General features: G+C 40.8%; 1 protein-coding gene across 1 annotated transcript; it reads left to right on the top strand.

Annotated features, from left to right (window-relative positions):
* The first annotated feature begins 14,692 nt into the window (after positions 1-14,692).
* On the top strand, positions 14,693-38,661 carry prkd1 (protein kinase D1). Its single transcript, XM_023994169.2, has 18 exons — positions 14,693-14,827; positions 18,183-18,314; positions 18,933-19,096; positions 19,667-19,690; positions 19,940-20,144; positions 20,873-20,950; positions 21,390-21,582; positions 25,158-25,281; positions 27,971-28,048; positions 28,515-28,803; positions 29,074-29,126; positions 29,556-29,628; positions 29,926-30,032; positions 30,310-30,471; positions 32,378-32,476; positions 33,329-33,596; positions 37,007-37,092; positions 37,467-38,661. The coding sequence occupies exons 1-18, from the start codon at positions 14,713-14,715 to the stop codon at positions 37,713-37,715; spliced, it is 2,499 nt and encodes an 832-aa protein (XP_023849937.1). The 5' UTR covers positions 14,693-14,712; the 3' UTR covers positions 37,716-38,661.
* The last annotated feature ends 20,314 nt before the right edge of the window (positions 38,662-58,975 follow it).

Below are 58,975 nucleotides of genomic sequence, written 5' to 3' on the forward strand. Positions count from 1 at the left end.
TCAGCAAGGAAGAATCCACCGCTCCAAAACCGCCATAAAAAAGCCAGACTACAATTTGCAACTGCACATGGGGACAAAGATCGTACCTTTTGGAGAAATGTCCTCTGGTCTGATGAAACAAAAATATGACTGTTTGGCCATAATGACCATTGTTATGTTTGGAGGAAAAAAGGGGATGCTTGCAAGCCGAAAAACACCATCCAAACCGTGAAGGACAGGGTTGCAGCATCATGTTGTGGGGGTGCTTTGCTGCAGGAGGGACTGGTTTCACTTCACAAAATAGATGGCATCATGAGGCAGGAAAATAATGTGGGCATATTGAAGCAACATCTCAAGACATCAGTCAGGAAGTTAAAGCTTGGTCGCAAATGGGTCTTCCAAATGGAGACCCCAAGCATACTTACAAAGTTGTGGCAAAATGGCTTAAGGACAACAAAGTCAAGGTATTGGACTGGCCATCACAAAGCCCTGACCTCAATCCTATAGAAAATGTGTGGGCAGAACTGAAAAACCGTGTGCGAGCAAGGAGGCCTACAAACCTGACTCAATTACACCAGCTCTGCCAGGAGGAATGGGCCAAAATTCACCCAACTTATTGTGGGAAGCTTGTGGAAGGCTACCCGAAACGTTTGACCCAAGTTAAACAATTTAGAGGCAATGCTACCAAATACTAATTGAGTGTATGTAACTTCTGACCCACTGGCAATGTGATGAAAGAAATAAAAGCTGAAATAAACCATTTTCTCTACTATTATTCTGACATTTCACTTTCTTAAAATAAGGTGGTGATCCTAACTGACCTAAGACATGGAATTTTTACTAGGATTAAATGTCAGGAATTGTGAAAAACTGAGTTGAAATGTATTTGGCTAAGGTGTATGTAAACATCCGACTTCAACTGTAACTGTTACATGCAATATTTTTTGTGGACTTTACTGGACAGAGGTTGTTCTCTAGTTTTGTGATAAACAGAGTTGCGGTTGAATTTATTCTGCCACTGTGTCTTCTTATTGTCTCGGCCTATAAATCACGGTCACAAGGTATATGAACGAACAGTTTATAGAGCAAACAATGCAATTATCTCAACACAATTATCTTTTCTGGCTTCCCCAGTGATTTTTACCCACGTACCACAACTGCTCACAACACACCCTATGAGCCCTGGTCAAAAGTAGAACACTATATAGGTAATAGGTTGCAATTTGGGACGCATCCAAAGGTTACAGTACAGAACATTTTTATACAAACCTTCTTCACAGTTAGAACTAAAACGTCCCTCTCTCTGTGGCCGCCATTTTTAATTAGCACACTGTGGACTAGAGCCTACCAGAGCCAGTGTAGAGTAGAGTTACTGAGAGACTGCACTGGGGTGGTGTGGGCATGCCAGCAGTACTCAAAGAGCTGCAAAATAGTTTCTAATAAAGTGTGAACATACAGCAATTAAGGTAACGATGAGAAACTTAACAGTCCTAAAATAAAATTATAATTAAATATAGTGCACAAGTCAAATTATTGAAAAAGAGCCTATTCTCTTTGTCGACTCTAGGTGTGAGAGTGAGAGCTGGTCAAGAATACAGTACATTAGAGTACAGTAAATGTCAGATTCAGGTGTTAAACATCTCAAATGCTTGTTAATGAGTAGAGTATACTGCATAAGATCAGTTTCGTATGCATACAGTATACGTACTTGTTTAGCTAAGTGAGTGAGCACTCCATACCATGGTTATTCCCTGTAAACTGAGGTGCAAGTACAGTATGGTAACAGTTAGGAATTTGAGTTACAGTGAAACACGTTAATTGATTTTGTTCCAGTAATTAGTATTCACAAACAATTATTTACTTTCTTTACTGGCCATGAACGCCCACCCATTATACCCCATGGTACCAATTATTTCCCAGCTCATTAATAGAAGAATCATTTCTAGCTTTCATACGAGACATTCTCTTTTAATGCATGCGTCCAATTCTAGGGTTGTAAAATTATGTTAACTTTACCAAAATCCACAGGTTTTCCAGAAATCCTGGTTGTAGGATTCTGGATTTCCTGCTTATTCCCTCCTGATTCCAGGAATCCTCCAACTGGGATTTCTGGAAAACCTAGGAATTTTGGGAAGGTTACCGGAATGTTGCAACTCTATTCAATACACCAGTATCCCTGACACTTTCAATAAATCGCATCCATTATTTTGCAAGTTAGCAATATGAACTGTGGTAGGGTTAGTCTAGACTAGAGCCTTCGGCTTACAATTGTGTGTTTTGTGAGCATTTAACTGTACTGTATACCGTTCTGAAGGCTACAAGAATAGCAATAGCTGCAGCAAAAGCTCTTCTATGGCCGTGTGTGTGTGCGTGCGTGCGTGCGTGTGTGCGTGCGTGCGTGCGTGCGTGCGCAGAGTGAGGCAAAAAAAACAAAGCATGGTCGTCTAACAGTATTGACCAGTGGTTGTCTGTCACACCACAGCCAGCTACAGCCAGCCTGCAGAATGCATTGTGAGAAACAGTTTGGAGTGGTAGACATGTGAGAAACCGGTGCTCATACCACGCAGGGATAATACCCTGGCTGGAGACTAGAGGCTCATTGACAGAAATGCACAATTTTGGTTTTACAATAACAGCAGAAGTATGCTGCATGGATATGGGCCTAGAGCAGATGTAGCCTGCATGGATATGGGCCTAGAGCAGAAGTAGGCTGCATGGATAGGGGCCTAGAGCAGAAGTAGGCTGCATGGATATGGGCCTAGAGCAGAAGTAGGCTGCATGGATAGGGGCCTAGAGCAGAAGTAGGCTGCATGATAGGGGCCTAGAAGCAGAATGGCTGCAATGGATAGGGGCCTAGAGCAGAAGTAGGCTGCATGGTATAGGGGCCTAGAGGCAGAAGTAGGCTGCATGGATAGGGGCTAGAGAGAAGTAGGCTGCATGGATAGGGCCTAGAGCAGAAGTAGGCAGCATGGATATGGGCCTAGAGAGAAGTAGGCTGCATGGATAGGGCCTAGAGTCAGAAGTAGGCTGCATGGATATGGGCCTAGAGCAGAAGTAGGCTGCATGGATATGGGCCTAGAGCAGAAGTAGGCTGCATGGATATGGGCCTAGAGCAGAAGTAGGCTGCATGGATATGGGCCTAGAGCAGATGTAGGCTGCATGGATATGGGCCTAGAGAAGATGTAGGGTGCATGGATATGGGCCTAGAGCAGATGTAGGCTGCATGGATATGGGCCTAGAGCAGATGTAGGCTGCATGGAGGTTGTCTGCTAATTATTTACGTAAAATGTTCTGTTTGCTTTGAGTGTTCATGCGAAGTGGTGACTTAGGGTTTGAATAATCCAGATTAATAAAGCAAAACTTATTCTTAACAAAGTGTATTAGTTTACTCTTGGAACATAATGTTACTGAACTTAGTTTTTTATAAAAATTAAGCTTGAATTTCCTCTGTGAATTCTGCTACTTTTTTCACAAGTCAATGTGACTTTAGGCATGGTCCAAGCAGTGTAATTTAAAAACGAATTTCCCATCACCTCACAATATTTTTGTACAGCACTGTTCTGGCTACACACTAATTGAAGCAAAACACAATTTCAAGGTTGACCTTTTTGTGTGGATAAGATGTTTAAAAATGTATATGAAGAAACATAATACAATTTTCCTGTTAATGTGTGGTTAGCCTTGGAATTCATCTTTCATAGTTTTTAATTCCTCATGCATTCAACACTAAATGTAGTTGATGAATTTATGAAAACAACAAATTCACATCCCTACTAGCAACAAAGGACCAGAATATTCTTCTCTCAGTCCACCTCTGACAGTATACTGTTGTTTTACTACTGGAGTGTTTGGTACCCTGATCCTCGCCATAAAGCATGTGTGAAATGCAAACAAACCCTGTCTGAAACGAATCCTGGACCTGCATGAGAAGTGGGTCCAACATCCAGGACCAGAGTACCATGTATTGTGACGCTGATCGCGTGGAACCTTTTTGCCTGTTGTAAACAATCTAGCTCGCTAACATCATGTAGAATGTGTGTCTTGCTAATCGCACCCTGAAACGGTTATTTTCAGGTCTTGTGAAAGCAAAATGTATTCGGTAGAATTCTCACAAACGCTCCAGGAAACCGAACCAGGGTACCGAATTTCAAATGTGAAAACGCCCTAAGACACTTGTTGTTCAGCTGTAGCTGCTCGTGCTACTGATGTTTTTACATGTTTCTCTGTTCATGTAATTTTATCAGGCACATACGTTTTACATTTTAAAATAAAGTTACCTGGCCATGAGAATACTTGCACTTTGAACTCGACGGAGACACTTATAGTATGGGGTCACTCAGACAGGGGTCACTCCTCAGTCAGGAATCACTGACAATGTAGAGCTTTACAGTGTCGATGCTGCAGCCATCAGGGTGAAAGCAAAGAAGAGGTTGATGTTCCAGAATGGAAGGAAGGAAGGGCACCACAACGAGATTGTAGTGTATAGCGTAGGCGTGAAAGGACAGAACGGCAGTTACAGCTGTATCGGGGATTCACACAGGCTGAAGCGCTTTCAGAGGCTATTTCCCCCTCAGCCAACAGACCAAGCCACAGCTGCTTCTAGCAGTGTTAAAAGCAGTAACTTGTTACACCATCCATGACACAACGTCAGCTAGCTACGACACTGACTGTGCCTATTGTTTGAGGGAAAAGATGGCCTTCAAATTGATGTTCTTTGTACATCGCACTTATCCATAAAAAACATATACATGTATTGCAGGAAAATAAGTGTTGAAAGGCCATCTTAGTTGAAAGTGCCTCATCAGTCTCCCCCGAGAGGCAATATAACTAGTAACTAATGCCTATGGAATTCCTGTGCTTTTAAAGTAGCATATCTTCCCCATAGGGGGGTAAATGACAAGGATCAGCGTCTCTCTGCTTTTCTGGTGCTGGAAATGACATTCAGCAGATATATGTGCATCCGTTGTGTCAAGTAAATGAATAGCGTTCAATCAGGAAAAAAGCCTTGGGTTCCGCTGCCATGACAACCCTACTGTTACATTGGGGCTGCTGTCATGGTGACCTAAGAGTCAGTACCACATTTAGGCCTATGTCTGTATATGTTTTTGTACAGACCTCATTAGAGGCTGACAAGGCAGAAATCTACTGCTATTAACTAGGTCGAGAATATTGAGATATACCTGTTCCTGGAGCTGTTTGAATTTCAACTTGACCAACATATTACTGCATTGCTATTAAGGTGTATCATTCAACACAGGATTCAGTTGGAATGCTCCATACACCAAGATAATATTAGATTTATAGTACAATTGTGAGATGTTTTGCTTAATTTTTATTTTTTTACAATCAGTTCAAACTAATAATATGTCATCCATGTTTTGATTACAAACTACAATCAATAAATAGGAATTAGAGCTGAGCCTTCTCAATGTCAATAAAAATACAGATCCACAACACTCTGACAACCTTTCCTCCTGCAATAATTATTCCATTAGTCCTACTGAGTGTTAGTGTTCATTTGCTGTCAGACACAGCGCCATGTGTGATCTGTATTGACTGAATGGAGCAGAGCAAAGGCTCATGGGGATTTAGAGCATGTGACTTAACAGATCAATTACTGTCTCATTTATTAGTGGATGGAGTCATTGCTGACAGACTATTACAGAGCTAAGCTAGCAAAACTACATGAGGCCTGCACTGCAATACATCAGCTTTGATAGAGCTATGTTCATTTCCATGCCACTTGAAGTTTGCTTTCTTTTTGCCTTAGACAATATTTGGTAGGGATTATCATTGCTCATTCTCATAGATTTGTAAAAAATGTGTTAGGTCTTCTCCTCCTCTAGCTGTTTCTATTGCTTTCTTATCCTCAGGTGCTACCTTTTGTAAAACCAGGAGTTATTACAATAATAATATTATACAAATCAATTCAGTGTAACTAACGAGTTCTAATTTGATTAACAGACAAAAAATGACAATGTCAAACGTGTGTGTGTGTGTGGTGTGTGTGTGTGTGCGCATAGCTGCGGGAAGTAGGGGTGCTGTAGCACCCCCTGAATTGTTATTTTATTTTTTTAAAGTATTGCACTGGTCCTTTACTAGTCCTGTATTAGCAGACCGGTATAGCCGTCTGTAGCGTGGGCAATTTCTTTCTTTCTTCTTCTGCACCCCCTCCCTGCCCCAACCATTTTCTGGCGTGTGTGTGTGATGTGAGCTTAACTAGATGGTGAAATAGTGGGATTGGCTACATGTTGTTGTAACCAAGCTCAGCAGAGTAGATCAATAGCGGGTGAAGCACAGCAGTGGTTCCCTCACCATAGTACACAGGTCAGTCAATATGTTGCTCTTTTCTTTGACATTGGATTGATAAGGGGGATGTTATTCCTAAAACTGTTTAGTAACCACGTACATCGTTTTTAGACGTATAGTGCAAGTTAGGGCTGGGCGATTTGGCCCAGAATATCATATCACAATATTTTTTGAATGTTTGACTGTATGACATATTTGAAGGCAATTTTACACTACCGTTCAAAAGTTTAGGGTCACTTAGAAATGTCCTTGTTTTTGAAAGAAAAACCAATTTTTTGTCGATTTTAAAATAACATCAAATTGATCAGAAATACAGTGTAGACATTGTTAATGTTGTAAATGACTATTGTTGCTGGAAACGGCAGATTTAAAAAAAAATATATATGAATATCTACATAGGCGTACAGAGGCCCATTATCAGCAACCATCACTCCTGTGTTCCAATGGCACGTTGTGTTAGCTAATCCAAGTTTATAATTTTAAAAGGCTAATTGATCATTAGAAAACCCTTTTGCAATTATGTTAGCACATCTGAAAACTGTTGTTCTGATTAAAGAAGCAATAAAACTGGCCTTCTTTAGACTAGTTGAGTATCTGGAGCATCAGCATTTGTGGGTTTGACTACAGGCTCAAAATGGCCAGAAACAAAGAGCTTTCTTCTGAAACTCGTCAGTCTATTCTTGTTCTGATAAATGAAGGCTATTCCATGTGAGAAATTGCCAAGAAACTGAAGATCTCGTACAACGCTGTGTACTACTCCCTTCACAGTATAGCGCAAACTGGCCTTAACCAGAATAGAAAGAGGAATGGGAGGCCTTTTAATGGACAAAAAATTTGTTTTTCTTTCAAAAACAAGGAAATGTCTAAGTGACCCCAAACTTTTGAACGGTAGGTTATGTTTTTGAATAATAAAAGCTCTAAATATGCTTCATTAGTAGTGGGGCGCTTTTCTGTTTTCTGATTTGTTTTATACTATTCAATTACATTTCAAACCCGGTTTATAATTTTTTTTGGGGGGGGGGTGGCATTTTCATCAATTTCGGAATCTCCTGCACACTGTTATCATTTCCACACAGAGCCACATTTGTTTTTTGTCTTTGTATGCCTTAATTTAGTCAAAAAGTAACTTTTTCTTTATCAGAATAATTCTTCTCCTATATGACCATGTATTTTCAACATGATATCATAGGAAAACGTCATCCTGGCACGTTATTGCAAAAAGGGTAAATGGTCCCTTGTAGCTGACATTTTTCTTAATACAGTCAATGAGAAAAGATGTGTCACAGGGTTGATGTATTTCTAATTTATCTCATGTCTGTCATTCGTTCTCTACCTCCTCTTTATCTCCTCATTCTCTTCTTTCTCCCCGTTATTTCACCCTCTCTACACTCTCCCCCTCCCTCACCCTTTCTGTCTCTCTCACCCCCTCCCTCACTATCCCCCTTCTCTCTCCCTCCTTCTTTCCCTCCCTCCACCTCCTCTCTTCTCTCTCCCTCTCCCTCTACTCTCTCCCCATTCCTCCTTTACCCTCTCCCCTCCTTACTCTCTCAGCCATCCCTCCTTGACCCTCTCCCCTCTTTCCCCCTCCCTCACTATCCCCCTTCTCTCTCCCTCCCCCTTTCCCTCCCTCCACCTCCTCTCATCTCTCTCTCTCTCTCTCTCTGCTCTCTCCCCATTCCTCCTTCACCCTCTCCCCCTCCCTACTGTCTCTCAGCCATCCCTCCTACACCCTCTCACCTCTTTCCCCTTTCTCCCCCTTGATACTCTCTCCATTTTCTCTCTCTCCTCCCTCCTCATCCTCTCTTCCACAGACAGGTTGACAGATAGGCAGGCACAGACAGGCTGACAGGCAGGCTGACAGACACAGACAGTTTCAAGTCAATCAACAACAAAAAAAGACCAATATCCTCTTCAGTATTAATTCAAGAATTCATAAAAAGGCTCTTAATTTCTAGAACTGTAAGACCATTGTGTCCAATCGAGGGCAAAAATGCTTTGGGTTGGTTGACTTCAAATTTTATATGTCGGGTTCCCCGGTCACTCATATGTAAAATCTGTGAAGATTAAACCTTTTTAAACCTTCAAAACCAGCCCTATTACCCAAAATTAAGTCACTTCCTGTAATCGCAGGAAGCTGAAATTCAATGTACTGTAGGTCCTCCCGGGCACACTCTTTAACGAGTTTCAAGCCTTTACGTTAAGAATTGACTGTTCCACAAAAGATGGAAGACGACATCGAATGTTCCTGAGTGGCCTAGTTACAGTTTTGACTTAAATCGGCTTGAAAATCTATGGCAAGACTTGAAAATGGCTGTCTAGCAATGATCAACAATCAACAGACCGAGCTTGAAGAATGTTTTAAAGTATAATGGGCAAATATTGTACAATCCAGGTGTGCAAAGCTCTTAGAGACTTACCCAGAAAGACTCACAGCTGTAATCGCCTCCAAAGGTGCTTCTACAATGTATTGACTTAGGGGTGCAAATACTTATGTCAATTAGATTTCTGTATTTCATTTTCAAGAAATCTGCTTCATTTCTAAAAACATGTCTTCACTTTGTCATTATAGGGTATTGTGGATAGATGGGTGAGGGAAAAAAAAGATGTAATCAATGTCTGAATTCAAGCTGTAACACAACAAAATGTGGGATAAGTCAAGGGGTATGGATGCTTTCTGAAGGCAGTGTATGTTAGCAAATGTTGTATGCAAAAATACAATTAAACATCACACAAAATGTATAAACATATTACAATTGGAACAGGCCAACCATGATTCAACTTATCAAATCTAATGAGTTGATAATCAAGTGTGATATTGCTGGGTTGGAATAGAAGTCTGCTCTCCCAGTAAATCAGGGATCAGTGGAGCAAGGTTGGCAACATTTCACCTGAAATTATGCTTTAGTAATAACAGCATACTTGTTACTACTCAATTATCTATTGTTGTTTAGACTAAGAAGTCTAATCTTTACATATGAGTTAGCTTATTTGTACATTTTGAAGTCATGAAGTGTTGATTATTTGAATTGAAGCGTTTGAACTTGTTGTTAAACTATTATTCAAAATGAACTAGTGTTGATGTTGATCAATCACATATCACAGTCCTGCAATAAAGAGGGGAAGGGGTTCTGTCTCTGTGCCTGTGTTGTATTCTCAAATCTAAGATCTCCAATCTGTTTTATTTGATTGTCACGCTCTCTGTGTATCAGCTACGTGAATCCATTTAGCAGCTTATCACATGGCAGGCATGGCCAATACAGCCATAGGCCTACAGCATGATGGAATTACTGGCCTTATGGTCATCTGAGGCAGACAATAGCTAAACTCACATATTGTTTACATGTTGAGCTGAATGTTCTCAATTTAAAATGATACCAGTAGACAATGTATATGAGGCAAACCATATACCAGATGTTGCTGACATTAAAATGGTTAAGTGGCAATTCAACCCTTGTAATTTAGGTACGGCATACAAATAAGGAGATGACAATTAGGCTGCAAGAGCATTACAGGTAACTCTTTGAGGTTCATTTTATTTTAGTTAGTTCGTTTTAGCAATGTTGCTTGCTAAATGATTGCAGTTGTTTCCATATATAGACAGTACATGCTTCTATGTAGTATCACTGACCCTGGATAAGCTAGCGACTGGTCTAACACAGCTAACCTTTTAGTTCAGTAATATGCTGTTTTTATTAACATTTAGTTGGCTTTATAATTGTGAGAGAACTCGCTCGTAAAAAATATTGATATGGCCAGCATTGTAGACCATTTCTCCCCTGTTGCTGACGCTTTAGTTCATCTTAACCTTATAAAATGTTATGTCACCAGTGCTTGTTTTGTTCACATTTTTATTCCTCATGCACCGTTGCTCCTACGTCACTAATCCGGTGATCACCTTTGGAGCTCCGGCCAAGCAAGGCATTTGATTGGTTTGATGTGTTGCGAGGCGTAACTGATTTACAACGGGTTCCCGACCCCTCTTTAGCTGATTTCTGCCATGGAACTTGCAACGAGGCTACCCTAACCCTAACCCTTTATGTCCACATCCCGGCTCAAACCTAAACCTCAACCCTATCCCTAACCCTAGCTTCATATCAACTTCCGGCTCAACCCTAAACCTCAACCCTATCCCTAACCTAGCTTCATATCAACTCCTGGCTCAACCCTAAACCTCAACCCTATCCCTAGCTTCGTATCAACTCCCGGCTCAACCCTAAACCTCAACCCTATCCCTAACCCTAGCTCGTATAAACTCCGGCTCAACCCAAACTACCTAACCTATCCCTAACCCTAGCTTCATATCAACTCCCGGCTCAACCCTAAACCTAAACCTCAACCCTATCCCTATCCCATATCAACTCCCGGCTCAACCCTAAACCTCAACCTTCCCTAACCTAGCTTCATATCAACTCCTGGCTCAACCCTAAACCTCAACCCTATCCCCTACTCGTATCAACTCCCGGCTCAACCCTAAACCTAAACCTCAACCCTATCCCTAACCCTAGCTTCATATCAACTCCCGGCTTAAACCTAAACTTCAACCCTATCCCTAACCCTAGCTTCGTATCAACTCCTGGCTCAACCCTAAACCTAGCCTTAACCCTATCCCTAACCCTAGCTTCGTATCAACTCCCGGCTCAACCCTAAACCTAGCCTTAACCCTATCCCTAACCCTAGTTTCATATCAACTCCTGGCTCAACCCTAAACCTCAAACCTATCCCTAACCCTAGTTTCATATCCACATCCCGGCTCAAAATCATTTTGTGATCCTAATCGCCCCCTATTGATGCAATGTATTCACTTAGGCATCAACCCTGTGACACTCATCTTTTCCCATTTACTGGAATTTATTGACATAAGATTAATTTGATTGATGCTTATCTTTTCCCATTGACTGCGATGTATTGAGATAAAATCAGCTATTGTGACATTTAACCTTTTTAATTAAACGTGCCAGGATCACGTTTTCAGGCTGATAATTGGCAGTTCATAATTTCACCACAAGGGCAGTGTGCAGATTTCTAGGGTCCTTTTGGCACCTACTCTGCTTGTTCGAGTTTTATCTTTCAATTATTACATTTAACAAAGCAAACATTGGAATACTGTTATGTAAGGTATAAAAAGAATCCAAACCGGTATAGCAAAACACATTTTACCGCCCAGCCCTGGCATTGTGCTTGTTGACATAAAGCACACCATACTTTGACCTCAGACTTTACTTAGATTAGTGAAACGGAGAGTTAAAAATCCAATGATGTTCTACAACAGAACATGGTGAAACAGACCATTCTTCTTTTACTGTTTCTAAATAGCATGGGTGCAACGTGACAGAAACATATCGGATAGAGCAGCACATTCTATCTGAAACATTCTGAATGTTTAACCTCACTAAATACACCACAGGTTTGTTTTGTATCTTTGCTCTGGGCTGTTTTCTAGTATCCTGGGTTTTTAATTTAATTAAGCACAATACATGTTCTAACTCCATTAAAATAGAGTAATGGGCCCCTAGTCTGCATCTGTTAATGTGGGCTCTTTTGCAACGAACTGTGTTGCCTGTTTGGTTAAACACCTACCTTACATTTGTCAGGACCCGGTGCGAGAAACAGTCACTAATAATCGTCAGAACCCAGAAGATGAGGCAGACACAGCAGTACTAGAGATGGTGGTTTAATTAAAGAACAAAATCTTCAGGCAAAGAAACTAAAACCACAATGTCCAAAAATAAAGCCAAGAGGCACAAAATGGAAATCCTCCAAAATACAACAAAACTCCACAAAGTGGTAAAAAACAGCAGGGAAAAACAAACCTCAAAAGACTACTCAAATAATACACAAGAACTAAACCAGAGACCCTCTGGAAAATCCAACAAGAGAAATATCTATATAAAACAAGGCTTGGGCTGGGGCTGGGTGCTAACTTACAAACACTGAGCAAGGAACTGAGGAACACACAGGGTTTAAATACTAACAAGGGAATGACCTACAGGTGCAAACAATAATTAGAGCAAGAAAAACAAAAAGGTACAAAAAAGGTGCAATGGGGACATCTAGTGACCAAAACCCGAACAGTCTTGGCCAAAACCTGACAACATTTACCAGAGAAGAACAATTGTCAAGTCTGTTTGTAGGCTATAGGCTTCTGCCTCTTGGTAAAGACTGTACAGTTTAAGTCGGAAGTTTACATACACCTTAGCCAAATACATTTCAACTCAGTTTTTCACAATACCTGACATTTTATCCTAGTAAAAATTCCCTGTCTTAGGTACGTTAGGATCACCAATTTATTTTAAGAATTTGAAATGTCAGAATAATAGTAGAGAGAATGATTTATTTCAGCATTTATTTATTTCATCACATTCCCAGTGGGTCAGAAGTTTACATACACTTAATTAGTATTTGCTAGCATTGCCTTTAAATTGTTTAACTTGAGTCAAACGTTTCGGATAGCCTTCCACAAGTTTCCCACAATAAGTTGGGTGAATTTTGGCCCATTCCTCCTGACAGAGCTGGTGTAACTGAGTCAGGTTTGTAGGCCTCCTTGCTCGCACACACTTTTTCAGTTCTGCCCACAAAATTTCTATAGGATTGAGGTCAGGGCTTTGTGATGGCCACTCCAATACCTTGACTTTGTTGTCCTTAAGCCATTTTGCCACAACTTTGGAAGTATGCTTGGGGTCATTGTCCATTTGGAAGACCCATTTGCGATCAAGCTTTCTTCCTGACTGATGTCTTGAGATGTTGCTTCAATATATCCACATAATTTCCCCTCCCTCATGATGCCATGTATTTTGTGAAGTGCACCAGTCCCTCCTGCAGCAAAGCACCCCCACAACATGATGCCTGTCTCTTATACACATCTAGATGTGTATAAGAGACAGGTGTTCTTCAGCTTGCAAGCCTCCCCCTTTTCCTCCAAACATAACAATGGTCATTATGGCCAAACAGTTCTATTTTTGTTTCATCAGGCCAGAGGACATTTCTCCAAAAGGTACGATCTTTGTCCCAATGTGCAGTTGCAAACCGTAGTCTGGCTTTTTTATGGAGGTTTTGGTGCAGTGGCTTCTACCTTGCTGGGCAGCCTTTCAGGTTATGTCGATATAGGACTTATTTTCCTGTGGATATAGATACCTTTGTACCTGTTTCCTCCAGCATATTCACAAGGTCCTTTGCGGTTGTTCTGGGATTGATTTGCACTTTTCGCACCAAAGTACGTTCCTCTCTAGGAGACAGAGTCTCTCTAGTCTCCTTCCTGAGCAGTATGACGRCTGCGTGGTCCCATGGTGTTTATACTTGCGTACTATTGTTTGTAGAGATGAACGTGGTACCTTCAGGCGTTTGGAAATTGCTCCCAAGGATGAACCAGACTTGTGGAAGTCTACAATTTATTTTCTGAGGTCTGGTCTGATAACTTTTGATTTTCCCATGATGTCAAACAAAGAGGCACTGAGTTTGAAGGTAGGCCTTGAAATACATCCACAGGTACACCTCCAATTGACAAAAAAAGAAGGTTCTAAATCCATGACATAATTTTCTTGAATTTTCCAAGCTGTTGAAAGGCACAGTCAACTTAGTGTATGTAAACTTCTGACCCACTGGAATTGTGATACAGTGAATTATAAGTGAAATAATCTGTCTTTAAACAATTGTTGGGAAAATTACTTGTGTCATGCACAAAGTAGACGTCCTAACCAACTTGCCAAAACTATAGTTTGTTAACAATACATTTGTGGAGTGATTGAAAAATTTGTTTTAATGACCCCAACCTAAGTGTATGTAAACTTCCGACTTCAACTGTATATAACATTTAAGCTGTAAAATAAGACAGCATAAGTGCTATTAACAGTCTGCATCATTATGGGGCTCCTTAATCAGCATCATAGCACCAATGCAATTCCATTTGAAGAGGCATATTACTTTGCTGTAACTTATATTGTTACTGAATGGGGCTGTGATGAACAGCTTTGTAAATATCTCTGAAGCTGATCCTTTGGAGCTATATTATCAATGGGCAGTTGGGTATCAGTACTGTGTCATCATTTGTGATAGGTTGAACCCTGGGCTCTGTAAATTGAATTTCGAGACAACATCATTGTTTCTCTAAATGTTATTAGGTTAATCTGCCCTAGTCTGCTGTGTGAGATGCCTCCAGAAGGGTCTCTATGGAGACAGATTTCTTCTTGTGTTGCCTGAAAAAAAATGCAGAGAAGGACATCTTTAATTTGACTATTAAGATATTGTTTTAAATTGTCTGAAAGGAAATGATCGTACATTTCGTTCCACTTAATCAACAAGCAATAGAACAATAAATCTGTTTTGGACAGAACTATAGTCAACCAATCAAGATAACCAATCAAATGTTAACCAATGCCTGCTACTCTTTTGTTCTCTCCCACACAGTTACCTGAGTGTGGCTTCTATGGAATGTATGATAAGATCCTGCTGTTCCGCCATGTCCCAGACTCAGAGAACATCCTCCAGCTGGTGAAATGTGCTACAGACATCACAGAGGGAGACCTGGTCGAGGTGGTGTTATCAGGTAAGATCAGTACTCACTACATGTTACACACTACCTGGTTGAGATGGTGCGATCAGGTTAAACCAGTGCTCACTACACACTACATGTTACACACTACCTGTTTGAGGTGGTGCTATCAGGAAAAAACAGTGCTCACTTCACACTACATGTTACACACTACACACTACCTGGTTGAGGTGGTGCTATCAGGTAAGACTATAGTACACACTAGAACAGGGCTGTGTTTGTTAGGCATCAAACAGAAGAAAATAAACTGCAATGGGGAGGAACTACCCAAACTTGTCCAATAAGAAACATTAATTGTGGTTTTCTGTTGCAAAATGTTTCAAAACATTTTGTTACGGCTGCCATGATTGAAAACGACCCAGGGCCTCCTTAGGTCACACATGGCACAATGTCTTTCTCTGGATTGAGGTGTTTCTATCCATGCCCTACGCATTTGAATATGTAACGTGCTCCTGTTTGAAGGTGAGTTCTGTTCACCTGTGTTCTGTTTCCATATAGGCTACTCTCTGTTTGCATATGTCGTATACATTCATATGACCTTTTTGCATTCAGTGCTTCTCTTCAGCAGTTTTTTCTGTTAGTTATGTAGCCAATAGAATATACCATTTGATATAGGGAAGAGGGGTGAACTCTAATATGAAGCCTTGATTTTGAATAATAGCAGGAAGTGGAAGATTCCTTTTGTTTTTGTTCTAAATGCAGAACGTGTTCAAGCTTCATACAGATTGTGAACAGAGTACAAAGCATCTCCATAATAGCAGCTTGAAAAGGAGGAGAGAGATACAATGTTACCCAGCGTAATGGACTAATCAGACGACACAATGATAATAGTGAGGACGTAATGTTACATTTCATAGTCTCTAAATGGCATAAGCGTGTATATTTTCTTTGTGCTTAGCTAATAGCTACTGTATGGTTAATTTTACTCAGTCATCACAACAGACAAGAACATGGATAACTGGCTGCATGACAAATACAGAGCTAGAGGGCATGTTGGTGTCTAGCTGATATAGCCAGCTACAAAAGATCATTCATTCAGATAATATCTTAAACCCACCATAGGGTTAGCTGCCAATCAGAAACACCAACACACAAGTCAGGATCTGGAAATTTGGAACTATGCCAATATGCAAATTAACCAATTACTGTAAGTTCTATCTCAGATGCTCATCTCTTGTGAAGTAATAAAGCATTTATTAAAATAACCAAATAGTAAGTTGTCACACAAATCTTTAATCATCTTTGTGTATTGAACCAGTGATGTCGCTCTGCTTTGTTTTGGCAGTTTTCTTTTCCCCTCCAGTTGTGTGGCTGCCGCACCCGGCAAAAAATCAGGGGTGTGCTTATCCTAGCCCAGGAGTAGGAAGTGATCGAAGTATCGCGTTTGACACTGCTAAAGTGTTTTTACAAACGCTTGGCAGGCTTTCTCTTCCCCCTCTGTGTGTTACAGTATGGCAGGTAATTTAGTTGTGGCTGTGGTACAGAGACAGGGGGAGATATTGGGTAGATTGACACCTCCACTACCCCCTGGCTGCATCCCTCGCTGGGAAGGAGAGGGCTCAGGTGATTTAGTGATTTACATGCCCAGATGAACACATTCTCATGACACTTTTTAATGACACACTCGACAGCTGAGAGAGCAGTGAGCACAGAGTAAAAGTAACACAGGAAGAACCGTACAACTGTCAGAAAGAAGCAGTGAAGGCTAGACTGTCTGTGATTATTAATTGTGATCATTCCCACTGTGCGGCTGCTCTGAACAAAATGTGTCCTCTGTTGACTGTGGTGTGTAAATTGTTGTCTAGTTCTGTTACTGTTTCAGCATCAGAGGCTGCGCGAAGTGAATCATAACAGAGAACTGCATGGATTCTAATGTGTGGCTATTGTGTTACATTACAAGAGGTCACATGTTGTAAAGGTTCACATGGGTATGTCTTACTGCACAGATGCCGCTAACACTGTCTGTGTCTGTCTGTCTGTGGTATTATTTTGTACTACTCTCGTTGTTCATCTCAGCTTATGCTAGCACTCACATTTGAGGTAGAAGATCAAAACAAGTTATAACCTTGTTCTGTTCTTGACTCTTGATAAGCTGAGGAAGTATGAGTGGAGAGAGCGTCATGCTAACATAGAGCAGCTACTATAGGAGGTTCACCACAGGGGCAAAATGCCAGAACACTTGTGGTCCACTTAACTCATCAATAAAATCATCAATCCCCTTCACAGAAAGAAAAATGGTAATGGTTGGTAAATGAACATTACGATGTGTTACACTATCCCAGAGAGTTGTTTTCACCAGCCAGTCTTCCTGTCAAAGATCTCACGATTTGTCTTTCCTCGTTTGATCTTTTTCGACTTCTGGAGCAACGTAATGAGTGTGAAGGTGGATAGGATGCCAAGAACACTTTTGCTGTTACCAGCATGAGGGTGTGAACAACGTCAATTTGTTACGCTGGAGCAGGATGGATGCTACTTGATGCAAAACGGGTGTGCACCCCAATCTGTAAACAGAAAAATGGGAGTGAGGAAGAAGGCAACTTTAACTCTATCCAATGATTTGTACACTGAACCGGTTTGTACACTGAAATGTAATACTCTAACACCATTTGCCATTGTTAAACAGTAAAATGATCAATACCGTGCCATGCTGGAATGCAGATATACTGTGTATCATGTGAGCTGTCTTTACCACCGCAGTGTATCTTTATATTCATCAGTGTTTGTTTTCTTTTAGTGTTTAAAGTTGTGTAGCGGTAAAAGCAGAACTCAGCAAGCGGAAATGTCACTAGAACCACTTATTAGACATAGGTGTTTATTTGGATTAAGCCTACCTAGGTACCACATTCACATCCACACACTCATCTTCTGAAATATGTAATGACAGTTACAGGTTGTTCAACTTACAACCATAGTTTTGCTTTTAAACAAAAGGCAAAACAATAATTTGAATAAATGTAACTAATTTACCAAGCAGAATGGCTAATCAGAATGTATTCAGCGTGCTGAGACAAGATTGTTGGTGGGAAGATGTGTGAGTTTGATGAGGCAGTCTCATGCTGAGCTCTCCACTCTATCCCATTTGCCCAATGCAGCCTAACAGCGTCAGCCAAAAACCACAACTCTAACTGCAGCAAAAAGCCTTTACCTCAAAATATACAAATACTGTACCAGCCAGTGGCCAATCATTTTTTGTATTCTACATTCATTGTAAACATGGTGCCACTACACTACTTCACTAATGGGTCACTATTCACAGAATACAACTCAGCTATTGAGTACTGATTACATCTGGGGAATGTGAGGAACTGTTGAAATTGAGCCATTGACTATTGTTGTTGACCTGTTCTAGCCTCTGCAACAGTGGAGGACTTCCAGATCCGTCCCCATGCCTTGTTTGTCCACTCCTACCGGGCCCCTGCCTTCTGTGACCACTGTGGAGAGATGCTGTGGGGCCTGGTGAGACAGGGCCTCAAGTGTGAAGGTAGGTACTGTACAGTAGGAGCCCTGGACGGCATCTCGAATGGCACCCTATTCCTTATATAGTGCACTACTTTTGACCAGAGCTCTGGTCAAAAGTAGTTCACTTTGTAGTGTAATAGGGTTCAATTTGGGACGCAACCCTGGGCCCATTTGAACACATTTCTTTAAGTTCCAGCCACTCCAACACTGTTAAGGAACTCTGTAAGAGAGAATTAGGGTACATGGGATACAGGCCACCCAGGTGTACTCTAGTCTGAAGAGGTCTCCTCAGGGTTCATGATGAGCAGCAAAGCCCCTGCTTGAGAACAATGTGTCTTCTGTCAGGCTGAAGTGGTAGTTGGAAAGGAGTTGGATAGGTAGTGCATAGAGTGGATGGAAGCAGACACAATAGCCTAGCATGTATAAAAGTTAGCAAGTACTTCTGTCTGACTGGAATGGTGGCCAGCTCATGAAGGAAACTCTCCCAAAGTTTCAACAATCCATGAATGACTTGGTCCATCAGATGATTCCTACTTAGTTCCATAAAAACAGTCTCTCACCAGTTTGATGCAAGTATAAAAATGACCACATTACACGTGAACTCACCTTTTCTCTGAAAACCGTCTGTTTTTCGCTGAAGGTTGTGGTCTGAACTATCACAAGCGCTGTGCGTTTAAAATCCCAAATAACTGCAGTGGTATCCGCAAGCGGAGGTTGTCCAATGTCTCTCTGACCGGCTTGACCACACTGACCATCACGCGGTCCAATGAGCCTTCGCCTTTCACCTCCGACGAGGCCTTACTGGTGAGTTTATCCTGGTTGCTGATGAGTTTATCCTGGTTGCTGGTGAGTTTACCCCTGGTTACTGGTGAGTTTATCCTGGTTGCTGGTGAGTTTACCCTGGTTACTGGTGAGTTTACCCTGATTACTGGTGAGTTTATCCTGGTTACTGGTGAGTTTACCCTGATTACTGGTGAGTTTACCCTGNTTTCTCTCTCACGGTTACAGATTGCAAATTCAACTGTCATAAACGATGTGCGCCCAAAGTGCCAAACAACTGCCTTGGAGAAGTGTCTAAAAATGAAGGCAAGTATAAACATCTAGATGTGTATAACACCACAGATTACTACATGCCCTATGCATTCCCAACCTCCCAATGACAAATTGTTGGATTACAATGAGAGTCATGTTCCTACTATAAAGGACTTGATGTGATTCTGCAAGGCCTGTTGCTTGTTGTGTTCGTGATGAATTCTGTAGGAGCAGCTCTTTACTCAAGCAGCAGTCAGTCATGTGTGTGAATATCTGTTAAATTTAACTCTGAACTCTCTGCTCCCTGTGTGTGTCCCTGTCCTCTCCTCGCTGCATGCTCAGTCTTCTGTCAATTCCGGCATGGAGGTAGGTACCCCAATACCCTTTCCCCATTTACTCCTGTATTAAACCCAGCCATCACCTACTGCAGTGTCAATACGCCTATTCTCACCAGAAGCACTCTTTCTCTGTTTTTCCCTAAAGTGTCATATGCCCAAATAAGACAAAGAAGACAAAGAAAGGGGATTGAATAATATAATTGTAGTTTACGTAGTTGTTGCTTGTCATCTGTTACCTCCATGCCTACCATGTGCCTTGCCCTGCTACCCTCCGCAGCAGAAGGCACAGTCAGACATCTTTCCCGGCAGAGAGAGAAGGTCCTCTTCCTACACCGGCCGGCCCATAGAGTTAGACAAAATCCTCCTGTCCAAAGTCAAGGTGCCTCATACCTTCGTCGTCCACTCCTACACACGCCCCACCGTCTGCCAGCACTGCAAGAAGCTACTCAAGGGCCTGTTCCGTCAAGGCCTGCAATGCAAAGGTACAGTAGGGCCTGGAGAGAGAGACTTGAGATCATGAGAGGTTGACTGGTGGTGGAGGAGGTGGTGATGCTGTAATACTGTGTGACTCACTTGTGGGCTTTTAGCAGCTCAATATTTTCAGGTGGTATTATTTTGGGATATGTCGAGACTTGGTTGTCACAGAGTTGGCAAAGCTAACAGATTTTCAGATGTTTCTCCCTCAAGCTTTATTTGTGACATCTTGAATAACGATTGTGGTCTGATTTTTAGATAGCCCTGTAACTGTATAATTACATGGTAATCACAAATGCAGCAACAGTGTTGTTACTACCGTAGAGATTCCATAATTCACAGATACTCTGTACTGTAATTCTATGGTTACTACAGTGTAGACAAGCAGTCATGTTGCTTTTATTTATTTTGCGGCCAAAAACATTTGTCCCTGAAATGATGGCTGGGGGGGGAAAAAATGTTTTTTAGCAGCCGTTGTTAGTGTATGTGTAGAGCTGTACTGTATATATACGACAGAACAGGGTGTAATAGTATCATATGAGAGACGGTTCATTAGGTACTCTAGCTGACAGATAACATGTTGTTTTTAGTCACAGTGCTATTATACAGGTTTCATGTGGATGTGCCAGCTATCTCTCTCTCCTTTATCTCTTTCCCTCCCCTCTTGCACACTCTCTGTCTTTCTCTCTCACACACACTCTCTCACACTCTCTCTGTTTCTCTCTCACGGTTACAGATTGCAAATTCAACTGTCATAAACGATGTGCGCCCAAAGTGCCAAACAACTGCCTTGGAGAAGTGTCTAAAAATGGAGGCAAGTCTCACTTTAGATAGTCATTATTTTGCTTTAAGTGTGGCAGATCTTTCCAATTAAGTGGTAGTCCATCTCATACATTTTTTACAGAAATGTCATAGGATTGAGATGTTTTTCTTTCAATTCTGCAGCATTTACTTCAGTTGTCAAAGACTGTAGAATGTCAATCAAATAGAATACCAGCTGAATTCTTGGAAGTACCAGAATGTTCCTTGTAAATATTGACCAAATTATGACTGTGAAATAACTTGAACTTGAACTTGAAATAACTTGTTTTATTTTTAAATCTCTTCTACTCTACCATTCTGATATTCTTAGTATTTTCCTCTTTTGGTTCCTTCTTCTTTCTTCTTTAAAAAACAGGTATTCTTTGGCATACTTCATTTTCAACTTTTTCCTAATTCCTTGTGTGTGTTTCCACTTGCTCCTCCTCCTCCAGAACTACTGAGCCCAGGGGCGGAGTCTGATTTGGTGATGGGGCAGGGTTGTGACGACCACGACAGTGACAGGAACAGTGGTCTCATGGATGACATGGAGGAGGCCATGGTGACTGACTCTGGCCTGCTGGAGGCTGGCCAAGGGGAAATGGGAGAGCTCCACGACCCAGAGGACGACTCCAACAGGGCTATAAGGTGATTGACTGGGCCTAGGACTAGGATTAGGACAGAGGGACACCCCAATGGTCATAGTTCCTCTTACAATATCTACTCTAGCATACTGCTTAGAATGAAGCAATGTATTGGGAATTATGATGGTATGGGCATTGGAAAGTACCTTACTCTCAGGAGTGGTAGGATAATCATCTATCCTCAACCACAACTCTAACCCTAGCTTCAACCACATCCTGGTTCAACCCTAGCCTCAACCACAACTCTAACCCTATCTTCAACCACATCCCGGTTCAACCCTAGCCTCAACCACAACTCTAACCCTAGCTTCATGTCCACATCCCGGTTCAACCCTAGCCTCAACCACAATTTTAACCCTTGCTTCATGTTTACATCCCGGTTCAACCCTAACCTTAGCCTCAATCACAACCCTAACCCTTGGTTCATGTCCACATCCCGGTTCTATCCTTACCTTCGCTTCATGTCCACACCACGGCTTAACCATAACCATAACCAATGTTCCCTCTAAGCTGCGCGCAGTAGCCCCGTGACTGCCGTGCAACTCCCCGGGACTTCCGATCAGAAGAGATGTCAGTCCGCAGAGAGAAGCACGAGATTGAAGTTCACTCAACTTTTTAGAGCAGTGGTAACCAACCGGTCGTTTGCGATCGACTTGTCGATCTCCAAACATTTCTGTAAAAATGACAACTATAAAGCATTTAAAAATTTTTTTTTTTTTTTTGTCTCGGGCTGTCAGTGGTAGGTGCACCCAATTCAGCTGCCCTACGCACCGGGTAGGCGGGCCCGGAGACAAAATCAGGTGCACTATAGGCCTACCGCTGGCCAATCGGATGGTTCAGATTACCGTGTTTGCAGTAACGTAGCAGGCATAAAAGAAAGCTACAGAAAAGTTGATACTATGAGATTTCAAAACGTTTAAAACCATGACTAGACTGTCAACGAATACAGCAAAGAGATGCTGTTTTTATGACTGCGTTCATGTTTAAGTTCTTACTCAGCCATGTCAACACTTTGTATTCAACACTTTTATAAACCATAAAATACGTGTTCTTCCTATTTCCACTCAGCGCTACAACAAGCAGTAATGAATGAGTAGGAAAGTGTATCGATTGGTTTGCATTGTTATTATAAATGGCTTGGGTCTTTTTTAATATTGAGGAATATTTCACTTTCACTTTTCATAGGAGTAACAACATGAATTTGTACATGAGGCAGAAATAATGAGGTGCGACTCGAGTTTCACTATCAGCTGGAAGACACTGACATTTTTGGTCAGTGTCAGTGGAGGGAAATGAGAGCGGAGGGATGTTGAAAGACGCACCCTCAGTCTGCTGCTGCTCATCAGCCCAGTAAAATAAAAATAAAAAGCTAATTATTTACATTTTCACTCACTCCGCTGTGCCTCACAAGTAATACAACAACGGATCTATTACCGGTGTGATCATATAGCCTACCTCAAATTTTGAAATACATTTTAAAAAATGTCCCGAACAACAATGCATTGGCAGGGCAATTCAAGCAAAGCCAATATGCCCTGGTAATATATTGGGCCTATAGCATACTGCACAAACCTCATTGCTACAGTACTGTTTTTAATTGGTTAATGTTGCATAGGCTTACGTTTATTAAGTAATGTAAATAAAATAAAAAAATTGAGCAGTAGCTCTCGTCTTGCATTTTGACTCAGAAAGTGATCTTGACTCTTTACTGTGATAATTGTGATCGAATCAACACAATATTAGCCACTTTCAATGCAACATACCGAAACAAAACAAACAATGCAAGAGATTTTGTTGTAGGCAGAACGCATCAGAGTAGGAATTTATTGCATTGACATACATGACTCATACTCTATGCAGACCGGTGTGACATAACCAATCAGAGCTGCAGTAGGCCTATATGCAAATAAACCATTGCCATATATGGATCTGCACCATTTACTTTGAGCTGGACTGTGTTTACAGCATGAGCGGTCGTGAGTAGATGCGCTTGTTTGGAGATAAAAGCAAGAGCTGCATGTAGCCACGTGTACACATTTTGTTAATATCTTTTGCTAGTTAGTGAGTTATCAGCCCAGTTATAGATAATTTGTAGTCAGCAGTAGGGGAGTGATTGCTTCCTACAATAGCACAAAATATGTACATTTCTAGACATCTTTGAAAAGCGAGTGAGGTAAAGAGCTTTTTTTTGTTTTAAATGAGCAGTGTTGTATTTTGAGACAAGCTTGAATAATTTAACCGTTACTTAACTAGGCAAGCCAGTTAAGAACAAATTATTATTTTACAATGACGGCCTACCCCGGCCAAACCCTCCCCAAACCCGGACGAAGCTGGACCAGTTGTGTGGCGCCCTATAGGACTCCCGATCACAGCCGGTTGTGATACAGCCCGGGATCGAACCAGGGTCTGTAGTGACGCCTTTAGCACTGAGATGCAGTACCTTAGACCGCTGCGCCACTCGGGAGCCCAAGTTCCCCTTTAATCCCAAGCTCCCGAGTGTTAAGTAGCCAATAGTCAGAGGGTAGCATCATTTGTCTGATTCTCTGTAATAATGGGAATAAAAATGCATTTTATTTTATAAAGCGGTTTCTTGCATCAAACAACACAACAACATGTTCAGTCACCTCTTTGTCTGAAGGACAAGTGGATGAACAGTTTAATCTCAAACCCTGCATGTTTTTTTCAATGTAGGCCTACATTGAACACCACACATTGGCTGCTACTGTAGGCTGAATGATAGAACAGCCATTTCCATGTTAAAATGTTGTCACGCTGGTATAAAGGATTTGGAGACAGGCGCAGGAATACACAATAGGGGTTTTTAATACTCCCAAAACAAACATGTATACAAAAACACTGGGCTGTACCCAAACAAAAGAGCGAGGGTAAACCTTGTTGAATGACACGGGACGACACCCGTAATACACAATATATAAAGCATGCAGCATAACAGCTGCACCAACACATAGGTATTCACACCACCAACGGACATGGGAACAATAACCGACAAAGACAGAGGGAACAGAGGGCACATATATAACATACTAATCAGGGGAAATGGGAACCAGGTGTGTGTAATCAGGCAAGACAGTCCGGGGTTGATGATAATGAATCCCGTTCAGTGAAGCCTAGAAAGCCGGTGACATAGACCTCCGGAACTGGTGAACAGAATGAGCAGCAGTACCGGGGGGATCCGTGACAAATGTTATGTGATGCATTTTCTCCATTATTTTTTTATGGTAGGCCACTCTGGTAGGTCCTACATTATGATCAAATAGCCACAGTAGCCTACTTGGCCGCTGATAAAACTGTAACTTAAAGCGGGTACAGCCTCAGTGTTCACAGTTAAACTGTAACCTAAAGCAGGTACAGCCTCAGTGTTCACAGTTAAACTGTAACCTAAAGCAGGTACAGCCTCAGTGATCACAGTAAACGCACAGTTTGTGCTTATCAGACCTGAAATTTGCTCAGTGCTGAATTTTTTTTAGGGAACATTGGCCATAACCCTACCTGAGCCCTAATGTTAAGAAAAGCATTCACACTGCCAGAGTTTTATGTTTGACTCCCTTCATTCCAAAGCCCATCTACTAGCAACAATATCCCGCTGATGCGAGTGGTCCAGTCAGTCAAACACACCAAGAGGAAAAGCAGTAATGTCATGAAGGAAGGTTGGCTAGTGCACTTCACCAGTAAAGACACTCTGGTAAGTCTGATTGTCTTCATGTATTTTTGTCACATCAACTAATCAATCTGCTGTAGAGTGGCAAAATTCCAGGATTTCTGGAAAACCAGAATTTGGGGGAAATGACTGGAATTTTGCAACACTAATCTGACAACATTTTATAGACTTGATAATCTTTTCTGTGCTGTTTTTCTTTAATGTCTTGTATGTTTTGTGTATGTGTATTTTGTGAATGTCGATTGAATTTTCCCGCTGTTTGAATGATAGACTTTACTTGTTACAGGGTTATTAAGACAGTGTTATTACTGGGAGCCAACACTGTGGTACTTGTTACAGGGTTATTCACAAGACAGTATTAGTACTGTGAGCCAACGCTGTGGTACTTGTTACAGCAGCGTTTCTTAAAGTATTGGTAGCTACCCAAAGTGGGTTGCGGACCTGTTAAGGGTGGGCGACGTAAATGTATAATTATTTCATTAATTACTGGAATTGATTTGGCCAAGTGCAACTGCGCTCTCTGCTTAGCAGCGGTCTCTGCTCAGTTTGGCAGCTGCGCGAGTGGGAGAGGTAGAGGGAGATGCCCGTGTGCTTCGCAGTTGACCGGATATTTTTTCTGCAGTTTTGTTGAAGATCACTCCGCGACCCACACACTGCAGCGCTGTCGTTCATGCAACTGACTTATTATTCCCACTCGCCATCACTCACCGCTGTCACGAAATGGACTCATGATAGCCACAAGTTCTGACTGAGCTCAATCACCATGAAACGCAAATACAGTGATGAATTTTTATCTCTTGCATACAAACTTTGAGAAATAACGAGGAGCGCCCACAATGTGTTTTGTGTGGGGAAGTGCTTAGAAATGAGTCTCTCATAACGAACAAATTAATAAAACGACACGACTAAACATCCAGGCACAACATGACGGTAAACCCAGGGAGTTCTTTCAAAAAAGGGCAGAATGCTTCAGGAAACAGTGCTTCGAAAGTGGAAAAGTAAGTCAACTAGCAAGGCATTGTTGTCATTTTATAACAGGTGATGATATGCAGAAATAAGCGAGTACTATCTCTCATGGTAGTAGATGTGAGTTTCTCTTTCAAACAATCCCCTGGCCTTGTAATGTTACATAGCTAACGTTAGCCAAAGCAAGCTAACTAGCTACTGATAGTGCAACCCTTAGAAACAGTACAGATGAAGATTTTTAAAAATATCAGACCTACTGTACATTTTACTGTAGAAATTATTGAAAACAAGTCTAGGTTGGAACTGTTGCTGTTAAAATACAATAATAATTGTTATTCTTAACTGGAATAAAACTGATTGAAGCAAGATGCTTTTTGAGGCAAACACTCACAGTTCTGGGTTGCTCATCTACAGCAGGAAGCAATCTCCTGCCTGACTGAGAAAGCAGTAGATGTTCTGATCCAGTTTGGCACCACATACCTATGCAAGTCAGGGTTCTCAAGTACAGAAACAGTGTCAATGCTGAGCATGACCTCATGTTGCACTATCAAAAACTGAGCCCAGAATAGGCATGCTTGTTGAAAACTTCAACCAGCCACACACCTCATTAGGATTGTGTGTTTTCTGGTCTACATCTGTGTGATGTGATCAATCAGTTTATTCCAGTTCAGAATTTAAAAAAATGTATTTTAACAGCAACAGTTCCAACCTAGACTTTCTATCAACAATAATTTATACAGTAAGATGTACAGTAGGCCAGAATTTATCTGTACTGTTACTTAGGGATGCACGATCAAAAAGCCTGCGTGTGTGTGTGTGTTCTGTTATACATCTGTGGGATGTGATCAATCTGTTTATTCCAGTTCAGAATGAAATTAGTTATTGTATTTTAACAGCAACAGTTTCAACCTAGACAGGTATATAAGTGTTTTTAATGGGGAAAAATAAACATGAAAATATATTTATGGGTATTTCATAGTTATTTGTTTTTGTCTATATTGCTTAAAGGCAATGAAATGTACCGATATTTACGTATAGTTGCATACTTTCCTAAGCTTGGATCCTAGGAAACCACAGAATTTCTCTTTTGGGTCCCAGTCTGAAAAAGTTTAAGAACCCCTATGTTACAGGGTTATTAAGATTACTGTGAGCCAACACTGTGTTACTTGTTACAGGGTTATTAAGACAGTGTTATTACTGTGAGCCAACACTGTTACTTGTTACAGGGTTATTAAGACAGTGTTATTACTGGGAGCCAACACTGTGGTACTTGTTACAGGGTTATTCACAAGACAGTATTTGTACTGTGAGCCAACACTGTGTTACTGTAGGTCTATAGAGTACTGCACAGTATGTGCCAACCAACAGCCCATGTTTAATACATGCTCCATTAGTGTGTGTGATTGTTAGATAAATAATGACCAGTAAAGTGTCAAATTCAGTTGTAGTACAAGAACACGGGCACCTCTCAAATCTGTTGTTCATGCTCCCAGGTGATTTTATTGATACAAAGTTTCGACCATTTGGTCTTCACCAGGCATCCATGTTTTTCACGGGTTTACCTGTAACTCTAGTTCCTCTGCAAAAAAAGTTCCTCCAATCTGCTATGGGCACTGACCTACGGCATAATAGATGCTTATGAGTAGATGGGAACCCCCAGAGATGGAACACACCATGAACATATGGAATGTTGTCCCAGTCTGTGACAGCGGTAGTTAACAACGCTCTCGATCTGTTTCCACTACAGAGGAAAAGACACTACTGGAGACTGGACAGCAAATGCATCACGCTTTTCCAGAATGACACAGGAAGCAAATACTACAAGGTTGGAAATCAACTGTTTTGAAATCGATCAATTGAAATTGTATGTTGTATAGATTATTATGGGTAAGGAGTGAATGAAATTCAAGAACTGAAGTTTATGCAACCAAATTTACTGTCAATTAGGGTATGAATAAGACAAGGTTAACATGCACAAGCGCATGCAGTTTTACACTGTACTCCCTACAGATAAGCAGGTTGCAATCACTTTGTCATATAAACATTGATGGAGAATTGATTTACGTTTATAATGTCATTTGTAGTGGCAAGAAATAGGCAGCCTGTACCATCAACACATTGATCAGATTGAAATATAAGTACTCTGACCACTACTGTTAAGTGTCTACATCAATCAGTCACATTTATTTCAAAAAGCCCTTTTTACAACCGCTGTTGTCACGAAGCTCTTTACAGTAACTTGACCTAGACCTCAAACAGCAAGGAGCAATACTACCTCTGCTGTGTGGCAGGAAATTCCATTGTCAGAGGTGTTGTCTCTGGACCCAGCCAAGACCTTCAACCTGCTGTCTGAGGGCTCCAACGCCCACTGCTTTGAGATCGCTACAGCCAGTCTGGTCTACTACGTAGGGGAGAACCTGGCGAGGCCGGAGGGCCCGGGGAGCATGTCGGTCCACGGCAGTATGCTGGTCAGTGGGGTCGGGCCGGACGTGGCCCGTATGTGGGAGATCGCCATCCAGCACGCCCTCATGCCCGCAATCTCAAAAGGACTGTCGCACGGGTCACGCCACGGTGGCCACAGTACGTATTTAGCAGAATGAATTGACTAGATTCTGGGATAGATTAAAGCTAATAGAAATGAATGGATTTGAATGGAAGCAACCTTGTCTTACTCAGCACTAGGGTTGCAAAATTCTGGTAACTTTCTCCAAAAAACTGGATTTCCGCAAAGACTGGTAATTTTGAGAAAGTTCCCCAAATTTGGCAAACCTACTCAGCACTAGGGAGGAACACTCTCAAGGTAGTATGGAATATTCTTAAAGATATGATTAACATCTCTTACACCAACAGATGATGTTTCCATCAGCATTTCAGTGTCCAACTGCCAGATTCAAGAGAACGTGGTAAGTAGGATTTGGTCTTACATTATTTGAACGAGCCTTTGGATTTATTTTAATTTTCACTCAGATTTAGTGTGTATAATATTGCAGTAATGGAAGATACATTTATAGTCACATTGGCTCCACATCTAGTTCATGTCTGCTCCTCGTGCATAGTTAGATTTCTGAGTTGAGATCATCCCCTAAGTAGCTCAAATGGTGATTATTTTGATTACCCACTCAGCGAAGCAGTTGCCATAGCTACTGTCAATAATTAGTCACAGTACCACTGGTTATAATTGTATTTCTGGGAAAGTCTTCCAGACGTGTATGGGATTAGTGGGTATTAAGTTGCCAGATGAGAAGAAATAAAAGTGATTGTAGACAAATATTTCTGACAGTATACATTTGAAGCTTTCATTTAAACCATTGACTGAATTTTTACACCTACAGGATATCAGCTCAGTGTATCAGATATTCCCGGATGAAGTCCTAGGATCGGGGCAATTTGGGATAGTTTATGGAGGTGATGCATTTGTACCACCTTGTCACACCGATAACCTGTAAAAAAAAGAAAAAAAAAAAAAGAAGAGGGACACATCCTTGATATCAATTCTCTCCTGATCTTATCCTAGCAAAATATTTGCATGACCAAGGAGGTGTGTTTTGTATTGAGTCATTGAGTCATGCATTGCTATTAATCAGATTAAATGTCATCTTTTAAAAAAGTATTTGAGATAATCATTAATTATAAGAAGTCACACCTGTATAAACATGTAACTTGGCTTTGATTTCTCCATAATATAATGTCTCCATACTACAGGAAAGCACCGAAAAACTGGCCGGGATGTAGCAATTAAGATCATTGACAAGTTACGCTTCCCCACCAAGCAGGAGAGCCAGCTACGCAATGAGGTCGCCATCCTTCAGGTAAACACACATCAGCACGCATGGCCCAGTGTGCTCCTATGAAACATTTTTATTAGAAACATTACTATTTTTATCAGATGTTGCCAGACACAGGTTATGTTGAGCACATGACAAAACAACACCTAAAGACAAAAATAGAGCGAGGCTCTTGATATTTTGTCAGTACGTAGATAATGTAAATAATGAGGTAGTTATCATGACATCACAGTGGGTGTTTGGAGAACTTGTCAAGCTCTCGGTCTGCTGCCTTTAAAAGGTTCCTGTGTTTCCTTACTAGAACCTGCATCACCCTGGGGTAGTGAACCTGGAGTGCATGTTTGAGACGCCGGAGCGCGTCTTCGTTGTCATGGAGAAGCTCCATGGAGACATGCTGGAGATGATCCTGTCCAGTGAGAAGGGGAGGCTGCCTGAACGCATCACCAAATTCTTTGTCTCACAGGTAAGCCTGGCTGACAAGCGTTGTTGCTTGCAGACAATGGACACTCGTGCAGTAGCAGTGACACATACTGTATACAAACACAGTCAGTGAAGTGCGGCAGGTAGCCTAGCAGTTAAGAGCGTCGGGCCAATAACTGAAAGGTCGCTGATTCTAATCCCAGAGTGAAAAATGTGTTGATGTGCCCTTGAGCAAGGCACTTAACCACAATTGCTCCTGTAAATTGCTCTGGATAAATGACTATAATGTATGTGGCTTACAGGAATGCTTAACTTCTTATGGCTGCAAATGCAGTATTGAGTAGCTTGGATGAAAGGTGCACAGAGGTGCCCAGAGTAAACGGCCTGCTCCTCAGTCATAGTTGCTAATATATGCATATTATTATTAGTATTGGATAGAAAACACTCTGAAGTTTGTTAAACTGTTTGAATTATGTCTGTGAGTATAAAGGAACTCATATGGCAGGCAAAAACCTGAGAAAAAATCCAAACAGGAAGTGGAAATTCTGAGGCTGGTCAATTTTCAACCAAGATCCTATTGAAATCACAGTGAGATATGGATGAGTTTGCACTTCCTACGGCTTCCACTAGATGTCAACAGTCTGTAGAACCTTGTCTGATGCCTCTACTGTGAAGGGAGAGGGGAATTAGTCAGGTCTGCCATGACCTGACCATTCTTTGACCATGCGTGTTCACATGAGAGGGAGCTCTGTTCCATCGCTCATCTGAAGTCAATGTTATTCTCCGGTTGGAACGTTATTCAAGATGTTAAAAACATTCTAAAGATTGATTCAATACATCGTTTGACATGTTTCTACGGACTGTCACGGAACTTTTGGACATTTCGTCAGGTTTTAGTGAACTCGCTTCCCTGACGTTGGATTTGTTTACCAAACACGCTACAAAAATAGCTATTTGGACATAAATGATGGACATTACCGAACAAAACGAACATTTCTTGTGGGAGTCCTGGGAGTGCATTCCGACGAAGATCAGCAAAGGTAAGTGAAGATTTATAATGCTTTTTATGAGTTTTGTTGACTGCACAATTTGGCGGGTAACTGTATGGCTTGCTTTTGTGGCTGAACGCTTTTTTCAGATTATTGAATATTGTGTTTTGCCGTAAAGCTTTTTGAAATCTGACACAGCGGTTGCATTAAGAACAAGTGTATCTTTAATTCTATGTAAAACATGTATCTTTCATCAAAGTTTATGATGAGTATTTCTGTTATTTGACGTGGCTCTCTGCAATTTCTCCGGATATTTTGGAGGCATTTCTGAACATGGCGCCAATGTATACTGAGGTTTTTGGATATAAATATGAACTTAATCGAACAAGACATATATGTATTGTGTAACATGAAGTCCTATGAGTGTCATCTGATGAAGATCACCAAAGGTTAGTGATACATTTTATCTCTATTTCTGCTTTTAGTGACTCCTCTCTTTGGCTGGAAAAATGGCTGAATTTTTCTGTGAGTTGGTGGTGACCTAACATAATCGTTTGTGGTGCTTTCGCTGAAAAGCCTATTTGAAATCGGACACTTTGGTGGGATTAACAACAAGATTACTTTTAAAATGGTATAAGATAAATGTATGTTTGAGGAATTTTTATTATGAGATTTCTGTTGTTTGAATTTGGCGCCCTGCACTTTCACTGGCTGTTGTCATATCATCTCGTTAACGGGATTGCAGCCATAAGAAGTCAATGTATTTTTCTGATGATAATATGTGTTTAATCATGTGTTGTTGCACATTTAATTATGATATGTAATGTATATATTTGTATTCATGTTTTGTGGTATATAATTGCAAATTACCAGATTATATTTTTTCTTTTTTATAATCCCTTATATATAAAAAATAAATAACAAGCCAAAGAAATAATTTAGTTTCACCTCTTTTTTTAGATTCTTCAGGCTCTTCATCATCTCCACTTCAAGAACATCGTCCACTGTGACCTCAAACCAGAGAACGTCTTATTGGCGTCTTCTGACGCTTTTCCACAAGTAAGAAAACCTCCAGCTCAGCCTCCAAACAAGCCAAAACAGAAACATCAATTTCACAGACATAAACAGACGTAATCTCTCCTCTAAGATAAAGTGGCTGATTATGGCTACTGCACGCTCAGTGCCTCTACAGTGTTCTATCCTCTTGATTTTAATGATACACTTCCAATGATGGTCCCCTTCTCTCCATAGTCCTGTACTGTACTGTACTGTATCCTCCCTGCCAGGCGGAAATTGACTATGAGTCACTGCCCTTTAGGAATTTCCAGGCATCTGATGGGTATTAAAAAATATATGACATTTGTGTTATTTACAGCAAATATTTTCTGAAAAGGAAGGAGTCAGTTCTTGTATATCTGTTGTTCATTTCCCAAAATATGCTCTGCCAACATCACTGGCATCATCACACTGCTTAGAACTGCCATCTTGTGCAGTCTTGCCGATGTCACTGTTTTGGTAACCTTCTGATGACATTCTGTAGCAACAGTAAATCAGATGTAGACCATATCATGTCCATGTCAAACAGACAGTGATAATTTGCCTTTTGCGTAAACCTTGCCAGCTGATCATTATAATGTCTGGAACAAACTGTGTAGGTGGATAAAATACAGGATGTTATGAATTAGCTTTCTGTAACAAGTACAAGTTTGGCTAGACAACTACAGTACTGTTCCTCTAGTATGGAACCCAGGATTACCACCGTGTTTGAGTGAATACTGTGGCAGCGTAAGATTGACTAGCGGGAGGTTGTGTTGTAGTCGTCCTTCAAACATGGCCGTGTCTCAAACTGCACCTTATTCCAAATAGCGTGGGGACGCACCTCATTTGAGGCGCACCTTATCTGTGTCTCAGGTGAAGTTGTGCGACTTTGGCTTTGCCCGCATCATTGGAGAGAAGTCTTTCCGTCGGTCAGTGGTGGGCACTCCGGCCTACCTGGCCCCTGAGGTCCTAAGGAACAAAGGCTACAACCGCTCCCTGGACATGTGGTCTGTGGGGGTCATCATCTACGTCAGCCTCAGCGGTACCTTCCCATTCAACGAGGACGAGGACATTCACGACCAGATCCAGAACGCTGACTTCATGTACCCACCCAACCCCTGGAAGAAGGTGTCCCAGGAAGGTGGGTGTCTGTCGAGCAGCAATGACTCATGCATTACTGTGATAACTGCATTACTGTAAACTAACATTTTATATAGTTGTATGAGAGAGAGAGAAAGAGAGAGACTCTTTGACTTTTTGTCTTTCTTTAATGAAACATTCTCATTTCATTAAAACCTCACCCCCCAAAAACAAAAAACAAAAATATCTCCTGTACTGCATACCATACTCACCTTACAAAACAACACCACACATCACAATGACCAAAAACCTCGCCACTTCTACAACCGTATATCCAAGCCATCTTCCCCAGCTGTACAGACGCACCCCCCCAACACACCATATCTCCTCAAACATCTCCACACTGTTTATCATTTTATAGAACTCAAATTCCACCCTAAGGCATGAAGAGACCATCCCATTAAATAGTAAAGGGTCTGTTATCCCTCCACCTTTGACCCTGTTCCTCCTTGTTAGCCAAATAGCCAACTTTGCCTGAGCAAACAGAAAATTCAACAAAACACATTTGGCCTTCTCCTTATTTGAATACCAGTATCTCATTATAAACATCGCGACAGTAAAACCCACCCCTAAACCTCTCACACAGATATTAATGGCATTAACCTGGCTCACACAGAAAACGCATGAATCACAGTTTCACTCATAACACAGAAAGGACATCCCTGTCCAACTCCCGGTTTAAACCTGTGCCACCCAGCTGTTAATAGCCAGGGCTCCATGTAGAACCCTCCACTGGAGGTCCCCTGACCTCTTTGGTACTGGGGGTTTGTAGAGCTCCCTCCATCTAAAACCCACCATACTCTCCACCGCACATACCCCCTGCCACTGATGTGCCTTCACTCCTGTTAGGCTGCTAATGTTCCTTACCTTAATGCAGAGGTTGTAGAGGACTTTATCTCCCACCCCCTCAAATTCCCCCAGGTTCGGAGTGTTAAAATCTAACAAGTCCTCCAGACCCCCTTGCCAGTCCCCAGTCTCTGCCGTCACCTGCAGTGCCGGAAACATTGGTGGCCCCTCCCCCTTTAGCCGCTCAAACACCCCCCCCTTACCGGCTTAAACAGTGCCTCCTGGACCTCCTCCAGGAATCTCTCCAGCAGCCTAAGAGACTTTATTCTTGTTTGTTGTGCCAGGACTTCCGGGGTTTTCCACCCCTCCTCTCCCAGCAGTCGCAGGTCACCCAGCCTTGGTAAACCCGCTGCCATCAGTTGCCTCTGCAGGGTGGCCGACTGAACCGATCTCAAAGGGATGGCTGGGTTGTGGAAGATAGGCTCCTCCCATACCCACAGCCCAGGCTCCACACCCTCTTATCGTGTGAGCCTTAATAGCTCCCAGGCCCTCAGCACTGCAGAGTAAAAGTCTGAGAGACCTGCTGTACTCAGCCTTTCCAGCTCCATGAGGAACAGCTGCCAGTCCAACCCTAATCCGCCAGCTCTCCTCAGCAGCGCGCATGCTGGTTCCCTCCAGCCGTCATCAGTATGGTACAGCAGTCTCTGTGCTGCCTTTAGTCGGAATGTAGCCACCCTGCTCTCCAGTTCCACCAGGCCCTGTCCTTCTTCATGGACGGACATGTACACTACCGTTCAGAAGTTTGGGGTCACTTAGAAATGTCCTTGTTTTTGAAAGGAAAGCTAATTTTTTTGTCTGTTAAAATAACATCAAATTGATCAGAAATACAGTGTAGACATTGTTAATGTTGTAAATGACTTTTGTAGCTGGAAACAGCAGATTTTTTAAAATGGAATATCTACATAGGCGTACAGAAGCCCATTATCAGCAACCATCACTCCTGTGTTCCAATGGCACGCTGTGTTAGCTATCCAAGTTTATCATTTTAAAAGGCTAATTGATCATGAGAAAACCCTTTTGCAATTATGTTAGCACAGCTGAAAACTATTGTGCTGATTAAAGAAGCAACTGGCCTTCTTTAGACTAGTTGAGTATCTGAAGCAACAACATTTGTGGGTTCGATTACAGGGTCAAAATGTCCAGAAACAAATAACTTTCTTCTGAAACTCGTCAGTCTATTCTTGTTCTGAGAAATGAAGGCTATTCCATGCGAGCAATTGCAAAGAAACTGACGATCTCGTACACCGCTGTGTACTACTCCCTTCACAGAACAGTGTTAACTGGCTCTAACCAGAATAGAAAGAGGAGTGGGAGGCCCTGGTGCACAACTGAGCAAGAGGACAAGTACATTAGAGTGTCTAGTTTGAGAAACAGGCCTCACAAGTCCTCAACTGGCAGCTTCATTAAATAGTACCCACAAAACACCAGTCTCAACGTCAACAGTGAAGAGGCGACTCCGGGATGCTGGCCTTCTAGGCAGAGTTCCTCGGTTCAGTGTCTGTGTTCTTATGTCCATCTTAATCTTTTCTTTTTATTGGCAAGTCTGAGATATGGCTTTTTCTTTGCAACTCGCCTCTTCACTGTTGACTTTGAGACTTGTGTTTTGCGGAGGCATAAAAGCCAAGGCTCTTATGTCCCAAATCCCCACACTCAAAGCACCGTAGACTATCTGTGCTGGCAAACCATGCGCTGAGGCACTCCCCATGACTCACTTTAAAATGCACATTTAACTGTTGCTCATTGTTATTCAGAAACATGAAAACTTGCCTTCAGAACGAAACAACATGCTTAGCGGCATCTGCCTGAAAACCTGCAGACAGTACACGAAACCCGCTAGCAAACTTACCAAACCGTCTCAGTTCTTTCCGGGTTTTGATCATCCGTAATAAACGGAGACAAATTAGCGATTACCACTCTAGTGGAAGGACTCGACAGGGGAGAAATCGGCACCAACACATTCCTTACAAATATTCCGCTAGCAATCAGCCTACCCACCAAATTCACTCTTTTCATGAACACGACCACAGCTTTGTTCATTCTAGTTACGGAATGTATAAATTCAGCTCTTACCTGTTCGCCGATGGCGAGCAGAACCTCTTCCACCTTAATTCCATTCTCAGGAACACACCTGAATCCATACCGTCACAACAGCGTCTCCTTTGCGTTAGGCTGCGAAGCCATCGCGCACACCACACCTTCCAAACCCCAGGAAACTAAAACTCTGTCCTCTTTCTCCCTAACTTTGAAAAAACAAACAGTGTGTAAACTAACAGTGTGTAAACTGTGTCAGCCCTCCACCATAGAAAATACAAAAGAGAGAGAGAGAGAGAGAGAGAGAGAGAGAGAGAGAGAGAGAGTAAGAGAGAGTGAGAGAGAGTACTATAGAGGAGGGCCTCAAGGTCAAGAATCCCAACTGGGGCTCAGAGAGCCATGACCCCTGAAATAATCTTAACATGATGTTTGCTTTGCTCATTAGCCCTTACATGGCTCTGAAAGGGGCCTGCGCTAAATCCTCCAGGTTTCCCACCATGAGTTATCCTCTGACAGCCTGCTTTGTTGTTCTAGCAATTGACCTCATTAATAACTTGCTGCAAGTCAAGATGAGGAAGCGCTACAGCGTGGACAAGTCTCTCAGCCATCCGTGGTTACAGGTAAACCTTACTCTGAACTAAACTAGACATTTAACAGACATTATTACAGATATGGAAACAAGTCTCTAAGCCATCCGTGGCTACAGGTAAGCTACCCCTCATCTCTAAATGAGAGATTTAAAAGACAATGTAGCAAATAAAAAAGGTACTGTATATATCACAAAGGAGTAAGAAGAGTTAATACATTTGGACAAGTCTCTCAGCAAGTGGTTACACATATGCCCTACAGGAAGAGAGATGTGAGAAAGGAGTTTGTCCTCCAACAGCTGCAAAAAGTCGCATTTAAAACCCAATTGACACAATCACATGAAAACAATTGATGCCGTAGGCTAATGCTAACTACTGTGCCCCTCTGCTAATGATGTCCTCCTCAGGACTACCAAATGTGGCTGGATCTGCGCAGCCTAGAGTGGAAGATGCACCAGCGCTACATCACGCACGAGAGCGATGACACCCGCTGGGAACGCCACGCCGAGCAGCACGGCCTGACGTACCCTGTCCACCTGGTCAACCCGCATGCCGATGTCAGCGAGGGGGTGGAGCCTGAGGCGGAGGAGGCGGACACCATGACGGCCCTCAGCATCAGGGTCAATAGTGTAAACGCTGGGCTGCTGCCCCATTAAGAGTTGGCATGCTGCTGCCGCCCCCTTAAGAGCCTGCTCACTCCCTCCACAACACACCACAGCACAACGGACTGACTGACCCCTCCACTGCCAGCCAGGAACCATGAGCTCGAAACCCTGCCTTTAAACTAACTGCCTAACGAACAAAGATTCTAATTTCCAATAGTCTGTATATCAGTCAACCAGGTGTATTGCCTTACTGCTTAATGTAAGTGAATCTAATTACTAATACTGTAATACTCTGGGTATGAGGGATCATCCAGGTGTACTGCATGTTAAGTCAACAGCAGCAACCAATCACTTCAAAAAGCATTTTTCATGATGATGTGGCCGGTGACACTGCTTCTTGAATGTCCAATATCTTGAAAACTTGACTGCTGACATCCAAAACATTTTGGGACTAGTTTTTGATAGTTTTTGAGTGGATTTCCACTTGAAGTCAACAGCAGCAACCAATCCCCCCAAAAAGCCAAATGATTTAGTCAAAACTAAATTATGTGATTGGGTGCAACCCAACGAGAGAGCTCAGGACAAACCTGTGCTACTCAGTGAGAACGGATATTATTATCATTACTACTATTACTAGTATTATTACTAAAGTATGATAAAAATGGACAGAAAACCAGTAAAGCTGGATGGTGGAAAGACAAAGACCATGGGGGGGGGGGGGGGGGGGGGGTGATACCCCATTGTAGGCTGGAAGTGTGTGGAGACAGAATCCTGAGGCCTGGATACAGAGAAACAGTGAAGGTAGAATACCTGTAAGCATCTGACCTCATCAACAGCTAGCTGCTTTTCTAGTCTAGTGTTGAAACTGTTCATGATGTGATGCTGAATGTTGAATCGTATGTGGCTACTGTACAGTATGCTTGTGCTCTTTGCGCAATTGCAACCAGCCTTTAATGCATTATTGCCTGCAGGGAAGAAATTATTTTCTCTGGCTACATATTTAAATAAAGATGTTTCAAAGCAGATATGTAAGTGTTTACTAACTCCGAATTTTTTTAAATGATGTGTGAGTTTGCGTTAGTATACACCCTTATTGATCGCCTAATGACTTATATTCTGCCCTACATTTTGAGGACACTGGCCACGAGTTTTTAAGAACATTGTTAACAAATTACAAGTTATTTTAAACTTGTCACCCATACTCACTCTGTATCTTCATCCGTAGTTTAGGGGGACTGCATGAAGAATGAGAATGAGAGAATCATGGAGAAAGATGAGGAAATAAGACACACACACACACTCAAACTGGAAAGAGAAAGTCAGGCTAAAGGTGAGACAAAACCATATGTACATTATCTGAATGGCGCTGATGTAAGCAAAGCCATTATTCACTTAGAGATCCATGTTGAGATTGTGTTTTTCTGATTGAGAGGGAGGACAATCAAAATTGGATGGTTGATTTGATGTATAGACAAAGGCCTAGGTCGGTTGGGTGATTCATTTGAGAGGACTGATTCATAATCACGTTAAAAAGCGAGATATGTTATTTTTGTATTATTTTAAGTATTTAAGTTATCAATTTCATACTGTAGAGGCAAAGGCAAAGAACACGTAGGTGGTTTATACAGGCACATTTAGAAGTTACACGCACTGTTGAATGTACAACCATTTCTATTCTACCAGGAGATGGCGCTCAATACAAAATGTTTCCCGTTTTAGCCAATGGATCAGTGTTCATGTATACCTATTATGTGTTTATTTGGACAACAAGGGCCACAAGAAAAACATACAAAATTAAGAAATACACTAAATGAAAACAAATATGTGTTGCTATTAGCCACATGCATTCCATGCATGACAAAAACAATATTATATTTTGACAAAACAAGTACTGGCCTTGTGACTTAGCTCCTGATTTGCGTACCATGGCATACTATTGTAGGCTATACTCAAATAGCCAACTGCAAAAAATAAGAACGGCAGTGAATACTTAAAGTAAAATAATTTGCAAACACTACGCCATGTAGCCTATATTTCTATCGAAACAGCATTATTAACTCAACAAGAGCGAACTGCATCCTTCTTACGTGCAGTAACATTAGTCTACTGAAACTACCATAAACTTAAATTACCAAATTCATCTGAGAGTATGATAACCATGCAGCGCAATTCATTTGCTTTATTTCATATTTCTGTTGAACATAAACGAATGCAGTAGGCAGGCTGTGTGCACTTCCCCCGCATATTTGTCCAAATAGCGGAAGAGGTTTCACACCTTGCCATCTGAAAGCTATAGATGCATGATTAGATTAAAGATTTGCAAATCATCATTAGCTATGTGGCCTATCGAGAGAGAAAAAGGCAGCAGCCCTCTTCTCTTTATAAGATAAGGTTGGCTTTTGAACGCATTAATAATTAGGATCATTGACTTATTAAGAACATTATTACAAACATATCACAAATAGCCTATATCCAATAAGAGCCCATGAAAATACAGCAATACATATTTGGAAAGGCAGGATATTCACTTGTTATAGCTGTAGGCTAAAGCCTACTTTGGGTGTGCACTATGCACGATTTCGCTTGTATAACCCAACGTAAATTACAATTTAGTCTCAGCAGTGCTTGACTTGGACTGAAATAGGTTCCGGTACTCATTTTGGGTGCCGTTACTGTTTATATTTAGGTGCAGGAGCGCCACACTACTTTTGAGCTAATATTCTATAAGAGGAACAGGAGCTCTAGCAGTAGAAAATGTGAGGTGCCGGTACTCAACTCCGGTGAGCTCCTGCCCAAGTCAAGCACTGGTCTCCCGAGGATTTAATTAAACGCCGAAATGTTCAATATGACATTTTTTATTGTACTAGTCTGCTATGGTTCTTATTAGCAACTGTATTATTGTTAGTGTTATTATTTCTAAATAATAATAATGTAACTGATTGTATTTATTATTATTATTAGTCTACATTATTATTAACAATGTTATTTTTGTTGCTGTTATTAGAATACGATTATTGTTATTTAAATATCCTAATATTCATACTATTATTTTTAAATAAGATTTACTAATACACAAATTCCCTACATTAACAATTATAACATGATAATTATATTTCTATGGCGGGAAAAAGCCACAAATAAACAATAATTGTAATATTGTGTCATAGTCTAGTCTTAATCACAGCGCGCGCGCAAACCAAATAAAAGAGAACCAAACAGACATCTCAATAATGATAATCAAATCAAACCGGAAAAGTGTAAAAAAATAAAAAATAATAATAATTAAACGATGCAAAGGATGGAAACAATTTATAGGCCCTACTAGTGACTGAAAATGTCACGTCGAATAGCCCTCATCTGTAATGGCCCCGTGTCTGCAAAAATACATAAATCAATCAAATTCACATAAAAGTCATGTATTAGCTTAATCTGCATATTCTCTTTGCACTGCAGAGGTTTGTCACATTTTATTCAAAATAGAAGAGAGCTGTCGACAACGTTTATTTTCTAGCGGGTTGTATGATGGATTTGCAGCAGAAGAAATGTAGTCGATATGCTAATGAGTAATCACAAGTTCTACCGATGATAAACCATATGTTCTGTTTCCAGAGAAAACATGGGATTGTTGCCTTAGTAACTCGTTTATTCATCCTGTCACTGTTGGCACAAATAATTCTACCAAAAGGAAAACAAATGTAAGAACAGTTTACCACATCTAAATTATTTAGTACTTCTGTTAGACGACAATAAAGAAAACAGACAAATACTCCTACTCCACCCAATTCCATGTTTGCACACAGAAAACAACAAAATAAAAGACTCTACATGCATAAAGTAAATTAATAGGCACAAAACGTCATTATCATCAAATGTGGAATTCTTCAAATAAAACATCCATTTGCAAGACGAGGAGGGCATGTCCATTTTGAGAACATAGCCTACCAACCAAACGACACTTCTTCATGTAGGCTAGGCTACACTAAACTACAGCAGGTGGTCTGCCTTTCTCTCCCTGCACCGTTTAGTGATGGCTTTGATTCCTCCTCTGATATTGATTTTGTGTCAGGACTGTTTTCCTTTCCATGTCGGTCCCAAAGGATCATTTGAAAAGAGTTTCTCAACTTTGAATATAGAATGCTTGGTGACCATTAATGCGTCCGTTGGTGTTTATTTGACACAACAACACACGTACATTTATAGATCTGTTGTTTCCCTATGAGCGCGGGACTATAGCGCCTGGGCTCATGAGCCCAGGCGGACGAAGCGAACCCATTAGCGCGCGGAATAGTGTGGTGTTGAGTAGATAGCAGGTTGCGGTCTCAAGAATGTACACCTGCAGTTGTACTCTGCCCTCCGTCACTCTGCAAATCCAAACACATTCCTTACAACAACCGTAGCTGCACCGGCCAGTGAGCAACGACAGCATGAGACAATTTTTCTAGCGAAACTAACTCCGCTATAAACAGACCTTTAACACACACAAACATTGCCTACAGATCACAGAGAACAAATATATTTATTTAGCCTAATGAAAGTTTTTTCATCTTCTTTCTTTTCGTTTGTAGGCCTAATTCATGTCAACAATCTGCACCTAGACATACATAAAGTGAAGAAGTACTGAGCCAGTGACAAATGTTTTGTTGTTTTGGCTCTGTACTCCAGCACTTTATATTTGAAATGATACAATGACTATGAGGTTAAAGTGCAGATGGTCAGCTTTAATTTGAGGGATTTTCATCCAAATTGGGTGAACCATTTTGAAGTTACAGTATGTTTTGTACATAGTCCCGCCCCCCAAATTTTAGGGACCAAAAGTATTGGGAAAAATTCAACTATGTGTATTAAAGTAGTCAAAAGTTTAGTATTGATCCATATTCCTAGCATGCAATGATTACATAAAGCTTGTGACTACAAACTTGTTGGATGCATTTGCTGTTTGCTTTGGCCCAATAGAAATAAATGGTAAAAATGTATTGTGTCATTTTCGAGTCACTTTTATTGTAAATAAGAATATAATATGTTTCTAAACACTTCTACATTAATGTGGATGCTACCATGATTGCAGATCGTCCGGAATGAATCGTGAATAATGATGAATGAGAAAGTTACAGACTCACAAATATCATACCCCCAAGACATGCTAACCTCTCACCATTACAATAACGAGAGGTTAGTTACTTTTGGTGGGGTAACAAACAGAGCCAAAACAACAAAAAATCTGTCACTGTCCCAATACTTTTGGAGCTCACTGTATGCCTATTGTATGATTGTATGCCTATTGTACGATTGTAGGCCTGTGCTATTAGCCTCTGTCATAGATTGCATCTGTTGATGTCTGCTATACAGTTATTTACTCTATGTAATTTAGATATAGGCTCTAAAACTGTCAGCTGGTGGGCCGAATTATTTCCTTTTCACTTGAATCAGAACGGTGCATAGATTTGAACAAATTAAAAGTCAACCCCGTTCTCTGCATTAAGTGGCGCAGAGGTTTAAGGCACTGCATCTAGAGGCGTCACTACAGACCCTGGTTTGATTCCAGGCTGTATCACAACCAGCCGTGATTGGGAGTCCCATAGGGCAGCGCACAATTGGCCCAGTGTCGTCCGGGTTTGGCCGGGGTGGGCCGTCATTGTAAATAAGAAATTGTTCTTAATTAACTGGCTTGCCTAGTTAAATAAAGGTTAAAGAAATAAATTAAGCTTTTATTATACCCATCGGCATATAATTTCCTGAAAATGCCTACATTTGATAGGGATCTGTCTTTATACATAATACACTCATTGCCACTTTATTGGGAAACAAAAATTGGTTTTAATCTGTTTGCATTTGAAATATTAAGTACAATATGACAACACACATTCTTGCATGGAATAGGCCTATTTATTTATTTGTCTGCAGAAGAGGAAATACATTTTAATATAAGTTTCACAAATTAAACATACTTTTCCAATAGCTATATAGCCCTAGATGTTGCTAGGTTGTGCACAAGGAATGTATAAAATACATATCTAAAGTATTATAGACATTGGGTTCCAATTGAAACCAGAAATAGCTCAACTAAAGAACCTGACATTGAGACAAATTGAATGAATAACCTTACAAATCACACACTCCACATGGGATGTTCTCAATCAAAATATATTACATCAATTAAACATTCCATTCATTCCAATTATTCAACAGAATCAACTAAATAAAATGACTCCTTCAATGGCCCTGAATCCATTTACTATCTCAATGATTGTGTAATTTATGCCCTAGCTCTGGAAAAAGAGTGCCAAATAGTTTTTAATCTAATAACGACAATTAGTTATTAGAATTAGTAGATCTTCTTAGAATACACAGATGGAATACCTAATGCCATTAGATGGAGCCTGAGGTTTGTTAAATGGGGTTGGGTAAGGGGAGGGGCACACAGTCCACAACGGCACATTTTATTTAAGCTGAACCTTGCACCTTGCTTCACACCCACTGAGAAGCCCTTCAGATGTTGGAGTTGGAGGGCTGAAGTCTTTGTTCTACATCCTGGTCAGCCCTCTGTCCCGACAGCTAGGCTGCCAAATGATTGTTGGAGTGTCTACTCTCTTTAATATTTCAGCAATATTGCCATCCCCTTAGTCAAAACTTAAACTTAAAAACAATAAATGTATCCTCTGGATGCCCCCACAGGGAACAGTTCAAGTTCTACAAATTAGGATAGCTAAATATTATGATAACCTTTTCCGTCTTAATTTGCAGTGGAGTCTGAACACATGCTAGGATCAACATCAATTACTGTGCAACGTTTCAAGTGCATGGTTCATGGAAGTGTCAGGGAGTTAGCGGTGCGGAATGCAGGGTCCCGGGATAGGGGCTGGGATGGGATCAACCTTGCTGCACCGCACTGTGCCAGAGAGCATCATGGGAACTTATTTAGGCCAAACACAAATGTGCTGTTGTCTGTATCCACTGCAGGCTATTGTCTTTGTGCGGGTAGAGAAAATCTGAAGTCATGAAGCAATTTTCCTGTCAATTCATCTTGAGACAGATTCACATACGCATGTTCACAGGCTTTCTCTCCCATCTCCCTCAAGGTCTGTTTGCCTGGGATTTCACACTTTGCCTGTTTATGCTCATATGATTGTTTGTTATGTTACTGCTAGCTGTTTGGTAACAGAGTAGTTAAGAGGCTCACAGAATTTCCGTGCTGATCGCTCAACGTTCACTCTGCTGCAAAATGTCTCTGTGTCTGACTCTGACTAGGAGAGAGAGAGAGATAGGCCTATAGATAAAAAGGCCTGATTATTCCACCGTACTCTCCTAGAAGTTGTTGGACTAAGTTATTCTGGGTCATCACTTCTCTCTCTCCGGCTGCCAGTGCAGAGCCACCCGGCGAGCGAGAAGCCCCTCTGTCTGAAAGGTAATAGTTGGCATCAATGGGCACACCCTGCCTTGCACGCAAGGGGCCAGGAGCAGAAGTGATCGAGCAGGGAAGCATTTCCCTTATTGCCCCCACCAACAACGTCCACCACCACTACAGCAAACTCTGTGCAGTTACACCACCAACACTGCAACGTTCCTGTGTGTTTGCGTTGAGAGTGGTTTGCCAGACTGACCAAGCGAGTGGGTGCATTGTGCTGGGATTGAGGGAGACAGGCATTGGATGCCTAGCTGCTGAGTCTCTGCTTGTTCTTGGGCAATATGGTGGAGATTAGTGGGATTACAGGCTTGGCAGGGGGAGTCAGGTTTAGGGTTTTAACAAACCTTCCTCTCTGGCTATCCATCGACACAGCAGGTCAATGTTAGTGTTCCTCTATGCCACACGGGTCTACCCGGGTCTTCCGTTAGTGCTGTCTGTTGATCATGCTTCCTCTCCAAAGCATGTTATTCTTCTAATTAGCAATTAAGAGGAATGTAAATATTGGTCTTAACTCTAACTGGGCTGGGCCTGCTCATGTTAAGATGCGTACTTAGCACTCTGAGCAGCTTTCTTTGTGTCACTGACGTGCCGTTTCTGTCTGTCAGTCCACCCACTCTATCTCCTGCTCAGTCAGTCAATGGTTATATCATGGAACTATTTTATTCAGAGGAATTATCCGTCTGCGTGCCAGTTGCTGGGAATGTAGGTCAGATACTGGTTTGGTTTCACAGACACTAGAATGTTGATGAGAGCTGGACCTGGGTGAATTTGTCTGAAGGAAAAAAATACATACAATCAGCTTATCATGTACAGTAGTACAGTTTATGTTTTTTCATATGTTCGTGTAACATTTGAACATGTCTCTTTTATAGAAGAGAGTTTATGAGAATAATCTGTAGAATCCAAAGTTAAATGAAAATATGTCGTATCCTGTGTAGAATAAGAATGCTTTGAAAATACAAAATAACATATCCATTTTATTTTCCGGACATTCTTTTTGCTCTTGAGTGCTAGTGTAGATTCTCCCTACCCACTGAGTTTGACAGGCTTTTGACTGACCTGTGTGTGATTACCTAAATAAGATGGAGGAACTCCTTTGTGTCTCAGACTTGAGATGAATACGAATATGTATATGACTGCCTAGGAATTTCCCCCCTAGAAAGTTTGACATTAATATTAGAACGTTTATTTGATTCCTTAAATAGTTTTTCAATAACAGCTATCCCACTGGGTGCACCACGTCATTTTAAAATGGAGAACTGGGTAATATTTGGTAGATACGTTGATCAATGAGATACCAAACTATTTTCACCCACTTAAAAAGACAGACAAAAGTTTGTTGAATTCCCAATGCACTATGCTTTCAACCGTCTAAAAGCACAATCAAATTCCAATGGAAAATCAATGTCAGATCTTTGGTTCAGTTGTCACATAAATGTGCTATCACTACACTTTCAGCATTTTAAAAGGACACCAAAGTTGAAATGGGAATACAATGTGAAATATTTTGTTTGTTTTTACAACAACTTAATGTGTCACTATGCTTGATCTAACAGCGCAACTAAATGGCCTGGATTGCAGTTAGTTGAGATTACATTAAAGTACATGGTGCAAGTGATCAATGTCGTTTGAGATTCTGTGCAGATTATTATAGCAATTGTAAAGATTTCCACAGACCCTGAACATGCACGTTTTCTATGATTACATAAGAAGACATTTATTGTTACAGTAACCTCAAAATGTGGCCCTGGATGTGTTACTCATTTTAAGGTTGATCAAATACTGTTACATTAGTTTGTAAGATAACCTTAACATTAGGCTGTTTACTGTCTTACAAAAGTAACATTGAATTGTGTTTGGTTGACAACACAACCAAATATCAACTGTTGATGTAGATGTATGTTCTGCTTGGATAGCTCCATCTGTGCCACTGAGTCTGGCTTTAATTCCAGTTTGTCTACAAATTAATCATTCATATGTTGGATTCACGTCTCTATTTCAACCAAAATCTCAATTAAAGAATAAGACTAAATTGAATCAAATTAAACTTCAAATTAACGTTTAAATACAGTTTGATTTGATTTAATCATATTGTTTAACTTTTATTTTTGGTTGAGATGGAGACGTGAATCCAACATATTTCTTAATTAACTTGTAGATTCCATTTAAAATCAACCAGAGCTTGAATCCCTAGGCCTGTATGTATTGTCAGTTGTTTAGTTGAATCCTGGGCTGAATTGAAACATTAGCTGTTGATGACTTCCCAAATGCTATATAGACCTAAATAGCATAATTGATTGTACATGATTGATAAAGGATGGTTACATTTCATTTGCTCTGTTGAACCTGTCCTTTGGAATGACTTGGATAGCAACAGTCTATTAAGTGAAGATTTCTCAACAATTATTCTCACGATAGCACATTGGTAATAGTCAGTGACATATCAAAGCTAAGCAGGGCTTGGTTAAAATCCTGGATGGGACACCGAAGTGATAGCTTGTAGATAGATCAACTCTTCAGTAGGAGGTGCTGCCAATCCTATTGTTATTTTTTTCTTATGGTGAGTATTACGTTGAAAATCTGACATTGTTTCAAAGGTACAAATTCAAAATATTTTATACTAGGTTTGTCTAGGTTGAAAATTGGTTACGATCAGGGTTGGGTAGCTTCCTTTCTAAATGTAATCCATTACAGTTACTAGTTACCTGTCCAAAATTTTAATCAGTAACGTAACTTTTGGATTACCAAAACTCAGTAACATAATCTGATTACATTCAGTTACTTTTAGATTACTTTCCCCTTAAGAGGCATTAGAAGAAGACAAAAATGTTTGTTACCAATTGAACAACATTTATTGTATGATAAGTCAATGTTATAGTTTACATAGCTGGCCATATGTGGATGTTAAATGTTACTTTATGGGATGGTTATGTAGGCTTCTTCTAACCCATCACTTTCTACTACATATAATAATACGATTAAATGATATCTTTACATTAAAACCCAAAGTCTATCAGAATTCCAGTCATTCCAATAAATGTTATACCCCTTGATTTTCAAGAATAGGACTTGGAAATATGGAAGTATAGATTAGCCAAATTGTTTTACCTGAGCATAACCCCAAACTAAGGACCGTTTAGCCAACCCTACTCTGTTGATTATGATTTTGTTGTCATGGAGGACTGATTGGTCCTCATTGATTCGAGTTTGAAAATATAATACTGCGCTCAAAATGCTGCGCTCATGGAATGGATTGCTTTGAGCGCTACTGAAAAGTGCTATTTACATGTGAAAAATGACTGCCATATGCTGCATTTGCTATAGGCCAATTGTTTACCTTTTTTTTTGTGACACTTTAATATCTTGATAATATGCAGCTGTTTTAAAGGGCAAATCCACAGATGAAACAATAACAAAACGGCCACCCCGCCTCTGTTTTGGTAAAAAGCTGAGGAATGGGCCTGGAGAAATGTAACTACTCTCAGATTAATAGACAGAGCTATGGATGCAAGGACTGACCATCCATGATATCAACATGATTGTTTATGAGGCTATATTATGAGGCTAAACAATGTTTATTTACATTTACAATGTAAAAAAACATTGGAGTAAAACAAGCTTATATTTCAATACGTCAAGAATCAATGGATATATATATATATATCAATGGAAGAATCAATGGATATATATCAATATAAGAATCAATGGATATATATATATATATATCAATGGAAGAATCAATGGATATATATCAATATAAGAATCAATGGATATATATATATATATATATATATATATATACATACATACACGTACGTACATACATACATACAGTACCAGTCAAAAGTTTCCTTAATGTGTTTGAGCCAATCAGTTGTGTTGTGACAAGGTAGGGGTGGTATACAGAAGATAGCCCTATTTGGTAACAGACCAAGTCCATATTATGGCAAGAACAGCTCAAATAAGCAAAGAGAAACGACAGTCCATCATAACTTTAAGACACGAAGGTCAGTCAATCCGGAAAATGTCAAGAACTTTGAAAGTTTCTTCAACTGCAGTCGCAAAAACGATCAAGCGCTATGATGAAACTGGCTCTCATGAAGACCGCCACAGGAAAGGAAGACCCAGAGTTACCTTTGCTGCAGAGGAAGTTCATTAGAGTTACCAACCTCAGAAATTGCAACCCAAATAAATGCTTCATCAACTGTTCAGAGGAGACTGCATGAATCAGACCTTCATGGTTGAATTGCTGCAAAGAAACCACTACTAAAGGACACCAATAAGAAGAAGAGACTTGCTTGGGCCAAGAAACACGAGCAATGGACATTAGACCGGTGGAAATCTGTCCAAATTTGAGATTTTTGGTTCCAACCGCTGGGTCTTTGTGAGACGCAAAGTAGGTGAACGGATGATCTCTGCATGTGTGGTTCACACCATGAAGCATGGAGGAGGAGGTGTGATGGTATGGGGGGGTGCTTTGCTGGTGACACTGTCTGTGATTTATTTAGAATTCAAGGCACTCTTAACCAGCATGGCTACCACAGCATTCTGCAGCGATATGCCATCCCATCTGGTTTGCGCTTAGTGTGACTATCATTTGTTTTTCAATAGGACAATGACCCAACACACCTCCAGGCTGTGTAAGGGCTATTTGACGAAGAAGGAGAGTGATGGAGTGCTGCATCAGATGACCTGGCCAAGACAATCACCCGACCTCAAACCAATTGAGATGGTTCGGGATGAGTTGGACCGCAGAGTGAAGGAAAAGCATCCAACAAGTACTCAGCATATGTGAGAAATCTCAAATATATTTTGATTTATTTAACACGTTTTTGATTCCATATGTGTTATTTCATAGTTTTGATGTCTTCACTATTATTCTACAATGTAGAAAATAGTAAAAATTAAGAAAAACCCTTGAATGAGTAGGTGTGTCCAAATTTTTGACTGGTACTGTATATATAATTTATTAGTCAAAAAATGACTGTAGCCTACAAAAGCCTATTCCTGCTCCTATCCGCAATCCATCAAACACATTTGGTGTGTCATCATAGTGGTCTCTGACTTGTGGTCAAACTCGCTCAGGTGGAACAAACATAAACTTGCATCTTTTTTCAATGCTGATTTGAATGTCATTGAGAAAACAGATTTTTTTCCCGCAAACATCCTTTCTGAATTCAAAAGTAATCCTCCAAGTAATCATCTAGTTTTTCAAAAGTATCTGTAATCTGATTACAATATTTTTGCTGGTAATGTAACGGATTACAGTTGCCGGGTTTTTGTTACTCCCCAACCCTGGTTACGATGATGACATAATCCTGTGGTTGAAATTTTACCCTCAAAACAAAAGTGTATTACTTTTTTCAAAGCAAATATATTTTCCACATAGATTCCATGTCACAATACATTGAAAAATGATATTGAAACAACATTGATTTAAGCAGTTTGTCCCTAGTGGAATGTTTATTTTACACTATAGTGTATAAATACAGCGAGCTGTCAAGTAATGCATAGACTCCAAACACAAGACTCACAATAACATTTCCTAAAAAGGATGTAACATTTTCTCCTAAACCAGCTTCTTCCAAAACCTTTAAACTGTATCATTTAGATGGCAAGTAAAACACCATCAAAGTAATTGTTTCTATGTAAAAAGCAATGGGGGGGGAAACATTTTTTTTTAAAGAAAGTTCTTCTCATCCTAATTTAATTCCCTTAATTAATTCCATCTTACTTTTAATGTCCTTTAAAAAGAGATATAGGGAGAGAGTGAGAGAGAGAGAATACGAAAATGAGTGGCCGGGTCATAATGAAGGGTATGTTCAGCGGTTGATTTAAAGAATTAGGAATTGTGCAAGCATCCCTCCAGTTCGCTAGGATTTTTTAATGAGTAAATATTAACAGTAATGGCATGCAATTTTCCCGGTCCTACTCACCTTGCTCTCTCTGTTATTCACCACGGTGACACCAGTGGTGTATGCTGAAGCCGTGCATAACGTCACCTTGGTAACCATAATCATAAAAGACCCCTAAGTGAGAAAGAGAAAATTAGAGTCCAGAGCTTTAATAAGGGCCCCTATGACAAACCAATGTTCTAAAGGCATGAAATGAGAGTTACTTTCATATGAGCATCATCATCTCAATCAGAGTGAGGGAGATTGGATAACTGTCCATTACAGAGACCCCAGGATAGCTTCAATTTGAACAGGAACTAAAAGAAAAATAATAAAGTCCCTTGATTGGTTTCTCTATCACGTGTCCTTTGGATAAAGAGGTTTCGGGGTAAAATACCTGTTAGGCATGCAACAAACTTGTATAGTTCTGAATGATAATCTCAATGTTCAGTATATGATGGATTTTGTAATGTTCTACTTTCTCCACTTTCTGACTGAGAGAGTATTACTTTGACCTAAATCAGAGAGAGAAGAAAATTCTCACAACATTTTAGAGGTGTTGAGAGCAAGTGGATTTTGTGATTTAATCTTAGATTCTATCACCTCTAATGTGTAAATGTTCGATATGAAAGACATATTGCAGTCTCACAACTTGTAATTCTACATATATGTAAAACATTTTTTTTTCCTAATGTCATCCAAGACTGATTTCATTGGGATTCCTCTTTCTGATTAAATAAATATATATATTGACGGCTGGCCCAACTCAAGGTGTCATAAAAAAATAATCCTCCAATGTTACAATATTTTCACATGACCCTCCCCTTGTACTGTAAAATAAATTGCATGCCCCCCCCCCTTAGAATTAACTCAAAATAATGTTTACGGCCACAAGTCATAATAACTGTATCAATCCTGTGTTTATAGACATGGATATCGACTTTGCCACTTCAGCATGCTTTTGTGGCACGGGTGATGTCACGCAGGGCTATGGGCCAGAAGGTTGAGGGTTCGCCGACCACCATGGACGAGCTCACTCGCACTGGCTGTTTCATTATTATACGATCAGAGCCAATTGTAGTCAATGATCAACTATGGGGAAATATTTTGATGCCATATTTATAATTATATAAAATATATGCATCGAATTTTCCACCAACAGGTTTCTGTGCCAATGCACCAGAAAACCAATAAACAAAGCATACCGACTTCGGGCATTTCATTATCATGGTTTACGTTTTCAACACCACCATAAATAGACTATGTCAATCTTGACAAATAGAATATACATACCTCCCTACCTTGTAGACTTACCCAGTATCGAAGACTTGGCTAGACACTCTCCGAATGTCATTCAACATTGGTGTTTTGTAACAGATGTCTCTTTCCATTCATCAAATGGCCGCTGCACAGTTTGGATTGATTGATTTCTTTTATACATATACGGTGCCTTCAGAAGGTATTCACACCCCTTGAGTTATTCCACATTTTGTTGTGTTACAGCCTGAATTTAAAATTGATTAAATGTTTTTATTTCCTCACCCATCTACACACATTACCCCATAATGCCAAAGTGAAAACATGTTTTTAGAAATTTTTGCAAATGTATTGAAAATGAAATGCAGATAAAGATCCCCCCTTAGTCAATACTTTGTAGAAGCAACTTTGGCAGCTGAGAGTCTTTAAGAGTTTTCCACACCTGGATTGTGCAACATTTGCCCATTTATTCTTTTCAAATTTCTTCAAGCGCTGTCAAATTGGTTCCGGATCATTGCTAGACACCCATTTTAAGTCAACTGTAACTCGGCCACTCAGGAACATTCACTGTCTTCTTGGTAAGCAACTCCAGTGTAGATTTGGCCTTGTGTTTTAGGTTATTGTCCTGCTGAAAGCTGAATTCATCTCCCAGTGTCAGGTGGTAAGGAGACTGAACCAGGTTTTCCTCTAGGATTTTACCTGTGCTGAGCGCCATTCCGTTTATTTTTTATCCTGAAAAACTCCCCAGTCCTTAATGTTTACAAGCATACCCATAACACGATGCAGCCACCATGCTTGAAAATATGGAGAGTGATACTCAGTAATGTGTTGTATTGGGCACAAAATAGTCTGAAACAAAACCAAAACAGACAGTAAATGCATCCAACAAGTTTGTATAGTCACAAGCTTGATGCAATCATTGTGTGCTTGGAATATGGGACCAAATAAACCTTTGACTACACATATAAGTGAATTTGTCCCGATACATTTGGTCCCCTAAAACGGGGGGACTTGGTAGAAAAGTGCTGTAATTTCTAAATGTTTCACCCGATATGGATGAAAATACCCTCAAATTAAAGCTGACAGTCTGCACTTTAACCTCATCATCATTGTATCATTTCAAATCCAAAGTTGCTGTAGTACAGAGCCAAAACAACAACAAAAATGCACTGTCCCAATACTTTTGGAGCTCACTGCAAGTGGCCACATTATTTTAGGATGACTTAGTAGAATGATGATCTGCAACTGACAGCGCATCTCAGTATCAGACGTAAAAATACAGCCAGACTGGCCTGCTACTGTGCTTTCACAAACTGTTCAGAGTAGACCCACAACTGATTCAAATGGAATGAAACATTCATATCACAGGGCTTCTGTACCAGTATTCAAATAAAATGTTCACTGCAGCCTAGAGTAGAATTATATACTCACTTATGCAAACAATAATGCAATTATTCATTGCATTGTGGTGTTGCAGACTAGTGTAGGTAGGATAATTATTTTGTCTCTAAACGAGACCAATAGGGGAGCTTTTTGAGCTGGACAAACGATTCAACCTACCACTATTGTCACTATGACTGGTGGATAGAGGGCAGGATAGACAGTTAGACTGGTAGACTATATTGACCTGTGGTATAGTTAAAGTTAACATGTGGAAAAGTGTATTGCATAAGGGATGTACCAAAACACCTTCACATAGGGGAGGTGCATGAAGCAGATGAGGGAATTTGGCTAGGATGGAAGAAATTATATAGTAAAACCTGCAAAAGAGTGAATGTAAACCAGGGGGAAAAACGCACTACCCTCTCCTGTGCCCAATAAAAAAAAATACACAACCCTCCCCAAAGCAAAAGAAAAGAGTTTGACAACCCTCCCCTATTTTGGAACCCTCCTCCAGGACCTGTCCCTTACTGGTTGTAGTGTCCTTTACCATCCATGTGGATTACTGTATATACTGTAGGAGAGGATAGACGCCTGGATCAAGGTTACTGGAGTATCTATGTGTACTTCTGCGGGGGGCCAATAGGGGGCACTATACACTGCACACTCTACTACCCCAAAATCTACCTTACAGTGTCAAGAACACTGGGGTAGAGGCTCCTGTCCACGAGGTAGGGGACTAACTAATCTCCAACTTCCATTTACCTTCACCCAAGGCCATTACAGCAGAATACTTTCCAAGTGTATTTCCAAATACTTTACAATATTCAACTACTTGTATTTTTGAAGAAAAAATATCCAAAATCTTACTTCAAAATGTTTTTGACAGTAATTGAAACACCCTTAATAGTATTTGAAACCAGGTCTGGTTGTAAATACAATATAACATCCTGTAGGTTGCATGTGGGTGAGTTCCTACAGATGATCTGTGGCTGGCCGGCATACATTACATTACATTACTGACATACATTACATTACTGACGATGCACTAGAGTAGGTCTAGGCTAACCATTACCAGCTGCTAGATGAACTAGAGTAGGTCTAGGCTAACCATTACAGCTGCTAGATGAACAAGGAGTTGGCTAGGCTAACCATTACAGCTGCTAGCTGAACTAGAGTAGGTCTAGGCTAACCATACAGCTGCTAGCTGAACTGGAGTAGGTCTAGGTTAACCATTACAGCTGCTAGATGAACTAGAGTAGGTCTAGGTTAACCATTACAGCTGCTAGATGAACAAGGAGTTGGTCTAGGCTAACCATTACAGCTGCTAGATGAACTAGAGAGGTCTAGGTTAACCATTACAGCTGCTAGCTGAACTAGAGTAGGTCTAGGCTAACCATTACAGCTGCTAGCTGAACTAGATAGGTCTAGGCTAACCATTACAGCTGCTAGCTGAACTGAAGTAGGTCTAGTTAACCATTAACGCTGCTAGCTGAACTAGAGTAGGTCTAGGCTAACCATTACAGCTGCTACTGAACTAGAGTAGGTCTAGGCTAACCATTACAGCTGCTAGATGAACTAGAGTAGGTCTAGGCTAACCATTACAGCTGCTAGATGAACTAGAGTAGGTCTAGGCTAACCATTACAGCTGCTTAGATGAACAAGGAGTTGGTCTAGGCTAACCATTACAGCTGCTAGCTGAACTAGAGTAGGTCTAGGCTAACCATTACAGCTGCTAGCTGAACTGGAGTAGGTCTAGGTTAACCATTACAGCTGCTAGATGAACTAGAGTAGGTCTAGGTTAACCATTACAGCTGCTAGATGAACAAGGAGTTGGCTAGGCTAACCATTACAGCTGCTAGCTGAACTGGAGTAGGTCTAGGTTAACCATTACAGCTGCTAGCTGAACTAGAGTAGGTCTAGGTTAACCATTACAGCTGCTAGATGAACAAGGAGTTGGTCTAGGCTAACCATTACAGCTGCTAGATGAACTATAGTAGCTCTAGGCTAACCATTACAGCTGCTAGCTGAACTGGAGTAGGTCTAGGTTAACCATTACAGCTGCTAGATGAACTAGAGTAGGTCTAGGTTAACCATTACAGCTGCTAGATGAACAAGGAGTTGGTCTAGGCTAACCATTACAGCTGCTAGCTGAACTGGAGTAGGTCTAGGTTAACCATTACAGCTGCTAGCTGAACTAGAGTAGGTCTAGGCTAACCATTACAGCTGCTAGCTGAACTAGAGTAGGTCTAGGCTAACCATTACAGCTGCTAGATGAACTAGAGTAGGTCTAGGCTAACCATTACAGCTGCTAGATGAACTAGAGTAGGTCTAGGCTAACCATTACAGCTGCTAGATGAACAAGGAGTTGGTCTAGGCTAACCATTCAGCTGCTAGCTGAACTAGAGTAGGTCTAGGCTAACCATTACAGCTGCTAGCTGAACTGGAGTAGGTCTAGGTTAACCATTACAGCTGCTAGATGAACTAGAGTAGGTCTAGGTTAACCATTACAGCTGCTAGATGAACAAGGATTGGTCTAGGCTAACCATTACAGCTGCTAACTGAACTGGAGTAGGTCTAGGTTAACCATTACAGCTGCTAGCTGAACTAGAGTAGGTCTAGGTTAACCATTACAGCTGCTAGATGAACAAGGAGTTGGTCTAGGCTAACCATTACAGCTGCTAGATGAACTATAGTAGCTCTAGGCTAACCATTACAGCTGCTAGATGAACTATAGTAGCTCTAGGCTAACCATTACAGCTGCTAGCTGAACTGGAGTAGGTCTAGGTTAACCATTACAGCTGCTAGATGAACTAGAGTAGGTCTAGGTTAACCATTACAGCTGCTAGATGAACAAGGAGTTGGTCTAGGCTAACCATTACAGCTGCTAGCTGAACTGGAGTAGGTCTAGGTTAACCATTACAGCTGCTAGATGAACTAGAGTAGGTCTAGGTTAACCATTACAGCTGCTAGATGAACAAGGAGTTGGTCTAGGCTAACCATTCAGCTGCTAGCTGAACTAGAGTAGGTCTAGGATAACCATTACAGCTGCTAGCTGAACTGAAGTAGGTCTAGGTTAACCATTACAGCTGCTAGCTGAACTAGAGTAGGTCTAGGCTAACCATTACAGCTGCTAGCTGAACTAGAGTAGGTCTAGGCTAACCATTACAGCTGCTAGATGAACTAGAGTAGGTCTAGGCTAACCATTACAGCTGCTAGATGAACTAGAGTAGGTCTAGGCTAACCATTACAGCTGCTAGATGAACAAGGAGTTGGTCTAGGCTAACCATTACAGCTGCTAGCTGAACTAGAGTAGGTCTAGGCTAACCATTACAGCTGCTAGCTGAACTGGAGTAGGTCTAGGTTAACCATTACAGCTGCTAGATGAACTAGAGTAGGTCTAGGCTAACCATTACAGCTGCTAGCTGAACTGGAGTAGGTCTAGGTTAACCATTACAGCTGCTAGTGAACTAGAGTAGGTCTAGGTTAACCATTACAGCTGCTAGATGAACAAGGAGTTGGTCTAGGCTAACCATTACAGCTGCTAGATGAACTATAGTAGCTCTAGGCTAACCATTACAGCTGTTAGCTGAGCGTCTGCTAAATGACTTAAATGTAAATGTAACTATAGTAGCTCTAGGCTAACCATTACAGCTGCTAGCTGAACTAGAATAGGTCTAGGCTCGTTTCCTACTGCATGGCGAGGAGTTCTGTTATCCCAGAATTACTTCTTACGCCCCAAGGTCGAGGTTATCAGTGGTTATGAGGCAGAGGAACAGCCAGCTCCTACACGACTCTTTCTTTCTTTCTGTCTCTCTCTCTCTCTCTGTCTCCCCCCTCTCCCTCTCATTCTCTCTCCTTCTCGTTCTGTCTCCCCTGCCCTTTCTCTCTCTCTTCTCTCCTCAGGCTGAACTCATCGTGGGCCACCAGAGTGTTATTTATCTTCTCTAGCCAGGGAACCAGTCTCTTCAAATACCTCCGCTGTCTGTTGATTAATACTGTTGGACCACTGGTATAAACACCATGACCAAGTCAACATGCCTTGGATCAGAATATTTGTAAAAGTCGGGCGTATAGATGACATAGCAGGTGAAATCCAGTCCAGTTGCCAGCAGCAGTGTCCGTTCACCTCTAGCTCAGTCAGCTGGGGAGAATATGGCTGCACATTTCTCTTAGGTGAATAAAATAGCAAAATATTTGATGTTATGCTCAGGTCAAATATACTTATTATTCAAAGATACATGAGCAAAACCTGTAATGTCTACAATGATTTGATGTTAGGTAATGTCAAATATAGCGTACTTGGTTCATTATTTAAAGATGCAGAGACTAAACTGGCAATCATGTGAAATATTCCTATACCATTATCATTACAGTAGGCAAATCATACCCACAACTATCAAATAACTATTTACAGACTAATAAGAGTTCATCGGAATATACCCAGGTCACTTCGAATCAAACTGGGAAACTACTACAGGGAGGTTGTCGAAGCAGTCATTTGAAAAGGTGTTCGAGGTGTTGAAACAGTCACAAAGCCCTTAAGTCACAGAGCCCAAATAATGTATTTTTTCTGAGCCATGTGACACTGCTTTAAATGAGGAACACAGAGGCTTACTTCATGTGACTGTCTAATTAGATTCCTCTAGGCAGGAGTAATGTCAGCTAGGCAAACTATGTGTGACACTTGGTTGAAAAAGAATGTGTTTCATGTAAATAGTCTGAGGACAATTACTTTGGCCAATTACATTGTCCTTAATTCATTTTCTTTTTTAAACTTTTCTCCTGAACATAAAATACAGAACGGTAATCCAGTACATAACAAGAATAGAATGAGTAGTACAAACTGTAACTCTGTAGCTTTAGCTCCCACCAGAGTAATGTAATGTATGTCAGTAATGTAATGTAATGTAATGTCAGTAATGTAATGTAAATGTAGTCAGTAATGTAATGTAATGTATGTCAGTAATGTAATGATGTCAGTAATGTAATGCAATGTATGTTCAGTAATGTAATGTAATGTAAATGTAAGTCAGTAATGTAATGTATGTCAGTAATGTAATGTATGTCGTAATGTAGAATGTAATGTATGTCAGTATTGTAGTGTAATGTATGTCAGTAATGTATGAGTAATGTATGTCAGTAATGTAAAGTGATGTAATGTATGTCAGTAATGTATGTATGTAAGTCAGTATGTATATGTAAGTGTGATGTAAATGTATGTCAGTAATGATAGATGTAATGTATGTTAAGTAGAGTTGAGTAATGTAATGTATGTCAAAGTAATGTATGTCAAGTAATGCAGTATATGTAATGTAGTCAGTAATGTAATGGAAGTGTAATGTATGTCAGTATAATGTAATGTAATGTCAGTAAAT

The sequence above is a fragment of the Salvelinus sp. IW2-2015 genome, linkage group LG9 (assembly GCF_002910315.2).
Source record: "Salvelinus sp. IW2-2015 linkage group LG9, ASM291031v2, whole genome shotgun sequence".
In the NCBI taxonomy this organism is placed as follows: Eukaryota; Metazoa; Chordata; class Actinopteri; order Salmoniformes; family Salmonidae; genus Salvelinus; species Salvelinus sp. IW2-2015.

Coding starts and splice junctions, on each gene's coding strand:
- prkd1 (XM_023994169.2), top strand. CDS start 14,713: ATGTATGATAAGATCCTGCTGTTCCGCCATGTCCCAGACTCAGAGAAC. Junction 29,127..29,555: donor GCCAGATTCAAGAGAACGTG/GTAAGTAGGATT, acceptor TTACACCTACAG/GATATCAGCTCAGTGTATCA. Junction 29,629..29,925: donor ATTTGGGATAGTTTATGGAG/GTGATGCATTTG, acceptor TCCATACTACAG/GAAAGCACCGAAAAACTGGC.